Source organism: Pelophylax lessonae, assembly GCF_965119305.1.
Source record: "Pelophylax lessonae genome assembly, chromosome: 4".
Taxonomy (NCBI): domain Eukaryota; kingdom Metazoa; phylum Chordata; class Amphibia; order Anura; family Ranidae; genus Pelophylax; species Pelophylax lessonae.
In genome coordinates this window covers 61423145-61495233 of record NC_138771.1, presented here as the reverse complement: position 1 = coordinate 61495233, position 72089 = coordinate 61423145, and positions in this window count along the sequence as shown.

The following is a 72089-nucleotide window of genomic DNA, read 5'->3' as shown; positions in this document are numbered from 1 at the left end:
AATGTATTTCCCATAGGAATGCACTGCAAGATGCCTTTGCCTAATATGTTCCTAAAGCATTCCCATTTTTCCTCTGTGGTCAGGGATCCCAGGGTTTGGTCCCAGTTTACCCTTTCCATCAATGAGTACAATTTTGGAAAGTTTGCCCTTCTGAAGTTTAGGGTTCTTATGTTCCCCACTTGCCTTGTTATATTGTTATTTATACTAAATGTGATCATCCTGTGATCGCTAGAGCCCAGATTGTCCTGGACTCCTACCTGCGAGATTAGGTCTGGGTCATTAGTGATCAATAGATCCAGGACTGCATTTTCTATAGTCGGAGAATCCACCAACTGTGACATGTAATTATCCAGTAAGGTTTCCGTGAATAGGCGGGCCTTCTGTGAGTGTGCAGTCCCCTCGTCCCAGTCAATGTCGGGATAATTGAAGTCCCCCAATATGACGACTGATCCCAATTTTGCCACTTTACTCATTAGTGCTAAGAATTCCAGCTCTACCTCCTCCCCTTGGTTAGGTGGCCTATAGCAAACCCCCACAATTACTTTCCCCTTTTCTCCTTCCCTATGGAGTTCAACCCACACAGATTCTAAATCCATGCTCATCCCATCCGTAATGTCACTCCTTTCTATCACCTTTATATTGTTCTTGACATAGAGACATACCCCTCCCCCTCTTTTTCCTACCCTGTCCTTCCGGTACACCGAATACCCTTGGATATTGGCCAGCCAGTCATGTGAGGGGTCAAACCAAGTCTCTGTTATTCCCACAAGGTCTATGTCCTCCTCATGTACCAATATTTCCAACTCATCCATTTTATTAGCTAGGCTCCTGGCATTAGCATATACCCCTCTTAGTTTTACGGAAGTTAAGCGCAATTGGCGGTTATGTTTATTCCTGTTTGGTCTGAGATTTTCCCGCACAGACCTGCCAATTGACATTGTGGACCTACTGTCGCTGCTGACCCTACAGCTGCCTTCAGTCCTCTGCTCCCTCCTGACTGACTCTACTTCTGAGCCCTCCCCCCCGTCTCCTAGTTTAAAAGCTCCTCCAACTTGGTGGCCATCTTTCTCCCCAAAAGAGCTGTACCGTCCCCATTAAGGTGCAGCCCATCCTTACTAAAGAGCCGGTAGCCGACTGAGAAGTCAGCCCAGTTCTCCAGGAACCCAAACCCCTCCTTCCTACACCAATTCCTTAGCCACTTGTTAAGTTCCCTAATCTCCTTCTGCCTCTCCTGTGTGGCTCGAGGTACAGGCAGTATTTCAGAGAAAACCACCTTGGAGGTCCTTTTCCTCAATCTATTACCTAAGTCCCTGAAATCGTTCTTAAGGATCCTCCACCTACCTTTAACTTTGTCATTAGTGCCCACATGCACCATGACCGCTGGGTCATCCCCAGCCCCCCCCCCATCAATCTGTCTGCCAGATCTGCGATGTGCCGAACTCGGGCGCCCGGTAAACAACAAACTGTTCGGTTCACGAGATCTTTTTTACAGATTGCCCTCTCTGTCCTCTTGATAATTGAGTCCCCAACTACCACAACCTTTCTAACCTTTCCTGAGTTACCGCCCCCCTTCTTCCTGGAGCCGACCCCCCCCTGGCAGCTGGGGGAGGGCGCGTTCTCCAGCTCTGCCACCCCTGAGTTGATATCCCCCTCAACCTGCAACTCGGCAAATTTGTTAGGGTGTACCAACTCAGGATTGGCCTCCCTGGCACTCCTCCCTCTACCCTTCCTAACAGTCACCCAGCTGCGTACCTCTGCTGCTTGCGTCTCCTCTGTTCCTCCCTCCTCTATGCTGGCCCCTACCAGCGCCTGATAGGCAATGTCCAAGCTCCTTTCCAGGTTGTTGATGCCACGCAGTGTTGCCACTGTGTTCTGTAGGTCCAGGATCTGGTCTACCAGAGCAACAAGTCGCTCACATCTTGCACAGCAGTATTCGCCCTCGATTGGTTCATCAAGGAACGCATACATGCAGCAAGAAGTGCACTGAGTAGCATCCGCAATCCTGTTGGACATTATTACCCTCTACTCTATGGGGATAATATTAACGACCTGCTCTTCCTTACCTACACTACCTCTGTCTCCCCTGGTACTAAACCTGGGGTCCTCACCAGTCGCTAATATACTAACCAGTCGCAAAGATCCAACAGACGCAACGATACTCACCAGTCGCAAGGATACTCACCAGTCGCAAAGAACCAACAGACGCAAAGATACTCACCAGTCGCAAGGATACTCACCAGTCGCAAGGATACTCACCAGTCGCAAAGATACCCACCAGTCGCAGGATACTCACCAGTCGCAGAATACTCACCAGTGGCAAAGATACTCACCAGTCGCAAGGATACTCACCAGTCGCAAAGATTCTCACCAGTCGCAAAGATACCCACCAGTCGCAAAGATACCCACCAGTCGCAGGATACTCACCAGTCGCAAGGATACTCACCAGTCGCAAGGATACTCACCAGTCGTCAAGATACTCACCAGTCGCCAAGATACTCAATAGTCGCAAGGATACTTACCAGTCGCAAGGATACTCACCAGTCGCAAGGATACTCACCAGTCGCAAGATACTCACCAGTCGCAAAGATACCCACCAGTCGCAGGATACTCACCAGTCGCAGGATACTCCCCAGTGGCAAAGATACTCCCAGTGGCAAAGATACCCACCAGTCGCAAAGATACTCACCAGTCGCAAAGATACTCACCAGTCGCAAGATACTCACCAGTCGCAAAGATACTCACCAGTCGCAAGGATACTCACCAGTCACAAAGATACTCACCAGTCGCAAGATTCTCACCAGTCGCAAAGATACTCACCAGTCGCAAAGATACTCACCAGTCGCAGGGATACTCACCAGTCGCAAGGATACTCACCAGTCGCAAGGATACTCACCAGTCGCAAGGATACTCACCAGTCACAAGATACTTACCAGTCACAAGATACTTACCAGTCGCAAGGATACTCACCAGTCACAAGATACTTACCAGTCACAAGATACTTACCAGTCGCAAGGATACTCACCAGTCACAAGATACTTACCAGTCGCAAGGGTACTCACCAGTCACAAGATACTTACCAGTCACAAGATACTTACCAGTCGCAAGGATACTCACCAGTCACAAGATACTTACCAGTCGCAAGGGTACTCACCAGTCACAAGATACTTACCAGTCACAAGATACTTACCAGTCGCAAGGATACTCACCAGTCACAAGATACTTACCAGTCGCAAGGGTACTCACCAGTCACAAGATACTTACCAGTCGCAAGGATACTCACCAGTCACAAGATACTTACCAGTCGCAAGGGTACTCACCAGTCACAAGATACTTACCAGTCGCAAGATACTCACCAGTCGCAAGATACTTACCAGTCGCAAGATACTTACCAGTCGCAAAGATACTCACCAGTCGCAAAGATACTCACCAGTCGCAAGGATACTCATCAGTCGCAAGGATACTCACCAGTCGCAAGGATACTCACCAGTCACAAGGATACTCACCAGTCACAAGATACTCACCAGTCACAAGATACTTACCAGTCGCAAGGGTACTCACCAGTCACAAGATACTTACCAGTCGCAAGGATACTCACCAGTCACAAGATACTTACCAGTCGCAAGGGTACTCACCAGTCACAAGATACTTACCAGTCACAAGGATACTCACCAGTCGCAAGGATACTCACCAGTCGCAAAGATACTCACCAGTCGCAAAGATACTCACCAGTCGCAAGGATACTCACCAGTCGCAAGGATACTCACCAGTCGCAAGGATACTCACCAGTCGCAAAGATACTCACCAGTCGCAAGGATACTCACCAGTCGCAAAGATACTCACCAGTCGCAAAGATACTCACCAGTCGCAAGGATACTCACCAGTCGCAAGGATACTCACCAGTCGCAAGGATACTCACCAGTCACAAGATACTTACCAGTCGCAAGATACTTACCAGTCGCAAGGATACTCACCAGACTTCCCAGGTACTCTGTTGCAGAGACAGTCACACAGCAGTCAGTCGCAGCACTGTCAAACAGCTATTGATTTCTCACAGAGCTCAGTCACACAGTTTTCTCCCTGTTTGCAGCTGCTGCCTTACTCACAGCTGCTGCCACACACACACACTGGGACGGATGTCTCCTCCTCCTCACTGGGCACGGACCGTCCTCCTCCTCTTCATGCAGGCACTAAGGGAGGCAGTTTCCGACCTCCCCCGCCGCGCTCTTCCTCGGTCCCTGCACCCGGTATCCTGGTGCGGTTGTTCACGTCCCTGCTGCCGCTCCCTCTGCTCTTCTAGCGGCTCCCGTCCTCCACCGCCGCTCAGTTGGTGGTTACCGGCCCCCTGCACGGTGCACCCGCACCCCTTGTGCGGCTCCCCCCGCACGTGTCCCCGCAGCTCCTCTTCCTCCTCGCTCCCTTGCCGCACGTACACACACTTCCGGTTTCTCTCAGCGCCGCCTCCGGGTTGAACCGTGATGTGTGTGTGATGTATATGTTGATTAGCGCGACACCATTTTTTACCATTGTCTTGACATATTGGGGGGGGGGGGGGGGGCTCTGCCAGGTAGGCTGTACAGGGCCCCGTGATTTCTAACAGCAGCCTTGAGCACGCCACTCTCTCCATTCACGGCGCACTCAGTGTGCCCGACTGCAGAGTTACTGTGCATGCGCCAGTGATGTCATCAGCTCCAGTCAATTTGAATATCCTCTAAATGGCGCAAGTTTTGAAGATAGTTACAGTTTCTAAAGGTAAGCCTTAAAAACTTTCCTGTAGGTACAAGTTTACAATAACAGTTTACAACCACTTAGGTATGCCTGTTGTGAACAAGGCCTAAATATTATCTGGTTAGAGTTTACATCTGCTTTAAATACCTTTAACATGAAATGGAAGAGGAAAAAGTTTATCCAACAAGACTTGGTATTTTGGTAAAAAAACAACATGGTAAAAAAATTATTTGAATATCTAAAGCTACTTCCAAATTTACGAAAAGTTCCGTAATAATAAAATCTGACAGTTTGTTTTAAAGGATTTTTCTCTTAAAATGTGGTCTCCGTAAACAAGCAGCATAATTAATAAACAAGATGCAAGGGATAACAATCATTGCAGTAAAAACGCATAAAAATGAAGCACATTAACAATAAAAACTCTGCAGCTAGATATTAATACAGCTGAATTAATGTGAAATTTACATAATTGTGTGCATGGTTTATATTCATTTCACATTTCTTTGTGACATTTGGAGTCACAGGGTGGCTCTGGAGATTTTATGTTGGCAAATTCTAAGGAAAGCTTATTTACATTCTCAGTAAACCACGCTTTATTTACAGTGACCCCCCTCCCTGGCTGGTGGGATTCGCAAACTCCATGTTGTGAAATATTACACTTGTAGATGTTAGCAAGAATGGAAATTTCCATTACATATTCACAGCGGGGTCTATTATAATTGTTGAAGTGTTTGTTACATTGTTACACTTTTAGAAATCCTTTTAACGTGCAAATGCAAAATAACATATTTTTTCCTATGTGCTAGTTTCATGCAAAATAGCACCGAACTTATTATAATAGAGAATGGTGGGGCAGAGTAAAAGTTTTCCATTAAAAAAAGTTTAAAGGGTTACACCACTGGCCATATACCTGACTAAACCTGACTAAACTCAGTAGTAGACAGACACATAATAAATATTTGCATAGATTGATTCAGATTTTTGACATCCAAATGCAAGGCCAATTTAGAAAGAACTGGGCTCAAGTGGGCTTTTTTCTTAGGAGGGTTTAAAGGTCATCTGAAGTCTGACAGCTGCTGTCCTGAGAAGGGATGAGCTTGGGTGGGGTCCAAACTTAAGTTCATCCAAACCCAGAAGATGGTTGTTATTACTGGCTAAATCAAGGGAAAATCATCCTCATGATATAATTTTCCTATATGTGCATATGGCCATATTAGGTCAATTTCATTGACCTGTTATGGTCATTATTGATGACCCGAGCTACCCTGGGTTTGGTTCAGCAGGTGTTCTGCGAACTTCAAAGAAGTAAGCACCCATGGCTTCCTTAGGAACTTGTGACAGAGGGAAGCTGCCATTTCTAGAAAAGGTAGAGAAACTACTTTTATATATGATGCATGGCTCCCCCAGAATGGGCTAAAATTTGGACGTTTGTCTGAACCCCCAACAGCCAAAGTTCAGTCCGAATGTTAGTTAGGAAGGAACCGTCAACTCATCACTAATGGCCATATTAGGTCAAAGATGTCATGAGCATCCTCAGCTCTTTGTATACATACAGCTGTGGGGCTGGGAGTTTTACACTCGCAGCTCATTGGCTCAGCAATGACAACTAACTTCTGGGTTCAGACCTCACTCAAGCTCATCAATAGTCCTAACCTCACTTAAGCCTCGTACACACGCAACGATTATCGACCGACCGATCGGCCGACTTTTGTCCAGTGTTGTTGTGTTGGTTGAAATGTGCTCTAGACTGCACACAAATTTTCTCGGCCAACAAAAATCTACTTCAGAAGTGATGTCATGTGATGGTTTACTTTCCGTGTGTTTTTTCCTCTCTGAGCATGCCCAGTCTTGCTCATCAGATTTTTGTCTGCCGAAATCTGTACTGACTGACGGAAAATCGGCCGTTGTGGTGACGGCCAACAAAAATTTTATAGCCTGCACACCAGATTTTATTTGGCCGAAAAGTCAGAAGTCGGTTGTCGAAAGCATCATACTAACAAGCCGAAAATTGGCCGATCGGACATTGGCCGAAAATTCACGGCCAACTATCGATGCGTGTGTACTGGGCATTACTATCTCCCAGCTTTTGAGTGGGCACCATTATCAAATAACAAATACATATAGTTGTTTTAAAGCAGTAGTCTCCAAACTGAGGCCCGGGTGCCAGATGTGGTCCTTTGCTTGTTTCTTATCTGGCCATTGGGGCACTAATTCACCAACTGACACCAATGACAGGGCACTATTCCCCCTACCCACACCATAAATGGGGTACTAATCTCCTCATTGATACCAACAATGGGGCACTATTTATCCCATTAGAACCGAAAAAGGGGCATTTTCTACTTCCAATCATCACAGTCCCCCTAAAGCCTGAAGGACAGTAAGCTGGCCCTTTGCTTGGAAAGTTTGGAAACCCCTGTTTTAAATTATCTCCCACCAAAAATACTTGTGCGTATAGTTTATTACATTTAAAAACCTTTCATCTTATGCTGTTATTTCATTTTTTGTTGCCATTTTGTAGACATTACCTGTTATTCTCCCATTTCCTTGTTCATTCAACCATTCCCAGAGTCTGACTGACAAGGCTATTTATCATCTATTCAGCTGTATAGTGCCATGTTATCATTCAGATGTTACCCAGCCAATTGTAGCTTGCAGAATGATGGAACACATCAGAAGCTTCCTTCTATGCGCATGCATAGTAATTCTATAGAAAGCTCCCACAGTGCTCACCTTATGGGCATCACATCAGGCTTCACCCAGTATCTGAAGAGCAAAGAACACTATTTGGAGAGTTTTGGTTGCATGATCACTCAAAAATAGAGAAAATAAGATATTTATTGAGCAATTTTTACATATTTTCAGCGGAAATAGGTTTAGGCAATAACTGAAGTGCCATGGTGACATTTATAGTTTATTGTCTTTCCATCTGCTTTTTTTTCTATAATCATGTACATGTGTTATTTGACACTGTTATGCAGGCTTGTTGACAACTGTACATTGCTGATAAATCTGATTCCATCTGGATGCTGTCATTGCTTAAAGCATTTGTTACCCCAACATTTCATATTCCTAATATGTGCCTTCTGTACTATGTACTTGGATGAATAAGTCTCCTGTTCTCTTTGCATTGCTTCCTTTGTGTGAAACCCTTGGTGTTCCTGCCAGTCTCTCTGCTTTCCTATTTAAAACTGACCACACTAAGCAGAAGAGCACTGTGGTCAGTTCTCTAGCTATGCTGGTAACTCCTGCTCTCCTCCAATTATCAGACTTGTCCTGATACTCCCCCCCTGCACAGCCTTTCAATGGGAAGCTCCGTGTGCTGCTGGTCCCCCCCCCCCCCCCAGTTCTTATGCAGCTGAGAACAGAGGGAATTTGATCACTTTTAAAAAAGGGAGGAAAAAGGTATTTATATATTTTTATAATCTATACACAAATGTTTTGCCTTTCATTTCTATTTCAAACTTAGTGGGTTGTTTTACAAGTTGATTGTTTACAACAACTTTAAGTCAGATGTATGGTGAGTCATTGGTGGTATTGGTGGTTGACCTTCCCAGGGTTACTTCAAACCATAACACACATGACAATGTAGGTTACTACCTATTTGTTGTGCATTGTGGGGGGATCTCATTCAGTATAATTGAACAGGACTGTGAAAGGTGACGTACCAAAAATGCAAGGCCTTTCCCAAATGTTGCAATACGTTGTGGTACCAGGAACAATCCCTATTACAAATAGTATATACATGAAAATATATGACAATGTGGATGGTGTGGACATTTATCCTAAAACTTGGATCTTTTTTTATCACCTATTTTTGGGTGAATAAAGGTTTGCCATTTGACAAACAAGTGCAGAATTGTTTAAAAAATAGGTTGAAAAGAGATTACACTTTGATATGCATGAAACGGAATTTCAAAATGTCTTATCAAGCACTCAATAATTCTAATCTGGTGGATGCAATTTGCTCCAGGATGGAAAATTAGCATTCAAGCTGCAGTACAAAACTTGAATGTCACATCACAACTTATTCATGGACATATATAGCCATAGACCAAGAGCAGATTTAAGCCCCGTACACACGATCAGATTATCGAACGATCTGTCGTACATTTTTTGTGGCATGCTAGTCTGATGTGGAAAGTGAAGAGGTTATTTTCATACGAATTTTCCCGTACGACAGAATGCTACTTCAGAAGTGATGTCATGTGTTGGATATTTTTGTATGTATTCTTTCATCTCTGAGCATGCCTAGTCTTGCTCTTAAGATTTTTTTCAGTCGAAAACTGTACTAATGAGACGAAAATCGGACGTTGTGTTGATGGACGATAAAAATTTTATAGCCTGCACATCAGGATTTTTTCGGCCCAAAAGTCGGAGTCGGCTGTCGAAAGCACCATACTAACAATCCGAAAATCCGCAGATCGGTCGTCGGACGAAATTTCCCTTCAGATTTTCTTATCGTGTGTACGGGCCTTTAGACAAAAAGCAAGGGGCAGGAAAAACTGCCCTGCAACGCATAACTCTGGAGGGAAAGTTGTAAAGCCTACTGCAAATCAAGTATTGTATAAAATGTGAAAATGTTAAAACAAGCCACACAACATCTCCTCAATTCCTGTTAACTGCCCTCTGAAGAGTGATCCACTGTAGAGTGCTCTTTAGAGGGCAAAATCTGTGTAAATGTGCCAAGTGTGGTGGCGATTACCTTATTGGTTGGAATGAAAGGGTCTCAAGGAAATGTGTATGTGGTAATGTAACAAACCATAAAGGTGCAAAAGTTGCAAAGTTAAAACTGAGTGAAAAAAAATGAGGCGGGTAGCCCTATGGACTATACACATTGCCACTGATTACTGGCTAGACGGTGCAGCTTGAAGCAGCCATGGGTGATTGCTGGGACACTGTGAAAACAAAAGGGAAAGGACAAGTGCAACCTTCATAGTGCAGTAAACAAGGTGAACAGTATTTATTAGTAATTAAAAACACACTCACAAAAGGGGAGCTTGTGCAAAGCGGTGAAAGTCAAAGCTGACGCCTTCTATCCATTGTGGGGTTGTCTTCCTGCAGCAGCTGCTCCCTCCTGCCTGTGTTTTTCTCCCCCTGCTCATGGCCGAAGCAGGGGGATTCCACAGCGGCTCCAGGCTCCAGAGGCAGCAGCTTTGACTTTCTCTGCTTTGCACAAGCTTCCCCTTTGTGAGCATGTTTTTAATTACTAATAAATATTGTTCACCTTGTTAACTACAATATGGAGGTTGTGCTCGTCCTTTCCCTTTTATTTTCAAGAGTAGACTTAGTCCCCGTTCACACTAAGGCGACCTGTGAGGCGACCTGGTCGCCTCACAGGTCGCCGTAGGTCGCCTTCCATAGGGAAGCTGCGGACCCGTTCTAATAGGAGCGACACAAGTCGCTCCGACTTAGAAAAAGGGTCCGGAGCTTCTTCGGGGCGACCCGGAGGCGACCGCTATAGACTTCAATGTTATGAAGTCCGTGGCGGCCGCTCCGAGGTCGCGGCGCGCTGCTCGCACCGTGACCTTGGAGGTCGCCCCCCCAAGTCGGATCGCCCCTATGTGAACGGGGCCTTATACTCAAGTAACAATGCTACCCCAAATACATAGTAAAATAAATACCATAAAATGGCTTTGAAATACCTGTAGAATATTAAACCCCCAGGCTCTCCCTGGTGACCAGCCACATACCTAGTGGTGAACCATTGGTTGCTACTTGAATGGCAGTACTACACTCAGAGTAATGATTTTCATGGCAAAGATTTTTTTAAAGCCTCTTTTCCCATTTATAAATCTAATGCAGCAGGATTGTCAGGATAGCCAGATTTTATTTCTTGTTCAATAGTTTTTATGCAGATAAGTAAAAATGAAATAAATAGTTTGGTGCGCTAAATAATACTTGTGTCACTCTGAGGTGATAAATCACAAAGGTAACAACATAAATGCTAATAATCCAATATAACAAACATTGTGACAGTAATGTTTCCACAAAATAAATAAAATAAATATCGTGAAATCCCCCTCTGGGGTGTGGTGAAAAACCAAATGAAATGTTGACACAATACAATAAGTATTTGAGTGTCTCGATTATTTCCACTAACAAGGAGGAAATAAAAAATGTGCAATAACCACAAAAAGGGTGTGCAAAAAGTCCCGTGAGTAGTGTCTCAGATTTAAAAAAGTCCAAAAACTCCAAAACAATAGATAAACAAAAACATGAACAACTTCAGGTGATGGATTGAGATGAAATTAAGATAGGTGCTCTGAACAAACCACGTGTCTAATTCCTATAACGTGTGTCCCACCACCTTCAGGATTTACTTCTTACCAGCAGGTAGAAATATAGGACAAAAGACAGCCACAACAAGAATGATGACTCCCTGTGTGGTGAGAGGGATGGTGCCCTTCTCCACACCTCGTGGAAGAGATATAAATAGCCTCTTACCAGATGGATATTAATCATGAAGCGTGTATCTGTCCCTATTTAAGGGACTCTCTCCTTCCGCCACAGTGGGTCAGTCCTTGGGTCACTTTTGGATGATCTCCTGTAGCCTTCTATGTTCCTTTCTGGTCCCCAAATATCCTCATATGTAATGGAACAAAGGACAGCCAATAGTGCATTACCCCAATTACTTTATTAGATAAAAAAGTGTTGCACTTACATAGTCACCGCAAGATCTGGCTGATACAATATAAATGTCCGCGGCTGCCTGAAGTTCAGACCGCGGAGAATCTCCTGTACCATGCCCACAGCACTGCATCTCCTGAAGAGATGCAGGGGCTGCGGAGGAGTCTCACTTACCTTCTGGTGAGGCGCCTTACATTTAAAAATGGAGCCGCCCGGCGCCAACACGTCACCGCGCATGTGCCGTCTGCCCGGGAATAGCCGAACGTGTACGGGCTTTCCCGAGTGGCGGCGGTGCATGTGCAGTGCGCATGTTGGGCCGGCCACGGCAATTTCTTTTACAGGTATTAGCAGCCCCAGGGCAGGGGGACTTGCCGGGCTACCAGGAAATTTCCCAGTATTTTGTAGGCCAGTATGGCCCTGGAAAAAGGAGTATGGGGAAAGGAAAGGGGGGATGGGGAATGGGTACCCTCTCATTCCTAGAGGTTGACCATGCACCATATACAATACTTCAGGGTAATTTTGGGAGTTAGCTATCTATGGGACCAATATTTGAAAAACATTTCTCATATATATCTAGAAATGGTATTATTGGAACATAGGGTTAAAATCCAAGCAGTCACATCTGCTTATGCGTTTCAGCCTATCGGCCTTGCTCATAGCTCTGACTGAGGCCGCTAGGCTGAAACGCATAAGTGGATCTAGCCCTATGTTCCCATAAAGCCTTTACATGTTTGTTAGATCCTGTCATGTGCCAACTTTGCTGGATTTAAACTGAGCCGACAGGGGTCATTGTCTGAACACTGATGCATTTTGTTTATCTGTATTGGAGCCTGGGTTGAGTGCAGTAGATTGCATTGTTTGTGCATATCTAGCAAGATACAGTGCCTTGCAAAATTATTCACCCACCTTGGCATTTTTTGTGTTTTGTTGCCTCACAACCTGGAATTAACATGGATTGTTTGAGGATTTGCATCATTTAATTTACAGAACATGCCCACAACTTTGAAGATTTTTTTTTTTTTTAATGTGAAGCAAACAACAAATAGGACAAAATAACAGAAAAAGTCAATGTGCATAACTATTCACCCCCTAAAGTCAATACTTTGTAGAGCCACCTTGTGCAGCAATCACAGCTCCAAGTCTCTTTAGATAAGTCTCTATGAGCTTGCCACATCTTACCACTGGGATCTTTGCCCATACTTTGCAAAACTGCTCTAGCTCCTTCAAGTTGGATGGTTTGCGCTTGTGAACAGCAATCTTTAAGTCTGACCACAGATTTTTTAATGGATTGAGGTCTGGGCTTTCACTAGGCTATTCCAACACATTTACATGTTTCCCTTTAAACCACTCAAGTGTTGCTTTAACAGTGTGTTTGGGGTCATTGTCCTTCTGGAAGGTGAACCTCCGTCCTAGCCTCAAATCACGCACAGTGTTATACAGGTTTTGTTCAAGAATATCCCTGTATTTTGCACCATCCATCTTTCCCTCAACTCTGACCAGTTTCCCAGTCCCGGCTGCTGAAAAACATCCCCACAGCATGATGCTGCCACCGCCATGTTTCAATGTGGGGACGATGTACTTTGGGTGATGTGATGTGTTGGGTTTGCGCCAGACATAACGTTTTCTTTGATGGCCGAAAAAGTTCAATTTTAGTCTCATCAGACCAGAGCCCCTTCCTCCATACATTTTGGGAGTCTCTCACATGCCTTTTTGTAAAAAAACTCAAAACGTGCCATTTTGTTTTTTGCTGAAAGTAATGGCTTTCTTCTGGCCACTCTGCCATAAAGCCCAACTCTATGGAGCACACAGCTTATTGTCCTCCTATGTACGGATACTCCAGTCTCTGCTTTGGAACTCTGCAGCTCCTCCAGGGTTACCTCAGGTCTCTGTGCTGCCTCTCTGATTAATGCCCTCCTTGCCCGGTCCATGAGTTTTGGTGGGTGGACGTCTCTTGGCAGGTTTGCTGTTGTGCCATGTTCTTTCCATTTAGTTATGATAGATTTGATGGTGCTCCTGGAGATAATCAAAGATTTGGATATTTTTTTATAACCTAACCCTAACTTGTACTTCTCAACAACATTGTCCCTTACTTGTTTGGAGAGTTCCTTGGTCTTCATGGCAGTGTTTGGTTAGTGGTGCCTCTTGCTTAGGTGTTGCAGCCTCTGGGGCCTTTCAATAAAGGTGTGTATATGTAATGACAGATCATGTGACACTAAAGCCTCGTACACACGCAACGATTATCGGCCGACCGATCGGCCGTCTTTTGTCCAGTGTTGTTGTGTTGGTTGAAATGTGCTCTAGACTGCACACGAATTTTCTCGCCCAACAAAAACCAACTTCCGAAGTGATGTCATGTGCTGGTTTAGTGTCCGTGTGTTTTTTCTTCTCTGAGCATGCCCAGTCTTGCTCATCTGATTTTTGTCTGCCGAAATATGTACTGACTGATGGAAAATCTGCCGTTCTGTTGACGGCCAACAAATATTTTATAGCCTGCACACCAGATTTTGTTCGGCCGAAAAGTCGGAGTCGGTTGTCAAAAGCATCATACTAACAAGCCGAAAATCAGCCGATCTGACGTTGGCCGAAAATTCACGGCCAACTATCGATGCGTGTGTACGAGGCATTAGATTGCACACAGGTGGACATCATTTCACTAATTATGTGACTTCTGAAGGTAATTGGTTGCACCAGAGCTTTTTATGAGCTTCATAACAAAGGGGGTGAATACATACGCACATGCCAATTTTCTGTTTTCTATTTCTAAAAATTTGTTTTATGTATATATTTTTCTCATTTCACTTCACCAACTTTGACTATTGTGTTCTGATCCATCACATAAAATGCAGATTAACAAAACATTGAACTTAAGGCTGTAATGTAACAAAATAGGTAAAAAGGCACTGTATATCATCCCATTTTATCCTGTTTTAACTTCTTAGAAGGTCATCGCAAGGAAACTTCCATAATGTTATATGGTTTGCTTGGCGGCATTGAACATGAAGGCAACCTATACTGCCACATCAGGCAAAACATTTTGAATTCATTTATTTAACAGGAGGTTGTTGTTTTAATACACTGGAGGTCTGTTTTAACCTGGCAAGACATAAAAGAAATAAAATCCTTTAAGCATTTGTAACACATTTAATACCATTCTAACATCTGCAAATCCGAACAATATGTTATAAAGTTGTGTGTAGATGGATTTTATCAGCATTGTTACAAAACAACATTATGTTTTTCTTTTGTTGTATTGAGTAAAAGTTTTCTTTTTTTTTTCCACAAAGGCAAACCAACAATACTCAGAAGACTTCCTGTAAAAATGATGGGAAGACGCCCATTTATTTCACATCTGCACATGAAAACAAGTAGAATTTTTTTGTGGCTAGAAGTCACAGCTGCTACAAATAATTCCTACTGAGATATGCTTACCCTGCAGAACTAAATCTTCTATTTTTTTTTTCTTTACCTGAGTATACAAACACTATTTTTTGAATGTATTCAACAAGAAATATCACAATCTGTCTAGCTTCTGCTGTCAGATGATGCAAAACATGCTCGTATTTTCATATGTAAACTCTAACATGCAAATGTATTCACAAACAAGAATTATTTTGCTCTTCCGTAGCTGAGTCTTTGAAAGACTGTGGAATACATTTTCTGTGTACTGCGGAATTTCTGTTTGTACTCTGAATGCAGAAATATCTCTTTGAAACCAACTGCTCTTGTAGGAATAGGTGAAATATGTAGGTTACCATTGCTGACCTTCTTTAAGATTATTGGTTGCAAATAGACTTTTCACTTTGCAAGAGAAAGTTCCTCAGAGCTTAGCATTTGAGAGAAAGTCCTGCTGACTTTCATCTTCCATTCATATGTAAACAAAAATGCATTTTGTTTTCCTTGCACATGATTGGGTATTCTATGCAAAGTGAAACTTCACCACATTCATTAAAGCGGAGTTCAAGAAGAAATACTCACCTTTAAAATTAAAATCCGCTTGCTTTCCGGCACCTGAAAAGGAAATGGATAGTTACGATTTTTTATTTTTCTTTACTTACCTTGTATTGTAGAAAAATATACTCACCTTTCTTCCACTTCCTCTCTCGGCGGTCGCGGCCCGCATCGTCACTTCCGGTTTGCAATGATTCCTGGGAGCTGAACGTCATCGCTCCCAGGAATCAATGCGCCAACACCGGCCCCACTCGTCACTTCCGGTGCGGCGCCCCATTCCCTGTTAAACAGCTTCTGGGCATGCCCAGAAGCTGTGGAGGAATGCGACGCCGCACCGGAAGTGACGAGCGGGGCCGGTGCCGGCGCATTCTGGGAGAAGAGGACACGGAAGAGGATGCAGAAGAGGATCGCGCTGGCTTCAGCTGCCCACATCCGAGATGGCAATGCTGGAGAAGAAATTTTAAAGGTGAGTATTTCTTCTTGCAGGTAAGTCCGACCCGGGACAGTACAGAGGCTATCCATTGTGGAATGTACTAGCCCTGACTGTCCCGGGGGTATTTTTATTGAAAAATTTTTTTCATGGCCGGAACTCCGCTTTAAGCTCTGGGGCACCCATGCCCAAACCATCACACGCTGTAAGGCATGGATCTCCACCGGTTACATGGTAGCCAGGAGATGTATCCTTCGGCTATGGACAACGCCAACGACTCCATCAATCAGAGACGTGAGATCAGAATTACTAAATCTCCTGAGAAAGGAATACCTTGATCTGGTCATGAATGACTACCACAAACAATCCAGCTTCTACAGAAAGTGGGACCCTTCATTTGCAAAGTGGCGGCGACTCAGGACACCTTCATGTTGACCCAACATTAGCACCTGAGAGGCCCTCCTCTACACACTCTATCTTCTCTCTTCCCGCACGACTCATGACAACCGCCAGAGTCAATAACAGTCAACAACAGTCAATAACAACATAATTACCTATGTTCTCTCGAGTCACCAGTTGTCTACGTTTCTGACCATAAGACCTCAGCACACGAACTTACATAACGTTAATGAACTGTTCTTTGGACTTCAATCTACCTGAGCTCTCTGATAGCTCATCGTCTGCAAAGCAGCGGAATTCTACCCCCCCTTCACCCCCCCTTATTTGCCTCCCTCCCTCCCCCCCCTCCATGCACTTGTTAATCAATATGCTAGCTAACGTTCCAGCTAATGTGTTCAAGTTACAATGCTATTTCACCTGTTTTTGTTTTTCTTGATGTCATTGCCTCTTACTGTGGTTCATCTTATTGTATTTTTTTTTTTTTTTTTGTGAAAACCCAATAAAATTTTCTTAAAATATAAAAATAAAAAAAGCTCTGGGGCAAATTCCCTTGCAAAGTGAACAGTCTGTTTGTCTTTAGTAAATCAAGCCAGATGATCTGAGTGATCAGCAATGGCAAAATAACTTTTTTTTTACAGTCTAGTAAGGTTCGTCGGACTGAATGCAATAAGTGTGCATTCAAGCCCAATTTAACTGACTTGACCAGATGTGAGTGGATACAGGCGGGCCACTTATATCCAGTCATCCATAGGGTTTTTGTGCATCATTATTTCCTCTATCACAAGATGGTATTGTGACAGACCTAACCAGGACAGTGGCTTTTGGAGAGGACTAGGGGCGTACCTCCAACACACTGATTATGGCCCATGGAGAGAGCAGATCATTCTTTAATGATGAACAAGAACGTGATGAACGCTGAAAGCAAAGTTTAGATTAATTCTCTGAATAAGGACAATAAAGCTTCTCTTCTGGAGTGGATGGAAAGGCATAATATCAATCTCAGGTTAATGGTCAGAGGGAATATAGTGGCCCTCCTGCAGACTGATTTGAAGAGGCTTCTTCACTTGGGACAGAAATATTTAGCAATAATCTCCCTCAAGAAATCTATGAAGATTAATTAATTTCACTTTATCAGACTGCTGGAACATTTTTTGTCTTGTGATGACTTGTCTAGTGGACAGAACACATAAGTTTGTGTCGGTCCAATTGTGAGCCTCCTAGGTGCAAATTCCCACTGTTAATTGGGTCACCTATTGTTTCTGTCTGTCTGCTAGTATCATGTCAACTTCACCTTGTTACCAAGCTATTGTGGGATATTAGATGTTTGTAAATCTAATTAATGTTTAATTAAGATCACCGTTAGCTTTTAATAGGATTGGTGTTTAAAGTTTGCATTGTCATGCTAATATCCTCAATATGGGAATGTCCTCCTGTGGGGTATAATGTATGTGTCTGAGTCTTAATAAAGAGTCATTCCTTTTGTTCTACCTCAACATCTTGTCTGTGTATGATGCTTGGGGTAGTATTAGCTCTTGGTCTGCTGGAAGGGTTTGGAGAGCAAGAGGCACTGCTTGGTGGAAGCACCTAAATGGGGTGCCAAGCGTGCCGTCACAGTTACATATGTAAACTCCATTTCCATTCTGATCGGCTTCAGCAGGAGATAAACGTTTATAACACTTCTAGAGTTTCAGTCCAAATTGTTATTTGACAAAGGGTATCAAGAGCAGCCAACAAACATTTCTCCTGAACTGTGTTGCCTGCTCTTGATGCTCTTTGTCAAATAAAAATTTGGACTGAAACTCTAGAAGTGTTATGAACTTTTCTATCAGGTGCTTTTCGACACCCTAAATCTTCACTATCCATTGCAAGTCCTTTTTTGAGACAGAGAGGCAACAGCCCAGGACTAGAACAAAGTCTGTTTCCACACAGGACAGCCACTGTTTGCCAGCCCCTTTGGAGGAGAACTCACTCTGGGACAAGCTTAAAAGCACCAATATCTCACTTCTAGTAGTCCAGTAGTAGTGCAGTGCTACCACACACACACTTCAGCTCTGCAGGGGATAAGTCTAGGAAACAGAGGATGCCTTTATAAAAGGGGTCTAAAAGTCCATGTTTGTTTGAAAAAAAAAAAATCAAACTACTTTGGAGGTTGCACTTTGCTGGCACAAATACATATAGCTTCCAACCTCTTGTAAGGTTAAAAGGCCAAGGAGAATATTGTTAACCCTCCCAAAGATACTAATTGGGTATTAGGCAATTCCTGTAAAGAGCGGGTCATTGAAGTTTGACAAATGGCACATGTCAACGATACACTACATGCTCCAGCATTTCCTGCATACATAAGTGGAAAGATAGGCACACTCAAAAGCGTAGCGCTACCCACATAAGGGCTACTGGATTTTCGCGTCTTCCTTTACGCACACAGCCATGCAAAAGGAATTTTTGCAGCCTTCATGCAGACTCAAGAATCAGTCCAGGGGATGTTTGTTTTGTTTTTATTTATTTAGGGGGTTCAACTTGGATGAGGAAAAGCATGGGATGCCCAGAACTGTAGAATGTAAATGCAAACTTGAGTGCTTGCTAACTTTCTGGCTGCTAGGAATTACAGTTACAAAGCTGTCCCCCTATAAGATTGATGGTACAGTAAAACAGATAGCAAAAAGTTCCAACTGCTGAATACAGGTGATACTCCATAAAGGAATGCTAATGCACCTGGCTGCTCATGAATCCCTAGCTAGAGGTATAGGATGGCTTTCCAAGTTTTGACCTGTCACTAAGCTATTCCTTAGTTAAGGGCAAGCAAAGTATTGAACCTTGCTGCCCCTCCTCTATCCAAGCTTGGGGTGTGAAGAATGAAAGTTACTCACTCAATCCCTTTTTGATGACTCCTGAAATCCAAGTGGATACTGCACAAGCTTCTTGTTATACAGGCCCAGTTCTTGACTGTCAGGATGGTTTCAGCTAAGCCTAGCTGAGGCTGGAGAGGGTGTGAGACTTCAGCTGCTCCTTCTCTCTTCCACTGGCTTTCTCCTATCATTTCTTCTGCACAGAGGCAAAGTCCTTCAGCACAGGGGTTCCCTCCAGACAACTGGACTCTTGACTCTGCCCCCACATGACCAGGCACCAGAACATTTATGGCCTATATCTCCACCTTACTCACCCATAGATTGGTAGAGACCAATAAATATTCAGGCTTTAGTCCCTGTTCCTCCACCCTCTAAGTTCCAGAATTATCTAGCAAGTTCTAGAAGCCAGGGGGAGGTAACAAAGATACAACCCTTGGGGCCCTGCCCACTGAATACACACAAATTAACCCCAGCTCCTCTGTCTACAGAGGAGCCAAACTAAATGTACCTACTCTGTACACTGAGGGTGCTACACAAGAATGGATCCAAAGAGAAAGATTTCTTTACTCGTGTGAAATTGATCATGACACCTGCAATACTTTTGTTAAAAATACGCAGCGGTAGAAGGGAATAGGTAGTGAAATCAATATAACAAAAAGGAGGAAGTAGTTTTGGATACCAGAAAAATGTAAATGAACCACCAGTACATAGCTGAAAAAGTATGAAAGATAATGTTATCAAGAAACTGTGTGCATAAAAAATGTAAATAAATGTATAATGTACATAAATGTATTTATTTTCATTTATCTACATTTACACAGTTTCTTGATAACATTATCTTTCATACTTTTTCAGCTATGTACTGATGGTTCATTTACATTTTTCAGTTATGCGGTACTACTTCCTCCTTTTTGTTATATTGATTTTACTACCTATTTCATTCTAGGGTGGTAAATAGTGATTTTCCATACAATACATAATTCATTCTATATACAGTGTATAATGATTGTAATATACAGTAAGTAAGATTGCCAGGCATATGGCATATAGTGTCTTTGCCTATAATATATTTCATTATACAGTGCTACCCCTACAAACACACGGTAGCTCTATACATGTGTGTGGCCTTTTTTATTTCAATTTACACTCACCACCCACTTTACTAGGTACACTTGTTTAATTGCTTGGTAACACAAATTGCTAATCAGCCAATCACATGGCAACAACTCAATGCATTTAGGCATTTAAATGTGGTAAAGACGACTTGCTGAAGTCCAAACTGAGCTTTAGAATTGGGATGAAAGGGGATTTAAGTGACTTTGAACGTGGCATGGTTGTTGGTGCCAGACGGGCTGGTCTGAGTATTTTAAAAACTGCTGATCTACTGGGATTTTCACACATAACCATCTCTAGGGTTTACAGAGAATGGTCCAAAAAAGAGAAAATATCCAGTGAGTGGCAGTTGTGTGGACAAAAATGCCTTGTTGATGTCAGAGGTCAGAGGAGAATGAGCAGACTGGTTCGAGATGATAGAAAACTCAAAGAACAGTAACTCAAATAACCACTTGTTACAAATAAGGTATGTAGAATACCATCTCTGAATGCACACAACCTTGAAGCAGGTGGGCTACAGCGGCAGAAGACCACATCGGATGCCACTCATGTCAGCTAAGAACAGAAAACTGAGCCTACAATTCACACAGGCATTGGACATAAAAGATTGGAAAAATGCTGCCTGGTCTGATGAGTCTCGATTTCAGCTGTGATATTCAGATGGTGGGGTCAGAATTCAACGTAAATAACATGAAAGATTGGATACCTTCTGCCTTCTGTCAATGGTTCAGGCTGGTGGTGGTGGTGTAATGGTGTGGGGGATATTTTCTTGGCACACTCTGGGCCCCTTGGTTCCAATTGAGCATTGTTTAAATGACACGGCCTACCTGAGTATTGTTGCTGACCATGTTCATCCCTTCATGACTACAGTGTACCCATCTTCTGATGGCTCCTTCCAGCAGGATAATGCACCATGTCAGAAAGCTCAAATTATCTCACAGCTGGTTTCTTGAACATGACAATGAGTTCACTGAACTCCAATGGCCTCCACAGTCACCAGATCTCAATCCAATAGAGCACCTTTGGAATATGGTGGAACAGGAGATTCGCATCATGGATGCGCAGCCAACAGATCTGCAGCAATTGCGTGATGCTATAATATCAATATGAACCAAAAGCTCTGAAGAACATTTTGTTGAATCTATGCCATGAAGAATTAAGGCAAAAGGGGGTCCAACCCGGTACTAGCAAGTTGTACCTAATAAAGTGTCCAGTGAGTGTAGATTGTATCTAGTTGCACCAAGAAGTACCCATACGCATGTTATTCCCCTGTGCATATTGATTTGCTTTGTTTTTTGTTTGGTTAATATGGATATGGGATCATTTTTTGTCATTTACTGTATTTTTAGTATCAGTAGTTATAAAGATGCCGGTCATACTCATGTGTTTATGTAACTGATGAAGTCATCTCTGTCTGATCCCAGGTGCATACTATACCAACTGGCATTTCTGATCTTTTTTGTTATTTATATTTGTGTTATTTTTAATAATTTTATTATTTAATTTTTATGTCTACTACTGTGAGAGTATTTACTGTTACTATTTTATGATTTCCCTTCCCCATTCACTTATTTGTAGTATTCCTTTTTTTAAAACTGTTTTGTAAAAAGCCTTTTTCTATTATAAATGAATGGTCCTCTTAGGATAGTCATTTCTCTTGATCCAGTATTTACATTACAATCCCTGGTTCCACCCCGTATTCCGCTTATAATAGACTGACACTTGCGGCAACCAATCAGGTCTGATAAAGAAGCGGAAGCCTGGAAATGCATCACCTGATCTGTCTGCAGTCTCCCATTGGACGTCACTCCCAGCCCAGCCTACCGTGTGTTCCACACTGGTTTTCGCACACTTAGCTGACAGCTCCCGGTCTGGTTTTCTGCTGAAAACTCCAACTTGCCAAAATCTCCAACCATGTCACTTGCGGTGACTCTACAGCAGGAATATTTGGAGATTTCGATAGGTTGCTGTTTTTCACAGACCACCACCAGCCAATACACTCCAGTACATGCCCAGTTGCCTCTTTTCACAGAACACTGGTTAAGGAATAAAAAAGTTGTCGCTGCCTTACTGGCGGCCATGTTGTTGGTGGTCTGTGAAAACAGCAACTCGTTGAAATCGTGAAATTATTCGTGCTGTAGAGTCACTAGAAATTACGTGGTTGGAGATTTTGGCAAGTTGGAGTTTTCGGCAGAACATGGACATGCCTGGCTTAGGATCAGCACACCATTAGTTGTAGACTCTGGGACATCTCCAACTGGCCCAGGCATTACAGTCCTAGACATGCCTACTGAGTAGCTACTTACATGTTTATCAATAAACCTTGTTTTAATCAGCTGCACCTATTCTGGTGCCCCCATTTGTTCCCTTTTCTTGCTTTTTGTGATTTCACATGTTAGTACAAGGGATTTTATTTCTAACCTAAACAAAAAAAGCAGTGGCCACCAATGTAGCAGAGAATTTACACTGACTACTAGTGTTGAGCGAACACGGACTGTATTATTCGTGTTCGTACCGAATAATTGGATTTTTTGTACCCGAACACGGACACGGACACTTTACTGTATGTTCGGGTAAAAATCCGTGTTCGGTCGTTTTATTTCCGGGTTTTGCATGCTTTGGCGCTCTTTTCATGGCGGGCTTTCAACAGCCAATCAACAATCGTTTAACTGGTGTGCCTTAAGCCATCCCAGCCATGCCTGCAAATGTCTCAGTAGCTGTGATTGGCCGTCTGAAGCATGTGACCAAGTCTTTATAAGTTCGAGGCAGCCGCAGCGGCGTCATTATGCTGCTTAGATTCAGGGACAGAGCACACATCAACGTGCTGGCTGCTGATTAGGGAAAGATAGGCAGGAAAAAACCATTTGTGTCCGGATAGAATTGAGGGACAGGTCGGAGTGTTTAGGCAGGGCGAGTTGTAGGCATTTTAGGGATAGAGTCTGCTGAATTATATAGGGTCAGTGTCTTCTACAAACTACAATCGATATTGCTGTGTGGGGGGTGGGGTCTGCACTCAATCCTGATCTACGATCTCTTCTCAATCCTGTTAGGGACAGAGTCTGCTGAATTTTAGGGAAACTGTGTTCTACAAACTACAATCGATATTGCTGTGTGGTGTGGGATTGGAGATAGGCAGGTGTCAGTGATCCACATCCATTTTTCTGTGTGTGAGCTGCAGTGAACACAATCTTTTTGGGCTGCAGTGAACACAATCTTTTTGGGCTGCAGTGAACACAATCTTTTTGGGCTGCAGTGAACACAATCTTTTTGGGGTGCAGTGAACAAAATCTTTTTGGGGTGCAGTGAACACAATCCTTTTTGGTGTGCAGTGAACACAATCTTTGTGGGGTGCAGTGAACAAAATCCTTTGTGGGGTGCAGTGAACACAATCTTTTTGGGGTGCAGTGAACAAAATCCTTTTTGGGGTGCAGTGAACAACATCCTTTTTGGGGTGCAGTGAACACAATCTTTTTGGGGTGCAGTGAACAAAATCCTTTGTGGGGTGCAGTGAACACAATCTTTTTGGGGTGCAGTGAACACAATCTTTTTGGGGTGGAGTGAACAACATCCTTTTTGGGGTGCAGTGAACAAAATCCTTTTTGGGGTGCAGTGAACAAAATCATTTTTGGGGTGCAGTGAACACAATCTTTTTGGGGTGCAGTGAACACAATCTTTTTGGGGTGGAGTGAACAACATCCTTTTTGGGGTGCAGTGAACAAAATCCTTTTTGGGGTGCAGTGAACAAAATCATTTTTGGGGTGCAGTGAACACAATCTTTTTGGGGTGCAGTGAACACAATCTTTGTGGGGTGCAGTGAACACAATCTTTTTGGGGTGGAGTGAACAACATCCTTTTTGGGGTGCAGTGAACAACATCCTTTTTGGGGTGCAGTGAACACAATCTTTTTGGGGTGCAGTGAACACAATCTTTGTGGGGTACAGTGAACAGAATCTTTGTGGGGTGCAGTGAACACAATCTTTGGGGGGTACAGTGAACACAATCTTTGTGAGGTGCAGTGAACACAATCTTTGTGGGGTGCAGTGAACACAATCATTGTGGGGTGCAGTGAACTCAATCTTTGTGGGGTACAGTGAACACAATCTCATACTGAAGGTTTGAGGGTGCTGCCTGTTCCATACTCCCCTTACTCCTCATCTAGCCTTTTAGGGGTACAAACAATAGTAATTGGGGCCTAGTGTGGTTGTGTACGTGTGATATACATACACTTTTTTGGGATCATATTTTCTATTCCGCTATTTAATCAAAAACCTTTGGGGATCAGTTAAATTGGGGGATAGTCTGTGTTGGTACGTGTGAGAGAGATCCACCTTTCCAAGTTGTTGGGGTTCATCTCATACTTCTGAAGGTTTGAGGGTGCTGCCTGTTCAATACTCCCCCTACTCCTAGCCTTTTAGGGGTACAAACAATAGTAATTGGGGCCTAGTGTGGTTGTGTACGTGTGATATACATACACTTTTTTGGGATCATATTTTCTATTCCGCTATTTAATCAAAAACCTTTGGGGATCAGTTAAATTGGGGGATAGTCTGTGTTGGTACGTGTGAGAGAGATCCACCTTTCCAAGTTGTTGGGGTTCATCTCATACTTCTGAAGGTTTGAGGGTGCTGCCTGTTCCATACTCCCCCTACTCCTAGCCTTTTAGGGGTACAAACAATAGTAATTGGGGCCTAGTGTGGTTGTGTACGTGTGATATACATACACTTTTTTGGGATCATATTTTCTATTCCGCTATTTAATCAAAAACCTATGGGGATCAGTTAAATTGGGGGATAGTCTGTGTTGGTACGTGTGAGAGAGATCCACCTTTCCAAGTTGTTGGGGTTCATCTCATACTTCTGAAGGTTTGAGGGTGCTGCCTGTTCCATACTCCCCCTACTCCTAGCCTTTTAGGGGTACAAACAATAGTAATTGGGGCCTAGTGTGGTTGTGTACGTGTGATATACATACACTTTTTTGGGATCATATTTTCTATTCCGCTATTTAATCAAAAACCTTTGGGGATCAGTTAAATTGGGGGATAGTCTGTGTTGGTACGTGTGAGAGAGATCCACCTTTCCAAGTTGTTGAGGTTCATCTCATACTTCTGAAGGTTTGAGGGTGCTGCCTGTTCCATACTCCCCCTACTCCTAGCCTTTTAGGGGTACAAACAATAGTAATTGGGGCCTAGTGTGGTTGTGTACGTGTGATATACATACACTTTTTTGGGATCATATTTTCTATTCCGCTATTTAATCAAAAACCTTTGGGGATCAGTTAAATTGGGGGATAGTCTGTGTTGGTACGTGTGAGAGAGATCCACCTTTCCAAGTTGTTGGGGTTCATCTCATACTTCTGAAGGTTTGAGGGTGCTGCCTGTTCCATACTCCCCCTACTCCTAGCCTTTTAGGGGTACAAACAATAGTAATTGGGGCCTAGTGTGGTTGTGTACGTGTGATATACATACACTTTTTTGGGATCATATTTTCTATTCCGCTATTTAATCAAAAACCTTTGGGGATCAGTTAAATTGGGGGATAGTCTGTGTTGGTACGTGTGAGAGAGATCCACCTTTCCAAGTTGTTGGGGTTCATCTCATACTTCTGAAGGTTTGAGGGTGCTGCCTGTTCCATACTCCCCCTACTCCTAGCCTTTTAGGGGTACAAACAATAGTAATTGGGGCCTAGTGTGGTTGTGTACGTGTGATATACATACACTTTTTTGGGATCATATTTTCTATTCCGCTATTTAATCAAAAACCTTTGGGGATCAGTTAAATTGGGGGATAGTCTGTGTTGGTACGTGTGAGAGAGATCCACCTTTCCAAGTTGTTGGGGTTCATCTCATACTTCTGAAGGTTTGAGGGTGCTGCCTGTTCCATACTCCCCCTACTCCTAGCCTTTTAGGGGTACAAACAATAGTAATTGGGGCCTAGTGTGGTTGTGTACGTGTGATATACATACACTTTTTTGGGATCATATTTTCTATTCCGCTATTTAATCAAAAACCTTTGGGGATCAGTTAAATTGGGGGATAGTCTGTGTTGGTACGTGTGAGAGAGATCCACCTTTCCAAGTTGTTGGGGTTCATCTCATACTTCTGAAGGTTTGAGGGTGCTGCCTGTTCCATACTCCCCCTACTCCTAGCCTTTTAGGGGTACAAACAATAGTAATTGGGGCCTAGTGTGGTTGTGTACGTGTGATATACATACACTTTTTTGGGATCATATTTTCTATTCCGCTATTTAATCAAAAACCTTTGGGGATCAGTTAAATTGGGGGATAGTCTGTGTTGGTACGTGTGAGAGAGATCCACCTTTCCAAGTTGTTGAGGTTCATCTCATACTTCTGAAGGTTTGAGGGTGCTGCCTGTTCCATACTCCCCCTACTCCTAGCCTTTTAGGGGTACAAACAATAGTAATTGGGGCCTAGTGTGGTTGTGTACGTGTGATATACATACACTTTTTTGGGATCATATTTTCTATTCCGCTATTTAATCAAAAACCTTTGGGGATCAGTTAAATTGGGGGATAGTCTGTGTTGGTACGTGTGAGAGAGATCCACCTTTCCAAGTTGTTGGGGTTCATCTCATACTTCTGAAGGTTTGAGGGTGCTGCCTGTTCCATACTCCCCCTACTCCTAGCCTTTTAGGGGTACAAACAATAGTAATTGGGGCCTAGTGTGGTTGTGTACGTGTGATATACATACACTTTTTTGGGATCATATTTTCTATTCCGCTATTTAATCAAAAACCTTTGGGGATCAGTTAAATTGGGGGATAGTCTGTGTTGGTACGTGTGAGAGAGATCCACCTTTCCAAGTTGTTGGGGTTCATCTCATACTTCTGAAGGTTTGAGGGTGCTGCCTGTTCCATACTCCCCCTACTCCTAGCCTTTTAGGGGTACAAACAATAGTAATTGGGGCCTAGTGTGGTTGTGTACGTGTGATATACATACACTTTTTTGGGATCATATTTTCTATTCCGCTATTTAATCAAAAACCTTTGGGGATCAGTTAAATTGGGGGATAGTCTGTGTTGGTACGTGTGAGAGAGATCCACCTTTCCAAGTTGTTGGGGTTCATCTCATACTTCTGAAGGTTTGAGGGTGCTGCCTGTTCCATACTCCCCCTACTCCTAGCCTTTTAGGGGTACAAACAATAGTAATTGGGGCCTAGTGTGGTTGTGTACGTGTGATATACATACACTTTTTTGGGATCATATTTTCTATTCCGCTATTTAATCAAAAACCTTTGGGGATCAGTTAAATTGGGGGATAGTCTGTGTTGGTACGTGTGAGAGAGATCCACCTTTCCAAGTTGTTGGGGTTCATCTCATACTTCTGAAGGTTTGAGGGTGCTGCCTGTTCCATACTCCCCCTACTCCTAGCCTTTTAGGGGTACAAACAATAGTAATTGGGGCCTAGTGTGGTTGTGTACGTGTGATATACATACACTTTTTTGGGATCATATTTTCTATTCCGCTATTTAATCAAAAACCTTTGGGGATCAGTTAAATTGGGGGATAGTCTGTGTTGGTACGTGTGAGAGAGATCCACCTTTCCAAGTTGTTGGGGTTCATCTCATACTTCTGAAGGTTTGAGGGTGCTGCCTGTTCCATACTCCCCCTACTCCTAGCCTTTTAGGGGTACAAACAATAGTAATTGGGGCCTAGTGTGGTTGTGTACGTGTGATATACATACACTTTTTTGGGATCATATTTTCTATTCCGCTATTTAATCAAAAACCTTTGGGGATCAGTTAAATTGGGGGATAGTCTGTGTTGGTACGTGTGAGAGAGATCCACCTTTCCAAGTTGTTGGGGTTCATCTCATACTTCTGAAGGTTTGAGGGTGCTGCCTGTTCCATACTCCCCCTACTCCTAGCCTTTTAGGGGTACAAACAATAGTAATTGGGGCCTAGTGTGGTTGTGTACGTGTGATATACATACACTTTTTTGGGATCATATTTTCTATTCCGCTATTTAATCAAAAACCTTTGGGGATCAGTTAAATTGGGGGATAGTCTGTGTTGGTACGTGTGAGAGAGATCCACCTTTCCAAGTTGTTGGGGTTCATCTCATACTTCTGAAGGTTTGAGGGTGCTGCCTGTTCCATACTCCCCCTACTCCTAGCCTTTTAGGGGTACAAACAATAGTAATTGGGGCCTAGTGTGGTTGTGTACGTGTGATATACATACACTTTTTTGGGATCATATTTTCTATTCCGCTATTTAATCAAAAACCTTTGGGGATCAGTTAAATTGGGGGATAGTCTGTGTTGGTACGTGTGAGAGAGATCCACCTTTCCAAGTTGTTGAGGTTCATCTCATACTTCTGAAGGTTTGAGGGTGCTGCCTGTTCCATACTCCCCCTACTCCTAGCCTTTTAGGGGTACAAACAATAGTAATTGGGGCCTAGTGTGGTTGTGTACGTGTGATATACATACACTTTTTTGGGATCATATTTTCTATTCCGCTATTTAATCAAAAACCTTTGGGGATCAGTTAAATTGGGGGATAGTCTGTGTTGGTACGTGTGAGAGAGATCCACCTTTCCAAGTTGTTGGGGTTCATCTCATACTTCTGAAGGTTTGAGGGTGCTGCCTGTTCCATACTCCCCCTACTCCTAGCCTTTTAGGGGTACAAACAATAGTAATTGGGGCCTAGTGTGGTTGTGTACGTGTGATATACATACACTTTTTTGGGATCATATTTTCTATTCCGCTATTTAATCAAAAACCTTTGGGGATCAGTTAAATTGGGGGATAGTCTGTGGTGGTACGTGTGAGAGAGATCCACCTTTCCAAGTTGTTGGGGTTCATCTCATACTTCTGAAGGTTTGAGGGTGCTGCCTGTTCCATACTCCCCCTACTCCTAGCCTTTTAGGGGTACAAACAATAGTAATTGGGGCCTAGTGTGGTTGTGTACGTGTGATATACATACACTTTTTTGGGATCATATTTTCTATTCCGCTATTTAATCAAAAACCTTTGGGGATCAGTTAAATTGGGGGATAGTCTGTGGTGGTACGTGTGAGAGAGATCCACCTTTCCAAGTTGTTGGGGTTCATCTCATACTTCTGAAGGTTTGAGGGTGCTGCCTGTTCCATACTCCCCCTACTCCTAGCCTTTTAGGGGTACAAACAATAGTAATTGGGGCCTAGTGTGGTTGTGTACGTGTGATATACATACACTTTTTTGGGATCATATTTTCTATTCCGCTATTTAATCAAAAACCTTTGGGGATCAGTTAAATTGGGGGATAGTCTGTGTTGGTACGTGTGAGAGAGATCCACCTTTCCAAGTTGTTGGGGTTCATCTCATACTTCTGAAGGTTTGAGGGTGCTGCCTGTTCCATACTCCCCCTACTCCTAGCCTTTTAGGGGTACAAACAATAGTAATTGGGGCCTAGTGTGGTTGTGTACGTGTGATATACATACACTTTTTTGGGATCATATTTTCTATTCCGCTATTTAATCAAAAACCTTTGGGGATCAGTTAAATTGGGGGATAGTCTGTGTTGGTACGTGTGAGAGAGATCCACCTTTCCAAGTTGTTGGGGTTCATCTCATACTTCTGAAGGTTTGAGGGTGCTGCCTGTTCCATACTCCCCCTACTCCTAGCCTTTTAGGGGTACAAACAATAGTAATTGGGGCCTAGTGTGGTTGTGTACGTGTGATATACATACACTTTTTTGGGATCATATTTTCTATTCCGCTATTTAATCAAAAACCTTTGGGGATCAGTTAAATTGGGGGATAGTCTGTGTTGGTACGTGTGAGAGAGATCCACCTTTCCAAGTTGTTGAGGTTCATCTCATACTTCTGAAGGTTTGAGGGTGCTGCCTGTTCCATACTCCCCCTACTCCTAGCCTTTTAGGGGTACAAACAATAGTAATTGGGGCCTAGTGTGGTTGTGTACGTGTGATATACATACACTTTTTTGGGATCATATTTTCTATTCCGCTATTTAATCAAAAACCTTTGGGGATCAGTTAAATTGGGGGATAGTCTGTGTTGGTACGTGTGAGAGAGATCCACCTTTCCAAGTTGTTGGGGTTCATCTCATACTTCTGAAGGTTTGAGGGTGCTGCCTGTTCCATACTCCCCCTACTCCTAGCCTTTTAGGGGTACAAACAATAGTAATTGGGGCCTAGTGTGGTTGTGTACGTGTGATATACATACACTTTTTTGGGATCAAATTTTCTATTCCGCTATTTAATCAAAAACCTTTGGGGATCAGTTAAATTGGGGGATAGTCTGTGTTGGTACGTGTGAGAGAGATCTGTCGGGACTACAGATCCACCTTTCCAAGTTGTTGGGGTTCATCTCATACTTCTGAAGGTTTGAGGGTGCTGCCTGTTCCATACCCCCCCTACTCCTCATCTAGCCTTTTAGGGGTACAAACAATAGTAATTGGGGCCTAGTGTGGTTGTGTACGTGCGAGATACATACACTTTTTTTGATCATATTTCCTATTCCGCTATTCAATAAAAACCTTTGAGGATCAATTGAATTGCGGGATAGTCTGTGTCGGTACGTGTGAGAGAGATCCACCTTTCCAAGTTGTTGGGGTTCATCTCATACTTCTGAAGGTTTGAGGGTGCTGCCTGTTCCATACCCCCCCTACTCCTCATCTAGCCTTTTAGGGGTACAAACAATAGTAATTGGGGCCTAGTGTGGTTGTGTACGTGCGAGATACATACACTTTTTTTGATCATATTTCCTATTCCGCTATTCAATAAAAACCTTTGAGGATCAATTGAATTGCGGGATAGTCTGTGTCGGTACGTGTGAGAGAGATCCACCTTTCCAAGTTGTTGGGGTTCATCTCATACTTCTGAAGGTTTGAGGGTGCTGCCTGTTCCATACCCCCCCTACTCCTCATCTAGCCTTTTAGGGGTACAAACAATAGTAATTGGGGCCTAGTGTGGTTGTGTACGTGCGAGATACATACACTTTTTTTGATCATATTTCCTATTCCGCTATTCAATAAAAACCTTTGAGGATCAATTGAATTGCGGGATAGTCTGTGTCGGTACGTGTGAGAGAGATCCACCTTTCCAAGTTGTTGGGGTTCATCTCATACTTCTGAAGGTTTGAGGGTGCTGCCTGTTCCATACCCCCCCTACTCCTCATCTAGCCTTTTAGGGGTACAAACAATAGTAATTGGGGCCTAGTGTGGTTGTGTACGTGCGAGATACATACACTTTTTTTGATCATATTTCCTATTCCGCTATTCAATAAAAACCTTTGAGGATCAATTGAATTGCGGGATAGTCTGTGTCGGTACGTGTGAGAGAGATCCACCTTTCCAAGTTGTTGGGGTTCATCTCATACTTCTGAAGGTTTGAGGGTGCTGCCTGTTCCATACTCCCCCTACTCCTCATCTAGCCTTTTAGGGGTACAAACAATAGTAATTGGGGCCTAGTGTGGTTGTGTACGTGTGATATACATACACTTTTTTTGGATCATATTTTCTATTCCGCTATTCAATAAAAACCTTTCTAGGGCAAGATCTTAAATTACAGAAATATGAGGAGACCGTCAAATAAGGGCCGTGGCCTGGGTCGTGGTGCTGCTGGTAGAGCTCCTGTTGCAAGGAGAGGACATGGTCGATCTGTGCCAGCTACACGCACAAGTGAAACACCTTCCTCAAGTGTGAGTAGGCGACAGAACCTGCATCAGTATTTGGTAGGGCATCAAACGCCCCTAGAAGTGATGAGGCCAGAACAAGTTGAGGCGATAGTAGATTGGTTTGCTGCTGACAGTGCCTCCAGTTCCTTCACATTGTCTCCCACCCAGTCTACTGCAGAAAGGTCAGAGTTGGCACCTGCAGCCAATGTCCAACCGTCTTTCACCTCACCCCCTTGCAAATCAGGCCAGCAGTCTGAGCCCCAAGCCATACAGCAGTCTCTTATACTTTTTGAGGACTCTGTCAGCAGGGTTTCCCAGGGCCATCCACCTAGCCCTGCCCCAGAAGTGGAAGAGATTGAGTGCAGCGATGCCCAACCACTTATTTCTCAAGATGAGTACATGCAAGGATCATCGCAGCACGTCTCCGATGATGACGAAACGCAGGTGCCAACTGCTGCGGCGTTCAGCATTGTGGAGACCGACAAGGAGGGCAGGGGTGAAGACTGGGTGGAAGATGATGTGGAGGACGATGAGGTCCTCGACCCCACATGGAATGAACGTCATGCAGGTGAACTGAGTAGTTTGGAGGAAGAGGCGGTGGTCGCACAGAGCCACCAGCACAGCAGAAGAGGGAGCAGGGTGCAGAAGCGGAGCGGCCGTGCCCTAGACACTACGCCCGCTACTGCCCAACGCAGCAAGGGAACGAGCGCACCAAAGTCAGCTCAAAGGAGTTCTCTAGCGTGGAAGTTCTTTAGAAAATGTGCTGATGACAGGACACGAGTGGTTTGCACCCTGTGCAATCAGAGCTTGAAGCGAGGCATGAACCTTCTCAACCTGAGCACAACCTGCATGATCAGGCATCTAAGTGCAAAGCACGAGCTGCAGTGGAGTACACACCTTCAAAACCAAGAAACGTCTCTGGCTCATCCTGCTTCCTCTTCTGCTGCAGTCTCGGCCGCTCCAGCCACATCTGTAGTGATACCGGCACCTGCCACCCCGCAAACAGACGATCTGTCAGCAACACCACCACCTGGGTCACCAACAACCATCTCCACAATGTCCCGTGGAAGCGTTCAGCTTTCCATCTCCCAAACACTTGAGAGGAAGAGGAAGTACCCCCCTACCCACCCGCGATCCCTGGCCCTGAATGCCAGCATTTCAAAATTATTGGCCTTTGAAATGCTGTCATTCCGTCTGGTGGAGATGCACAGTTTTAAAAACCTTATGTCGGTGGCTGTCCCACAGTACGTCGTGCCCAGCCGCCACTACTTTTCCAGGCAAGCCATCCCTTCCCTGCACAACCAAGTGGGGGAAAAAATCAGGTGTGCACTGCGCAACGCCATCTGTGCCAAGGTCCACCTAACTACGGATACGTGGACCAGTAAGCACGGTCAGGGGCGTTATATCTCCCTAACGGCACACTGGGTAAATGCAGTGGCGGATGGGCCTGAGGCGGATAGCAATTTGGCGCATGTCCTTCCACCACCGAGGATTGCAGGGCGCTTCAGTTTGCCTCCTGTTCCTAACTCCTCCTACTCCGCTTCCTCATCCTCTACCGCCTCCTCATCCGGACAGCGTAACACCTTCACCACCAACTTCAGCACGGCCAGGGGTAAACGACAGCAGGCAGTTTTACAACTTGCCTGTTTGGGGGACAAACCACACACCGCGCAGGAGTTGTGGAGGAGCATGGAACAGCAGACAAATGAGTGGTTGCTGCCAGCGAGCCTCAAGCCCGGCCTGGTGGTGTGCGATAACGGGCGAAATCTCATAGCAGCTCTGGGCCTAGCCGGTTTGACGCACATCCCTTGCCTGGCGCATGTGCTGAATTTGGTGGTGCAGAGGTTCCTTAAAAACTACCCCGATATGTCAGAGCTGCTGCAGAAAGTGCGGGCCGTTTGTGCGCACTTTCGGCGTTCTCACCCTGCTGCTGCTCGCCTGGCAGCGCTGCAGCGTAACTTCGGCCTTCCCGCTCACCGCCTCATATGTGACGTGCCCACAAGGTGGAACTCCACCTTGCACATGCTGGAAAGACTGTGCGAGCAGCAGCAGGCCATAGTGGAGTTTCAGCTGCAGCACGCACGCGTGAGTCGCTCTGCGGAACAGCACCACTTCACCACCAATAACTGGGCCTCCATGCGAGACCTGTGTGCCTTGTTGCGCTGTTTTGAGTACTCCACCAACATGGCCAGTGGCAATGACGCCGTTCTCAGCTTAACTATCCCACTTCTATGCCTCCTTGAAAAAACAATTCGGGCGATGATGGAAGAGGATGTGGCACAGGATGAGGAGGAGGAGGAGGATGAAGAGGTAACATTTCCAAGGCTTTCAGGGCAGTCATTCGCAAGGGGCTCCGAGGGTGGGTTCCTGCACACGCAAACGCCAGGGACGCAATTGTCCAGCAGGGGCACAGTTCTGGAGGATGAGGAGGATGAGGAGGAGGAGGAGCTGGAGGAGGAGATGGAACCATGTTCACAGCAGGGTGGCACCCAGGCCAGCTCATGGCCATCACTGGTGCGTGGCTGGGGGGATACAGAGGACACGGACCATACACCTCCCACAGAGGACAGCCTTTCGTTGCCTCTGGGCAGCCTGGCACACATGAGCGATTACATGCTGCAGTGTCTCCACAACGACCGCCGAGTTGCCCACATTCTAACTTGTGCTGATTACTGGGTGGCCACGCTGCTGGATCCCCGTTACAAGGACAACGTACCGTCCTTAATTCACTCACTGGAGCGCGATCGCAAGATGCGCGAGTACAAGCGCACGCTGGTAGACGCCATGCTGCTGGCATTCCCATCTGACAGCGGGGCCACAGTGGAAGCACAAGGCAGAGGAGGAGGAGGTCGCCAACGCAACCAGGGCACCGCCAGCACCTCAGAAGGCAGGGTTAGCATGGCCGAAATGTGGAAAAGCTTTGTCAGCACGCCACAACAAACAGCAGCACCAGCAGCTCAGATGGAACGTCTTAGCAGGAGGCAGCATTTTACCAACATGGTGGAGCAGTATGTGTGCAAACGCCTACATGTAGTGAATGACGGGTCTGCCCCCTTCAACTTCTGGGTCTCCAAATTGGGCACATGGCCTGAGCTTGCCCTTTACGCCTTGGAGGTGCTGGCGTGCCCTGCAGCCAGTGTATTATCTGAACGGGTATTTAGCACGGCTGGGGGCGTTATAACAGACAAGCGCAGCCGCCTGTCCAGAGACAATGTGGACAAGCTCACGTTCATTAAAATGAACCAGGCATGGATCCCACGGGACTTTTCCGTACCTTATGCAGAATAGCAATGGATACCGACCTTACCCACCCATTGTTCCATTTTTGCTCTTTCTCACTCTTTTGGGGTGTACCCTCATTTAAAATTTGTGAAAAGAAGCAGTGTTGGCTACCTCGTCCTCCTCCTCAGGGCCAGATTAATGTAGGGGCTATTGGAGCTGCAGCTCCAGGCCCCTACCTTTTATATAGGCCCCGGGTTGGCCATATTCACTGTTACCGCTCTTCTGTCACTTGTAAACACAGAAGTCTGGCTTCTATGCTCGCTTCCCCAGGCAGCACCCTCAGAACCTCCCCACACAGCGTGAAGGCCGGACAAGGAGGGACAGTTGGCGATGCATGGATGTGTTTATGGGCTTCAGAGACAGCATCCCATGTTGAATTAGGCATGCATGGCTGCACCCTTCCTCCTCTGGGTGCATGGCAAGGCACGGCCCTAAGGCCCTTCAAAATCCTCAGCACCAAGCCCATGATGCTGTTAATCCGGCCCTGGTCCTCCTCCACCGCCGCTTCCACCTACACCGCCCATAGGTGTGCGCAGCCTATTGCATTAAGGTGTGCACCCCAAAGTTGAAATACACATGCATGTGTTTGCCAGCAGGGAGAGTAATGTATCGGGGCCATGTACCTGTAGGCAAGGAGAAATAGAGCAGAGCAGGTCCCAGGGAGATCTTTCCCATCTCCTCACTGGCAATGCTATGTGCCCTAGGTGATTAGGGTGTGCCCAGGCACACCCAGCACACCCTGTGCGCACGCCTATGTCACCGCCACATCCACCACCACCTCAACCTCCCTCCTACTCCATATGGGCCTCGTCCTTCAGAGATGAAGAAGAACATTGTTTTATTTTTCTGTTTTTTTTTGTTGTTTTAAGTTATTTCCCTATCCACATTTGTTTGCAGAGCACTTGCCATGCTCTTAATTACGTTTTGCTGCCATTTGCAGCACTCTAGCCCTTTCCTTTGGTGTTTTAGAGCCATTTTAGTGCCTTAAAGTTCGGGTCCCCATTGACTTCAATGGGGTTCGGTGTCCGGGAAAAGTTCGGTAAAAGTCCGGGACACGGACCCGGACTTTTTTTTAAAGTTCGGCCGAACCCGTCGAACACGGACATCTAGGTGTCCGCTCAACCCTACTGACTACCAATATAACAGGGGTATTTACACTTACCACTAATGCAGCAGGGGGGAATTTTCACTGACCGCCAATGTAACAAGGAGTTTACACTGACCACCAATATAACAGGGGTATTTACACTTACCACTAATGCAGCAGGGGGAATTTACACTGACCACCAAGGTAACAATGGAATGTACACTGACCACAATATATAAATCTGACAGGGGTGTTAGTCTTCCCTTACTCTACTTAGAAGAATTTTATTTCTGTCTGTGTCGTTGCAGATTTATCCTCAATTCCTATCCAGTAAAATGTTTTCAGCTGGACAGGAATTAAGGGTTGATCTCTGACAAAGAACTGTATACAATTAGGAACCTGACAGGGGTTCTAATTGTTTCCTCACTTTGAAGACATACAGTTTAAAAATTATTGTGCTAAGATTTATGTGTGTCTATTTAACTCTCACTTCTAGCACAGTAAATAAAGTATATGTTAGGGGTCCAAGGCTTGTGGCCTATGTGTACTCTGTATACAGTTTGTTCTTTTAAAGGGGAAGTGAAAAGCATATTAGTGCCAACATCCCAAAATAGCTACAATATACTGACTGGAGAAAGATGGGACTACCATATACTGTATATCTAACATGTCATAACCATTTGATCACCAAATCCTTGTACAGGATTGTTAGACTCCATGTACACGGGACGTTGTAAATGGCAGTTTAGGAGCAGTTGGTCGTTTTTTTCAGAAGCCCCTGAACCCACCTACATGTTATCTTATCTGTCCATGTACATAGGGTCGCTTACAGTCATTTGCAGGCAGTTGAGTTCTGGGACGTTTTTTGGAAAGCAATTATTTGCGTTCGAACGTGTGTTTCCCGGTGTTTCAAATGCAAAAACGTGACCGAACGAGACTGAACGCGGCAGAAAGTGATCAAACATGATGACCCGCGTTTAGCGCTTGCGTTTTTCCATTTTAAAGGGGAATGATTTGTTTGACCTCTAGAAACGGTTCTAAATGCAAACGCCTGCAAACGCCCCCTAAACGCGGGTGCAAACGCGACCGAACGGACGTTTTAAACGTCCTAAAAATTCCAGCATTCAAAGGGACTTTTAACAACCTCCCGTGTACATGGATCCTTAGGAGAACAATAATTGTGCATATGTTGAAAGCTCAACGCATTTTGACAATCATTTTTACAATTCTCCGTCAGGTGCTGGAGTTACAATATATATGGTGAATTGATACATTGCCAGCCACAGTTAAAGAAATGTATCAAATTCTGAGCCCAAGGAATGCCTCAAGTGGTCACAGGAGGAGGAAAGGTGCACTGCAAGGACCCAAGGGAAACTGAACCAGATAATACATGTAGGAAGGTCTTCTTGCAAGTGTTCAGATGAAACAAAAAGTGCCTCCTTCAAATCAAAGTGCCTCCTTCAAAGCAAGTGAAGAAGGCACTTTTTGGCCAATGTGGACACTTGCAAGAAGACCTTCCTAAAAAAGTGGTGCCTGAAAATTCCATTCTTTCTCCAACCAGTAATATGTGCCATATATACAGTGATTAAGCTCAGGTTTTATTTAACTATGCCCCTCACACCATCATTAGTCTCTTTAGAATGCCCACATTGCCCCAAGTCTTTGGCATTTAGCTGTGTCCTATGAAATAGGTTCAGTTCCATTGAATAAAAACTGTGTATGAATAAAGCATTCTAAAACTGTATAAGGTGCAGACTGAAAGTGCTTTAGGTTTTTCCTTAAAGCTTTATTTAAAAAGTGTTTGCGGTAATTCATATGTTCACCACATTCAGCTTTTCAGTTTTTCTTTTAATAAATCTAACCACTATATTGGTGGATCCTCTCACCTTGTCGTTTCTGTGATACCACATAGTTAGCAGGAAAGTTCTTGCTAAGCTTGTTTTAGAATTTTGTTTCTTAGGTGGTTTTACTTGTAATCGGCTCTAATTATCACACCTCTGCTAACCACCTTCTACGCTTTGTAATAACTTCTGTGAAGGAAGGATAAAAATTATCGGAAAATGCCAGTGGGAAATCACATTGTGGCTTGTGTAAAATAATACATTGTAAATGATTTGAAATAGTTTCGCTTTAGCTCAAGAGATTGTTACACCCATTGTGACCACTATCAAGGTAACAAGGACAGTTGATGCAGAGGTGGTGGATGGGCATTGAGGGGGGGGGGGGGGGGCACATTCTGATAGATGCCACTATGTTTTTTGGTCCTTGATACTGAATGCATCTTGGCTGTATGAAAAGATTTTAGAGTGATTTCTAAGTTTAAATATCACACAAAATATTGTAATATGATAAATTATTGGATTCTTGCATAGCATACCATTTAGTGTATATAATCCTTTTCCCCTCTATGCCTTTATTTCAATTTTTCACTATACTTACAATTACATTAGGCTAAAATATAGGGCTTGGAACAAACATATTGAAAGGAGGGCCTATTTCTATTGCTCAAGAATGCTGGCTGTGCCTATCCGTGTGCAATCCAATTAATGTTTTTAAACCAAAACCCTACTTTCAAACCACAAAACTGCTATCAATATTCAGTGACAAACTTTGTTGTGTACAATAAAATAAAACAAATGTGACAATCCCAAATGATTATAATACAATTAGTAGTGCTTTTCTTCTTTTAAATATTTTTTCCTTTGAATGTGTTTCTCATATCCTGCAGTTTTTCCACCTTCACCCTTGTGGATTTCCGTTCATACAATTGTGCGGTTACTCCCACCACCTTTCACCACTGCGCTCACCTCCAGGCCTAAAATCGCCTTCCCCTGCTGAGGTAATTCCAGGCTCCTCAGCTGTTCAGTCTCCTTCCACTCTCCTCTCTCCTCACTGAGTTGGCTTTGTCTGGACTTCCTTTCGTCCACGACCCCTCAGTATAAAAGATACACTCCCTTTGTGTAGTATATAAAGATTTCACATTTATTGCATAATTGCCACTTACATTAAAACTTGAGATAGTGCTCTTTAAAAAATCATCCGATTGGGGCAGCAGCTCTCGTATGTTCTCATATGTTCCACAAACACAGTCCTCTGTCACCCGATTCCTCCCAATCGTATCGTCACAATCACGTGACTCCCTGAGGAAGTCAGGAAAAGGAAGTCTAGACAAAGCCAGCTCAGTGAGGAGAGAGGAGAGTGGAGGAGATTGAACAGCTGAGGATCCTGGAATTAATCCAAGTAGGGGAAGGTGATTTTAGACCTGGAAACAGGTCCAAACTGGAGGTGAGTGCAGTGGTGAAAGGTGGTGGGAGTTACTGCACAATTGTAATAAATGAGATCCTGCTTTTAAAAATAAACCTATTTTCGTCCTTCTTCAAGGACAGTGTTTGGTATATCTGCTGCACCTCTGTCCATGTAGCTAAGTTATCTGGCAATGGATCCTCTACATATATTTTTTCCATCACTGAAACTCTTCCCATTACAGTAAAACCTTGGTTTGAGAGTAACTTGGTTTGAGAGCGCTTTGCAAGACAAGCACATTTTTTAAAAAAATTTTGACTTGATATTCAAGCGATGTCTTGATATACAAGTAGCGTCATGTCAAAACTGGGTATAAAAGAGAAGAGAGGCGCCTCTAAGTGTAGCAATATTGTTACATGTAATGAAGGTTCAATATTTAGCAGCTCACATGGTTGATAATTAAAACAGGCACATCTAAGTATGCAGGCATCCGGGGTAAAGCTTTCCACATAGACCATCCTCCGCACTGCCATCTTCATCACACCCTTCCACGCTGCGCTCCAAAGTCTCGCTTTCATATCACTCTACTGCAGGATAGTCTTCCCAATCACAATTGCAGACTGACATCGGTGAGAGCCAGTGGTTCAGAAGATGGTCTATGTGGACAGCTTTACCCCTGATGCCTGCATACTTAGATGTGCCTCTTTAATCATCAACCATGTGAGTTGCTAAATGTTGTACCTTCATTAAATGTCCCCATACTGCTACACTTAGAGGCGCCTCTCTTCTCTTTTATACTCTGTAGCTCCTGCTGGATTTTGCTTCTAATCCCCTTGTGGAGGTGCCATTTGTAGATGGACATTTCATGATGACACAACCTATCACATTGCTATAATCTTTGCATATAGACTATAAACTGAAAGACTTATGAATAAATAGTTGTGGAACGGATCATCTGAGTTTCCATTATTTCTTATGGGAAAATTTGCTTTGATATAAGAGTGCTTTGGATTACAAGCATGTTTCCGGAACGAATTATTCTCGCAATCCAAGGTTTTACTGTATATTTAACTCCCAATCCCTGGTATATTTCTTCCTTTTGGATATTTGCTGGATTATAATTCCCCTCAAGTAAGCTTTAAGGGTATCCCACACAATATCATGTGTTGCTGTTAATCTAGGAACTCTAGGAACTCCCGGAGTAATTCTATCATGTGATCTTTAGGGGAGATTAACTGTATCCAGAAAGGATTAACTTTCCAGTCCCCCCTATCTCCACCCCTCCCCAACCTCAGTGTCAGGACCAAAGGAGAGTGGTCTTTAAATACCCTAGCCTCATATCTAATATTCGCTACCACAGGGGCAAGAATATAATTTCCTATTGCCATGTCTATTCTGGAGAGTGATGCATGTGCACCAGATGGTGCGTGGTGTGCAGGGGCCCTTTTCTGGTCCCCTTCCTAAAGGGAATCCATCCACCTGAGTATTCATAACCATGTTGAAATTTCCGACCATCAAGACTGGCACACTCGGTTTATCAAATATATTTAGCGTTATCAACTATGATTAATTACTTCTGTTTTATAAGGGGGGGGGGGGATATACACATTCACCAGCACATGCAATGACAATGAGATCAGTGCTAGTTCATGGGCTGTATTGAGTCTATTTTAAACTTACAGTGTCCTGCAGTATGGGGGGCACCATAAGAAAAAAGTCCACTTGTCTTCAAGGCAGCCGTCAGCAGGTGGGGGGAAGACTGAAGCAATATTCCCAATATGTAGAGAAAAAAGAAACACAGAGGCGTCTCTAAGTGTAGACTGTACGAAATTTTAAATGTGAATCAAGATGATGACAGAGTACCTTGGTGAGTCCTGGACGGTGGGTATTTGTGCTTCCAGAGAGTAGATGAATTGTTTACTCTTCGCTTTCTCCATGGATGTAGATATCAAGCTGGCTTCCGGGGAGTAAAGATGAAAGCAAGGCCCGGACCGCACCTTGGACCGCAAATGCGCCAGTGTCGTCACAATAATGCAACGCGTTTCAGAGCATGCGCCATATGGCTGGAGCCAAAACAGCGCGCTCCTTTCTCAAGCACAACCACACATGGCCTCTCAGCCAGTAAGCAATATAAGAATATGTATCGTCCTTCCTATCTATTTTGATTTGTCTACAGGAGAACCCCACTGTCCTATGAATTAAAATACTCGCACCTATCGAGTATGATTTATACACTGAGCGGTAATGATTTGGCAATCCTCTATGCATTAAACATGTTATTGTTTTTTTTTTTTAGTTAAATGCATCTCCTGCAGACAAAGAACCGATATCCTAAGGGTTGAAACAGTCTTAAAAAGAGCTATTTTTTTTTTGCGAATCTCCCAATCCCCTCACATGAGCAAATCGTTACTTCCCCACCCATCCTATTTCTCAGTAATGAAGAAAAAAATTATTATATATGTGACTTTTATATCTTCCCCTGTAGTGGCCACTCTTAAGCAAATTTCTAAGCATACTCTCGTGAAAAGATTTCAGCATGCTTGGTTTATACCCAATTTCCTTTCTATTCAAAAAAAACAAACAAACCTTCATTTGCTCTTTTCTGGCAGTCCAATTAAGCGAACATTATTCCTCCTTTGTCTATTTTCGCACCTTTTGTAAATCATGCCTGAAAAATGACATTTCCTACTTCCAATATAGGCAATGGCATTTTGGGCAATGAAAAAGAAAAGAAAACCAACAAAAAGGAAGAAGTCAGTTTTTCACTTATCTGTTTGATATGCCAGTCCAGGGATCCAGATGGTGCGAAGCTTTCAGGTAACCAAATTAGGTAAACAGAGGGTTAATAATGGTTCAAATGCATTCCTTGGGTGTCATCTCCAGGGAGCTGTAGAGTCAGCCGAGGGAATGTTGAGGTAACCAAAAGTGGCCAGAGTTACTCAGAGAGCAGGGGGGGACCAAAGAAGGCCGAGGAGCATCAGGGGGAAGCCGGGGAGAGCTAAGGCAAGCCAGCTAAATATTGACAGGAGACAGAGAATGACAAGGGCTGAAGAGGAAAACAGGCTCTAGAGACCGTACTTTCTTTCCTCCATACAACACAGCACCGTCTCCTCTCACTCGGGGCCAAACAGTCTCCCCCTCCAGGCAGCGCAACACTCCCAAGGGCCGCTTCAACTGCCGCCACCAACACAGCCAGGATGAATCGTAATCCCTGTCAGCTCTCACTTCAGGGTCGCCACTCCTCTGCTCACTTGCCCGTCTCCCGCGCCCTCAGCACACACAGTCAAGCAGTATGACGGAGCACAGGTGAGCCATGGGCGCGCTCACATCACGCCAAACCACTCCCCCCAATCTGGTGTAGCTCTGCGCCCACTGTCCATTTTTATCAACAGCTTGGTCTATGTATAAAGCATGTGAGAAGATAAAGGAAATTAGTATACCAATACTGCAATTCACTACATACAGAGTCCCCATTAAAAATTGTGGGGCATCATACCCCCTGTCTGACAGGGCCAACCCAACTCCACACAGACTTTATTTACTTTATTGTACATGCACAGTGATCCACCAGTCGTGACTCCTAGCAATTAAATAACAGTCCCTCAGGCGTCATTAGTTTAGTAGCATGGGCCAGGGATAGAGAGGGGGCTATTTACTTATTTCCTGGATCAGGAATCTTCCATGCTGTGACTGCCATGGCAAATTGATATAAAAGAACAGGTCAGAACTTTAGTTTAATTGTTAGGACTTGCAGCATGGAGGATTAATCTGCTTGCTCAAAAAAATAAGTAAAGAGTTCCCTCTGAACTGATAGGCCCTGATCCACTTGTATTTCATGTCTGGGAGCCACAGCTCTTAGGATTACTGAGCATGGGCTCAAAAGTATTTAAAGTGTCCCCTGCTGAACTTACCGGTCCCGAGCCCAATACAGGAGGGCCAGGCCTACTCCCCTTTCATCACCCCTGAATGCATACAGTTATTAGAACGCAATATTTTTTGCTATTGTGGTCCTTCAAGGAACACTATGAGGTTGCAAGTTCAGTTGCTCCAGAGCTTAGTAAATAAGCAAAAGCTCTACTGACTTCTATTATCCAATCATGTGCAAGCAAAAATGCAGAGCGGCGGAAGGTGGCGGGGGGGGGGGGGGCAGGGAGTTCCCTCCTACTGCTTGTGATAATGGCCGAGGGGCTATTTAGCCACATCAGTTGTTATCACATAAAAGCCGACCACCGGCTCTAAAACACAGTGCTGGGGTGATGCCTATAGCTGCAGGCATCACCCCGGTATAACCACTTCTTCAAACTGATGTACAGGTATGTGATTTTGATTTTGTGAAGTGGTTAAAAATCTCTTTGATTTTTTCCAGCCAAAAATAAGGGCTAGTGTACCCATAAAAAATTAGCTTTAGAATATATAGAACGCTAGTCTGGGTATATGCCCAACAATTTAAAGATCTTTAGAAGCATGTGGTAAAGGTAAATATGGGTTCACATCAAGATGCCGTGTCTAAGGAGTGCTATGGTTAAGGCTTTTTAGTTGAAACATGTAAGCCTGCCCTTCCATTGAATTGTATTGTGTAGTTAATATAGTATTCACAATTTTGGATGATACAGAGTAGCCGGCTTCATCTTGTTGGACAAGTGCCTAAAGAGTACCAATACCATTGCGTCTCATGTCAAGAGTAAGGAATTCATTGAGTAGCAAATCTTAGGCTGGCCTCTATCAACACAGGCAGTGTTGACAGGGGAATCCCTCCTGCCGAGCAATTGTCTTTTCCTGGGGGGAAGTCTTCCCCGCCAGAAGAAGGCAGTGATAATCTCTAGTGGCTTTACTGGGTGCCAAGATATGAACCGTGTATGGCCTGCCTTAGGTTGTAGCCCTAAGGTTTGCCCAACTATTTCGAGCTGACAATGGGAGCTAGGACCAAGAATCATGAAGAACAAAAATCACAAGACTCAGACGAAGTCACATTCAGACCAGAAAGTCAAAACAGAATGCAGAGGCAAGCAAGTGAATTGGGGGGCCTTGCACTCTCCTCCATCCCCTTCCCCCTTTTGGTGGTATACCATCTAGGGTACTGACTTTATGTACAGTATGTATAAATCTTTACCATGCCTGGCACTATATTTTGGCCCTAATCATACTGCTTTTATAAGAGAGGATTAACAGTATCCCTTATTTTAGTAATATGTAATACTGTAGGTGTCTATATCTTTGTATTTCTTACATATTTCTTACATATTGTCAGGAACCTCAGGCAGCAAGTGCTCATTTTCACGCTAATGCTCAGAGACGTGAGCATAGGGGTTTAACAAGACGTGGAAGGAAAAGAATGCACCTTCACACACCAAGACGCACATATGGTCAAGGCCTAAGGTCTGCCTAGTCTCATTGCTGGATTGTCTTCAGCTCTGTGTTCTGTTCTCCTGAAAACTTGCTGATCTTTCTACCGACCCATCTACAACTAACACTTCTCTTCAGATTACCCTTGTCTGTTACTGATTTGTACTTCCCTGCCAGCTCATTGCTGACCCTTCCCTCTCTCTGACCTGGATTCTGATTGTGATTCTGTACCTATCGGCCTGCTGTTACAGAACTTGTTTGTGATCTGACTCCTTGCTTCTGCTCATCCAACCTCTGCATTTTCAAGTTCAAGTTCACTGAACCCACTTCCAAGAACCTGCTCCCTTCCACTGCCCTAGCAGTCCCTGTCTCCAACACCAGGGGTGCATGGAGGGGAATTGTGCAAGAGGCATGATTCTTGTATTTTCCCAGACTTAGTTCATCTAAGTAATCTTACTTGACTTTATTGGTAGATTGTTAAATGCTACTCAATAGATTACATCGTAGTCCTGATGAAGCAGATGTTTCTTTGTATTTGAACAACAATATGTAAAGCATGTATTTTGATCTATGATGGCTAATACAAATTACCTATCTATGTCAATTTGTTTTTAACTATTCATATGTTGTGCCTATTGCATTTTATCTATTAAAAACACATTTTCTTTTAAAAAAAAAAAAGAGCTTTGTATATCTGGTTCTTTTTATTTACGTATTTTGTAGTATGTGTTGTCATTGAAATCCCAGAAATGAATGCTTTCTATTATTTGGTTCAAAGCATGTTTGGACAGCTTCCAGAATTGGTACATGTGTGTTATTGCTGGTGTTATATGGGTTGGTCCTTGTTAAGATTGTACATGACTGCTACTTTTATTTTTTTTTTTTGTTATACTGACTACTTAAATACATATTGTAATTTGAAGGGTTAATTCCCCCTTATTAATAGATTGCCATGGCAGAAATTTTAAAGAGCAAAGCCCAAGTGGACAAGTCCTTTTTTTTTTTTTTTTAGAATACATTTTTTTATTTATATCACATTTCAAACTGAGAAAGATACTGAGGACATACTGTAGATTCATCAGTCTTTTTTCTTTGCAGCCTCAGCTGCACAAATGAATGAATAGGAAATGCTCTGAGGCTTCCTGTGCAATCACAAACTGAAGCATAGTTAACACAGGGGCACAAAGGGGGGGCCTAGACAGCAGGGGGATGGGGACGCATATGCTGGAATTGGTCTCCTTGCAGCGCAGCCAGAGAGAGAAAGAGGAGGAGAAGCTGGTAGCACTGTAGGAGGGGGCAGAAGTGAATCAGTGTCTGCAATAAGGCAGTACAGCCGGCTCTCCTGCTCGGCAGGTGCTCAGGCCTGGTACAAGGTGACTGCCCTATCAGCGGCTGTGCCTGTAGATAAAAACAAACTGTGCATCTTTGACTAAAGTTGGATAATGCCCTTGTTATAGGTGTAGGCCATTTACGTAGCTCTGAAAAATGGACTGAAAAACAGCCAGAGATGGCATCATCCAATCCTGTCCTGTTGCTAGGCATTGCTAAGACACTCCCAACTGTTACTGCTCACCCCCACCATCACAGGAGTAAGCTCTTAAACCACCGCACATGTATGGCCCACTATCTCTTCCATTGCAGCATCACTGAGCTCAGAGCTATTGCAACAGGGAAGAGAGAGCACGTGCTTTTTTTTTTTGTAATTCCTTTATTTAACCAAAAGTTGCATTATACAAACCAAGGCGGGGGTAAAGCAAGATACAATAATGTAAGTATGCTAGTAACAAACATTAAATATCAACATCAGGACTACAAAGGCAGCTCAACAGATCAGAGCATACACAATTTGATGAGTTCCAAGGCGTGCAGATACATTCTTAACTGAGAGGGTGTGGTAGTAAATATCTCCAACGTTTGAAGCCTATATATATAAAAGAAAAAAAAAAAAAAGCCCTAACGTATTAATGCAACCCTGTGGGATAAGGAGTAAAAAATACCGGGGTCGGGAGAGATCCCCAGGTGGCCAATATAACCTGATAATGGAACGAGAGCTACTAAACATGGTCAGATACATATGAGCAGCAAGGAGACTGCAAAGGTGTGGTTTCCAAGCTAAATGTGTACATACAGAAGGGGAGAGCAACAGAAAGGGGAAGGGGATGGGGAAGAATGGATGGAGAAAGAGAAAGGGAAGCACATACAAAGGAAAAAGACAAAGACTTGGAGAGCCAGAAGAGCCAGAAAGACGGATTCTCTCACCCAGGGCCTCACAACAGTCTTAGAAAAATCAGCCATGTTGCAAGACCTCCTGTAGAAAGGCAGCAGTAAAAGCGAAGTGTTGCCATTGTCTCCAGGTGTCACGAAAGGACTCTTTCAGATCGTGGAGGGTAGCCGTAAGGTCCCTTATGTTAATTTTAGAGAACCAAAGAGACTTTGAGGGCGGGTGCAAAGACCTCCAGCACAAGGGATTGCACACCTTGGCTGCTTTTAAAAGCTAGATGGTAAGAGAAGTCTTATATTTGTTAATGGGTCGTTGCGTGAGGTGCAGCAGGCATGCCACAGGGTTGTCCGCTAGATCGACATTAGTCAGGTGTTTGATAGTTCTAGCCACCTCTTGCCAAAATGGTTTAGCCACCTCTTGCTAAAATGGTGTAAGTTTCGGGCATTCCCAGAAAATGTGCAACATAGTACCTTGGCCAACGTTGCACCGCCAGCACATATCAGGCACCTGCAGTAAGATATGATGTAGAAGCATGGGCACCCTCTATCACCTTGCCAAAATCTTATAACTGGTTTTTGTACCTTCGCAGCTATGGAGGATTTCTGCAGAAAATGAAGGATTTTTTCCTTTTGAGAGTCGGTAAAATGAAAGGGGGTTTGAATTGGCTGGGACTGTCTTAGCAATGTCCTAGCACCAAGTCAGGGAGTTTTTCAGTAAGGCTTTGGGAGGTACATAAATGGTTTACAGTGCTGCACCTATAGCAAGGGCATTATTCAACTTTGCTCAAAGCTGCACAGTTTGTTTTTATCTACAGGCACATCTTACCTATAAAAGGAGGTTTTTTGGTAAAGGTGAAATAACCCTGTATCATCTGGAAACACTCTAACATAATGAGGCACCGAAAGTTTATTAGACTGAGGAGACAAACCCTCTTTAGGATGGAGTTCTTCTCTGTTGGCTAGCTTTGAGTTAAGTAATAAATACACTGAGTATAGTGTAGTTTATATTGCTGTGTTTTGTTTTTTTTTAACTTAAAGTGGAGTTTCACCCAAAAGTGGAACTTCCACTTTAAGGCCTCCTGACCCCCTGACATGCCACATTTGGCATGTAATTTTTTTAGGGGGGAGCAGGTAGATTTGACAGGTACCCACTCCCACTTCTGCTCGGGCCGCCTAGGAGGCTTGAGCAGATGTTCTCCTCTCCCCCTCTCTCCCTGCAATCTTCTGGGACACGTCACAGGTCCCAGAAAATTTCCCATTCACTCAGGACCCGCAGCGCGACTCGTGCAGGCGTAGTACACACCCGGCTGTGAAGCCACAATCTGTCACAGCCGGGTGCCCGCATTAGAGATGCCGGTGCCGCGGGGAAAAGAGAGAGAGAACCCGAGGCTCCCGCCGGCCGCTACAATGGACCGTGGAACAGGTGAATATGTGTTTAATAAATGTCAGCAGCTACACTTTTAGTAGCTGCTGACTTTTAATAAACACCACAACGGATGGAACTTCGTTTTAGGGGATTAATATATAGCAGTGATGGCAAACTTATGGCACCCGTGCCACAGCCCTCTTTGTAGGCACGCGAGCAGTCTGGTGATCACAGATGGAGGGAGATCTATGGAGAGTCCAGGTTCATGGCGGCGGGAGTGCGGGAGCAAACAGGAGGGAGGACAAGATGTGGGAATCTATCTGCACAAGGCGAGTGAGTGGGCGGCCCTGCAGACTCCAGGGGGTAGGTGAACAGATATGCCTGAGAGCCTGGGAGGAAGAAAAGAGCTTTACTACCTCCTTGACCCTCGAAGAGGCGAGCAGCGGGCACAGCATTCCTGGTGCCCTCCAGAGCCTGAACTCCTCAGACCTTCTCTCTGCTAAAACACCAACAGCGAGGCCAGGAGGACAGGCTGACTGGGGGCCCGGAAGATGAGGATGGGGGGAGGAGCAGGCTACAAGGGAGCCGCTAGAGGGAACAGAGAAGAGAGCACACTGAGACTGGCATGGAAGGTACTTGACATAATCATACACAGACCTACCTGCAAAATGAGACTGGGGGGGGGGGGGGCAGAGCAGCTACTGCAGATAGGGACAGAGCTAAGGGTCTCTTTCTCATCTCCCTACTCACTCTCCTCTCTCTCTCTCATCCCCTCCTGTATTTCTCAGCCCCCCATCTTTCAGCCCACCCATATCTCTCAGCCCCCCATCTCTCTCTCTGTCACTCAACCCCCCATCTCTCAGTCCCCATGTCTCTTACACGCCTATCTCTCTCGGATCCTCCTCTCTCTCTCTTACACCCTTCTCTCTCAGCCCACCCTCTCTCTCACACACCCCTTCTCTTTAACCCGCCCCTCTCTCTCAACCCCTGAGCAGTCTGAGCAGTGCTGAGTTTCACTGCTGTCCCTGGAGGATGGGGATTACTAGGGGCTAAGAGCGAAGTGCACAGGTGAGAGGGGAGCAGGTGCTGCACCTGCGGGGGAAGGCAGGGACTCCTAGAGGGGCAATTACTGTAGTGGACCGTGTGTGATCTCCTCCCGGGGATCAGACATATGGTGGGGTGAGTGGAGTTCTGTCCACCTGTTGCAGTTTGGGCACTCTGGCTCAAAAAGGTTCGCCATCACTGCTATATAGCATAATGAAGTATGATGCAATTATGGGACACAGCAGTATAAGGGCCCAGTATAGTCTACCTACAATGATCCATCAAGTCAGTGATAGCTTTTGGCTCAATGTTTTAGAATTTCATGCACACATACTGTTCAGACAACTACTGTGCATGATGCTAATATTTTATTGATATACCCTAGTGAGTCTAATTTATTATTCCTAAATTGATTATATAGAGAAGGTGATTTATGCACCCATATCTTTAGGACTGAAACCCAACATGACAATGCCTGTAAGAGGTAATGGAGAAGGAAAGTTAATTCAGTTGTTATCTTTATTTACATGTAATCACATGTTAATTGTTGGGGTAATGTTTGACTTGGAGGGTGTGTGTGTGTGGGGGGGGGGGGATAACTGCATTCTGAAGCACACATGTCATTTGAATGTATTTTTCCAAAAATATCTTATTCTACCACAACTTTGATTTTGCTTTATATAGCTTACTGCAAAAGCTATAGATAGAACATCTGGAGAAATATAGGATGGAAAAGGACCAAGGGATCCTGGTAGATCACAAACTCAGCAATAGCATGCAATGCCAGGCTGCAGCATGCTAGGCTACCAGACTATTAGCATGCATTTCAAGTAGTATTTACAGTGATCAAGATAAAAATCTATAATTATACCACTTTACAAATCTCTAGTTCGGCCACATCTTGAGTTTGCTATCCTGTTCTGGTCACCAGTCCTCAGGAAGGATGTGTTTGAACTGAAGAGAGTCTAGAGAAGGGCAACAAAGCTAATAAAGGGGGTTGGAGGACCTCAGGCATGCGGAAACATTGACTTATTCTCCCTGGAGATGATACGATTAGGAAGGGAAATGATCGTGATATGCAGATCTTTAAATGGTAACTGTATCATTGGGAGGAAACTAATTATTCTTGGGTCTCTGCAGAAGACATGGGGCCACACAATGAAATTGGATGAGAGGCTGTTCAACCTTAAACTAAATAGGGGGTTCTATATTGAATATGGAACTATAAGAATATGGAACTCCCTTTCACAGTTGGCTGGGTCAGAGTGTAGATACCTTAACAAAAAACTTTTAGATGTGTTCCTTAGTGGGGGGGCGCATGTGCGGGACCAGCCAAAGCGGTTATGCCTAGGTGAAGCTTCACTCCCAGAGGACAGATAACTGGTAAATAAGTAGGTTTATCGGATGACATTCGCCTCACAAATTACCACACAGGTATCTGAGAGTCCCTGGCTCATGGCGGTATGGTGCTGGTCGGACACCGGCACAAAACAAAACAAAAATCCTTTGAAGAAGCCCTGGCCCGTGTTTCCGCCAAAATAGCGGTGGCTGCAGCTTCCACCTCAGGCTCAGCATGTCTCTCCACACACTCAGCTAAGCCCGATCAGGGCTTCATTCCCTCTCTGCTTACATGGACTCTCTCTGCTCAGGAGAATTTATATGATAGTTTGCAGGGAAATACAGATAAAGAAATGGCTTCCCCTGCTTTGCTAAATCAATTGGAACATATGTTCCAGAAATTACTTACCCAAACCTCTGACCACATTACTAACAGTCTCACAAAAGAGATTATGGAACTGGGTTACAGACTATCTGACCTTGAAATACGAGTGGATGACATTGAGAATAATAAACAAACTTACACTGCAGAAATAGAGAATCTTAAAGAAGAAAACCTTCTATAACAGTCTCGCTTGGAAGATTTTGAAAATAGGGCATGGCGCTCTAACTTACGCATTCGGGGCACAACTGAAACTGTGATTGATTTACATGCCACCATGCTTGCACTTTTTCAGGAGCTGCAACCAGCTATCCCAGTTGAGCGATTAGAAATGGAAAGGGTCCATTGTGCACTATCGGTTAAAAAACCTGACGGGCCACCTCGCGATATTATCGTTAAATTTAATTTCCACAAAAGAGCAACTCCTATCTGCAGCTAGAGAGAAAGATATTTTGAACTTTCAGGATCATACCTATCAAATCTTTGCCAATCTTTCGCCTCTCACCATCAACAAACGTAGAGCTTTGAAACCTCTACTCCAAGTTTTATTGCAACACCAAATCTCCTACCAATGGGGTTTCCCCTTCTCCATCCGCTTTACCTTCCAAGGCACCAAGTACGACTGTCGCTCGGCGGAGGACATACAGTCCACCCTTCAGGACCTACATTTGACGGACCCTCCACAACTAAACTCCTCTTCGGAGATCTACCTCAGGCTTTCCACAGAAACATCCACAAATCAACAGAAGGAAAGACAGACAAAGCCCACATAAATGTGGTCACTATATCTCTCCAGCTCCTGACTGATACCACCAGTGGTATATATTGTAGTCCCACTTTGCTGTGGTTTCTCTCTTCTGTTTGGGTTTACTACTCTATTGTCCAGGTTTGACATCACCAACTACGTGGACCCACCTTATATTCAACTCACTATGCTATTTTGCCATTATGACAGACTTACGCTTCCTGTCAAAATGCTGTGGGAACTTCAGTTTTTATTTTTTGCATAGTAATCAACCTAATTTTTTTCTTCTCTCGTGACTATTTCCTATAGTTACTTAATTTATGCCTTCAGACCCCCGCTGGCCGGTTGGGTCCCCCTTGGGGTTCTCTCCACGCGTATCGGGGGTCTGCGGGCATAGTCCGGGCTCTGCTGCCCTCCTGGTATATTATATGATATTACTATATAGTTAAGTTGTCTGCTCCCTCATGGGTTGCTCCGTGCACTCCCAACGGTTGCCCTCGAGAGCTCCATTTATATGGGTCTCTTGATGCTGACCTTTCTTCCCTTGATGGGGAACCCTTGTTTACCCACCAACAGAAACCATTCATGTATGATTTTACATATGTCTTTGCCTTATAGCCTATTTTTATTTTGTGCCTTACCTCTTCTCCCGCTTTCCCCTTCTCTTTCTACTTTGCCTTTCTCTCTTCTTTGGATCTCGGAAATGGGGCTTGCCTCCACAGGGTATTGCCCTTTATTTTATAGCACATCTCCAGACACCTTATCATGGCCCCGTTGACAGTCTTTCATTAAACGTCCAGGGTCTTAATATTCCCCATAAACACACTAAGGCTTTCCGTACATTCACTTCCTTGAAGGCCCAAATTCTATGTCTACAAGAAACCCACTTTTTGATTAACTCCACCCCCAAATTTTTCAGCCCCAAATTCCCACAGGTTTATACGGCCTCAGCCGATACCAAATAACGTGGGGTACTAATAGCCTTCCACCTCAACACTCCCTTTTCGCTCCTGAAGGAGATAAAAGATCTTGATGGATGATACCTGATCCTCACTGGACACAGCGGTCACCATTGTATCTTATTATGCCCCCAATAAAAATCCTGCACCCTTTGTATCTCATCTTTTACAGGTGGTTGACTCCCATAAAATTGGTATATTAATATTATCTGGTGATTCAAACCAAGTCATCTCACCTTTTTTGAAAAATCCCCAGCAGCTCCTTCATTGAACTCCAAAAGACTCTCTTTAGCTTAATTACTCATACAATACAACCTTGTTGACTCATGGAGGGAACTTAATCCAACCAAAAGGAGATATACTCATTTTTCACATTCACATAATTCCTTTTCTCGTATAGATCATATCCTCCTTTCTAACGGCATGGCTCCTGAAATCCTTTCTTCTACAATTATTCCTAACACTTGGTCAAATCATAGCGCAGTTTGTACCACTCTAACTTCAACCGTTCCTAAAGCCCGTGATCACACCTGGTATATGAGCGATACTTTATTCAGAAATCCAACTCATTGCTCTGAATTAGCTAACGCCCTCTCTGAATATTTAACTCTTAACTCTGAAATTTCACTGGCAACCCTTTGGGAAGCGCACAAACCAGTTCTCAGGGGAATATGTATGCGTCAAATGGCCCATTTTAAAAGGGAACGTAGAACCCTTAGTAATAAGCTTGAATCAACTTTTAATGACTGTTATACAGCATTCCCACACGATCCCTCAACTGCCTGGAAACCTGGAGACAAAACTCTTTGCAGATCCTGACATAACTTTTATCTCAATTCTAATAAACCAGACACCCCTATGGCTCAGATGCTTCAGGCGTTACATGGCCCTGCTAAGCATATCTGACTTAAAATCGTGAAAGATACCTATTCTAGTAACCCTGTCAAAATTCTCGCAAAATTTAGATCTCATCTTGCAACACTGTATATGTCTGAAGATGAATTGGACCCTAACACAGCCACCTCTTTTTTTTCTAATCTAAACCTTCCCTTTCTTTCTGCTACTCAAATGGGATTGATGTAGGCTCCCAAATTACGCAGGGTGAAATTCTGGAGGTCATTAAAACTTTAAAAAGTAATAGGAGACCAGGCCCTGATGGGTTCTCTGCACTTTACTACCAAACTTTTTCATCTGTTTTAGCCCCTCTTCTATTCAATGCTTTTAACTCTCTTCTTCATGATACTTCTCTAGGTAGGGACTCCCTCACAGCTACTATCTGTATGATTCCTAAACCTCATGTAGACGATTCCATCTGGTCTAATTATCGACCTATCTCCTTAATGAATTTGGATATTAAAATCCTGGCTAAAATTATTGGTGAGATCATTCATCGCGATCAAACAGGCTTTATACCCAGGCGCCAAACAGGTGACAATATTCGGCGTGCTATCTTATTGTCTCACATTGTTAAAAAACGGCATATCCCTACATATTTTCTACCATTGGATTTAAAAAAAACATTTGTTATTATCTCTTGTTCCTACATGAATTTTACCCTTCGTAAGTGGGGCTTTGGACCCCATTTCTTGACCTGGGTGGCTGCCTTATACAATAAACCTAGAGCCTACATTAAATATGCAGGTTTGAAATCAGATACTTTTCTTTTACAACAGGGAACACATCAAGGTTGTCCTTTATCACCTCTACTTTTCGCCCTACTCATTGAACCGTTGGCCCAACATATTAGATTAAATACCTCTATCAAAGGTATTAAGCTGGTGGGTCACCACCACAAATTATGTCTGTTTGCTGACAATGTGCTTGTATTTCTCTCCTCCCCACACATTTCTGCACCCAATCTTATTAACACTCTTAAAGAGTTTGCCCACATTTCAGGCCTACAGTTAAATTTTTACAAATCTACAGCTTTGAACATCTCATTATCTGACAATGAGCTCAGCCTTGCTCAATCAGCTTTACCCTTTTCATGTTCCCCACACCACCTTTTGTATCTTGGCATTAAGCTCACAGCTAACATTTCTACCTTATTTTCAGCCAATTACACCCTTTGTTGAAGAAAATAACTGACCTTTTGAAGTTCTGGGCCTCTCTGCCACTTTCTTGGATTGGAAAGATTAGCGCTATCAAAATGTCAATTCTTTCCAAACTCCTTTATTTGTTTAGAGTTCTCCCGATCTCGGTACCGGCCAACTTTTTCCACGTCTTACAGCATAGAGCTTTCTCATTTACATGGGATCACACCCGGCCACGAATTCCTAGGTCTACTTTGTTTCTTCCCAAGGTCTGCGGCGGACTAGGTTTTCCTAACTTTGTTTCGTATTACAGGACTGCCCAGATTGCCCCCATTACCAAATATCATGCCACTAAAGAAATTACTCTTTGGGTACTCTTTGGGTAACTATTGAATCTACCGAATTTGATCCCTATTCAGTATCCAACCTCCTCTGGTTGAATTCTAAATCTTGTTCACCTACTCTGAACCCAATTACTAAACACACCCTTTCACTCTGAGATAATGTGAAAACCACATATGTACGTACCTTCTTTCCTTCTTACAAAATCCATTATTCTATCCTGCCTGGGTTTCCCCAAGATCTTTCCGCAATTGGACCACCACCGGTCTAACTCGCTTGTATAACATGGCCTCTCCCTCGGGCCTAATACCATTCCCGGATCTATGTGAAACTTTTCACTTGCCCAACTCTGAAATATTCCGTTATTTGCTAATCAAAAATTTTGTTCTACACACACTTCTGGGGATGTCCCTTGGAATCAGCTATCGCCCTTCGAACATATATGTTATACAGATCCTCATGCCAGAGGCTTAATTTCAAAATAGTACCTACAATTAGTTACCAAACTTATTATTGGTCCCCCAACATATATGGCAAAATGGGAATCCAATTTAGGTTGCACATTAAATGACACAATATGGTTGGACATCTGGACTAATACCAAATCCTCCTCCACCAACACTGTTGCGGTTGAAGCCTCCTATAAGGTCCTCCTGTGCTGGTATCTGGTTCCTGCCAGGATTGCCAAATTTGCTCCTGACCATTCGGGACTCTGCTTTTGCGGCTATACAGAGTTAGGCCCACACATACATACTTGGTGGCATTGTCCGATTGTCACCTCATATTGGGGTAAGATCTTTGATCTTGCATCCACGATGTTTGACACCCAAATTCTACCTGACCCGGTAACAGCTCTTTTGAATGCTAAATCGGATTGTCTTTCACGCAAACAATTCAGACTTTTTATCCAACTCCTCACAGCTGCAGAGCAGACGATAGCCAAAGCATGGCAATCCCCTTCTTTAAATCTCTTTGAAATCAAGCACCGTATGAATTGTGCCATGTTACAAGCTAAAATGACTGCTTTGGATAACACAACCTTGAGCAAATTTGACTCCATCTGGAGACCGTGGACTTCTAAAATTCTTCCTCCAGATTTTAATGAATCTGTGCTCCTTTTTTGGTAATACCCTTATCCACACCGGCTCATGTGTCATGTGGATTCCTGCCATATCCTTATCTATTTGTTATATGCTCTTAAACTAATAAAATATTTTGAACAAGATGTGTTTCTTAGTGTGTGCAATATATAGTGATGTGGAAAATAGTAGTGACACACATCAACACACACACATTCAGGTTGAACTGGGTGGACTGGTGTCTTTATTCAACCTTACTGTGTAATTATGTAAGAATCCTTTATTCTTCACCTTTCTCCTACTATAATTTTTTTAAAATCCTTTAGAACCTTGACTATCACAGAGTCTCACTCAAGCCGGCCACTCCTTCCCGCTATTCAAAACATTTGTATGCTTAAAATTGATGGACTGTATACTTGATATTTGTAAGCTTCATGGGGTTTTAATTGGTTAATTATCTAGTTGATATTTACACAAGAGAGTTAGGATTGATTTGTTGTATTTACTTTGCTCTAATGGATATATATTACGCTGTACTCTGTTACTCAATTGTTAGCTGCTTTCCCAATCGTTGCCATTTTATGATTCAGGTGATCCTATTCATATTATCGATTGCGTTTGACCACGGGGCACCGCTTCATCTGCTATACCTCCTATCCAGAATCTCTGTTTTTTGGTAAATATAGATAGGACTTACTCATCTGGCAACTATTTTATTTATTTATATGAATGTTATATCTATATATGTCCAAGTCTATAGTTTAACCACTTTACCACCGGAGGATTTTCCTGCTTTACGTCCAGGCCACTTTTTACAACTTGGCACTGCGCGATTTTAACTGACAATTGCGCGATCATGCGACGCCGTACCCAAACAAAATTTACATCCTTTTTTTCCCACAAACAGAGCTTCCTTTTGGTGGTATTTAATCACCTCTGCGCTTTTCATTTTTTGCGATATTAATAAAATAATGCAAACATTTTGCAAAAAAAATTGACATTTTCTACTTTGATAGTTAAAAAATATCCAATATATTCAATTTTTGTCATATATTTAGGCCAAAATGTATTTAGCTACATGTCTTTGACAAAAAAAATCACCAATGAGCATATTTTTAACCGCTTTAAGACCAGAAGATTTTACCCCATTCCTGACCAGGCTATATTTTGCGATTTGGCACTGCGTTATTTTAACGGACAATTGCGCGGTTATGCTACGCTGTACCCAAATTAAATTTATGTCCTTTTTTTCCCCACAAATAGAGCTTTCTTTTGGTGGTATTTGATCACCTGTGCGATTTTACATTTTTTAAAAAAAGAGCGACAATTTTGAAAAAAAAAAAAACAATATTTTTTACATTCTGATATATAACATTCCCCCCAAAAAAATTAAAAATCAAAATTTTTAAAAATTTTAGGGTAATTTGTTTTCTGCTACATATTTTTGGTAAAATAATCATAATAAGCGTATTTTGATTGGTTTGCGCAAAAGTTATCGCGTTTACTACCTACGGGAAAGATTGGTAATTTTTATTGTTTATTTTTTTTTACTAGTAATGGCGGCGATCTGCGATTTTTTATTTGCGGGACTGTGACATTGCCGCAGACAGATCGGACCCCTAACTGCCTTTTTGGACACTTTTGGGGGTACCAGTGACATTACTACAGTAATCAGTGCTATAAATATGCACTGTTACTGTAATAATGACACTGGCAGGGAAGGGGTTAACTTTATTGGTGATCAAGGGGTTAAATGTATGCCTCATGCTTACTGACGTGTGTGGGGGGAGGGGACTGTGTGAAACAGACACAGATCGCAGGTTCAGCTATGCTGAATCCTGCAATCTGTCACTGTCTGTCACAGAGGAGATCAGCCCGCTTTGTTTACACAAGCGGGCGGATCTCCTCACTCGATCCCCGATGATCGGGGAAGAGCGGCGGTGATCACCGCCTCTCTTCCCCTGGCCCGACTCCCGCTGTGGTCATCCGCTGACATCCGCAATCCCATTGACATGCATTATGTCCGTATATCACCCGCAAATGGATGTGGTGATATACAGACATACGGAGTGCCCGTGTGAAAGGGGCCTTAAAGTCCACCTTCTACGGATGTTTATATACATTTGTTGTTCGAAATTTCCCTTCCATAGTTGATGCAGTCAGTGGGGAGTGTAGATACATTAACAAAAAACTTTTAGATGTGTTTCTTAGTGTGTGCAATATATAGGAAAGAAAATGGTCAGCTGGCGCTCTGGTCTACTGTAGTGGAGTCGGTGTGATAGGTGTATAAATAGCTAAAATGGTTAAAAGTCATACATTGTTTCACAAAATACCTTTAAGTGCATGACATATTAGCATGGGAAATAATCAAGTAAACCAACGGAAGTAGGTGTGCCAATGTAGCTGAAGTGTCAGTCTGCAACAAAGGGCCAGACCTGAAATAGAAGCCTTTGTCCATCATTGCAACAACAATCAGTTAGGTCTCTCTTTTACTTTTGAGTTTAATTTAGACACCCTTCCTTTTTTGGACCTAGAATTAGGCCATGACATTAAAAAGATATTTGCCCGGAATTACACCAAGCCTACGGCTGGTAACTCTTAAATCCATTATAAAAGTTGTCATCACCCCACATGGGTGAATAATATACCCAAAGGACAATTTTGCCGTCTACGACAGAATTGCACAAGAGATCAGGATTACATCATTCTGAGCTCCCATTTGAAACACAAATTCATTGATAAGGGTTATCCCTCTGATTTGATTGATCAGGCTTGTAACATATATGCAAATGGTAAACCAGCAAATACCCAAAAGTCTGGAGATGACCCCCCTGCTAGGTTTATCACCAGATTTCACAACAAGTATAAAAAGATGGAGGGTATACTTAATAGGCATTGGAATATCTTATTACAAGATCCCCACTTTAAGACTATACTAAACCCACGACCAAAAGTCACCTATCGGAGAGCACCTGCGTTGAAAAACAAAATTGCGCCGACTAAATTGCCTGAGAATCAGACAGTTCTTCCTCTACATCTCATTCCCCTTAAGGGAATGTATCCCTGTAGAAAAAAAATGTGTAAAACCTGTAACTGTATTACGTATGGACAAAAATCTTTCTCTCACGATGGTCAAACATATTTATTGGATGACTTTTACAATTGCTCTACAGATCATGTAGTGTACTGCCTCACTTGCCCTTACAAGTTATTATATGTAGGCCGCACTGTATGTCCCCTTTGCCAACGCTTTGGCAAACATTGTTGGCTCATAGAGGAAGGCTCTGAAAAGCACAGTGTCCCCAGACACTTCCTAGAAGTCCATAATAGGTCCACTGAAGGGCTGAGTGTCTGGATCATTGAGGCCATATCCAGCAAACTTTCAGAGGCCCAACGATTTTCAAGATTATGTCAGCGTGAGACCTTCTGGATCTACACTCTAAATACGCTAAAGCCACATGGTCTTAACGAGGAACTTGAAATCGGTACTATTTTATAAATATCCTTTTTTTTTTTTTTTTTCATCTTTACTTTTATTTATTTTTATTCTTATATTTATTTTTATCCATTCATTTTTCACATTTCGTTTAATTTTATTAGCATTTATTATTTACATTCAACATTTATCATGTTTGTACTCTACATCTCATGAATAAGTATATTCACCGACTATTAGGCCCCGTTCACATTGCCGCGATCCGACTTCCCCAGGCGACCTCCGAGGTCACGGTGCGAGCAGCGCGCCGCGACCTCGGAGCGGCCGCCAGGGACTTCATAACATTGAAGTCTATGGCGGTCGCCTCCGGGTCGCCCCAAAGAAGCTCCGGACCCTTTTTCTAAGTTGAAGCGACTTGTGTCGCTCCTATTAGAACGGGTCCGCAGCTTCCCTATGGAAGGCGACCTACGGCGACCTGTGAGTTGACCAGGTCGCCTCACAGGTCGCCTTAGTGTGAACGGGGACTTATCCTTTTTGTTTAATCCCTTATTTTTAAATTTTTAAATTTTATCCATGGATTAGGTTATACTGTCAATATTTATATATATATATATATATATATATACATACACTAACCCCTCTCATATATTCTTATAGTAGCTTATGTCTGTGCATATGCCCATTTTTTATATTAGGCTAGACATTACTGCTGCCCTTATTTAGTTCCCTTGTCCAGTATGGCCGCCAGTTTTTTCTATTGGTGGTTCGTTCCTATGTACACTCCCATTTATGGATCACGTTAGTATAAACTTTGGCTCCCTCTGCTGTCTCTGCACCAACACTTGAAAAAAGAGCGCGCATGCTCACTGTGAGCTTGGCGCATGCTCTGAAACGCGTCGTGTAATTCCTCTGATCTTGGTGACGTCACGCGGCAGATGCTGGGTTCCAGCTTGACACGCTGAGATCAGCCGGTCCCGGAAGACAGCAGCCGGCTTGTTCTGTCCTCCGTTTCCATCCACCGGCTTCGGTCATCTCTTCTCCCGGACCCTGGACTTTGGACTCCACCACCATCTATTGGCATCAGATTGAGCCTACCTTTTTGTACCCCGTGTGAGTTGCTATATCTTGTGTGCCTGTTGTATTAAAAACTTACTGCACTTAGAGGCGCTTCGCCTGTTTGTTTTGTGCAATATATAGGGATGTGGAAAATAGTAGTGACACACATAAACACACACACATTCAGGTTGAACTGGGTGGATTGGTGTCTTTATTCAACCTTACTGTGTAATTATGTAAGGATCCTTTATTCTTCACCTTTCTCCTACTATAATTTTTTTTTAAATCCTTTAGAACCTTGACTATCACAGAGTCTCACTCAAGCCAGCCACTCCTTCGCGCTATTCAAAACATTTGTATGCTTAAAATCGATTGGCTGTATACTTGATATTTATGAGCTTCATGGGGTTTTAATTGGTTAATTATCTAGTTGATATTTACACAAGAGCATTAGGATTGATTTGTTGTATGTATACAATATGTATTGATTACAATATGTATTGATTATGACTAATTTATTTTAAATTACATCAAGACTAAATTGTACATCTTCAATTTCAGAACCTTCTTCAAATCAAAACGGAAGGAAGGAGGCAAAGACCGAAAAGATGAATGTAAAATATTTTTTTTTGTCCTTGTTAAGGTAAACTTGATGAGATAATTAATATATAAATTACTCTGAAAAAAACAAGCCTAAAGTATAAAGTATAAAGTATAAAGTTTTCATTTCACATTTTCCGTTTGATATGGCTTTTAAATGGGATAAATATCAGTTGGTGATGATAAATGGCTGGCTATCCAGGGTCACATTGGATGACTAGGAGAGAGGGGGGGGGGGCACCAGCCATCCATTTTTACTGCATTAAATGGACAGGAAGTGTATAGAAGACCTTTCTCAACGCCCCTCTGAAGAGTTCGGCAACCCATCAGTGCACAGACAAAGGTGGTGCATCTTGTTGGAGTATTGGACTCACTTTTACACACACAGCATCAATGTACTTTTTCCCAAAAGACTTACTGGTGAAAAGAGACTATTTGGAGAGGAAGTGCCTATTCTGTAGTTTCCCCATACATGTTACTAGGGTCCCACTCCCAAACTATAACTACCTGTGGAGGGGTAAGACTGCTCTGGCACTAATTGTTTTCGCATTGCCAGTACTGGGACAGGTTCATCCAGCACCAGAGCAAGGATACAACACTGCCCCCCCCTCCCCTACTGATAATGCATGCCGTAAAATAGGTGTATCGCTCTGCACCCATTCTCTGCCCCCCTTGCTCCTGCTGCCCATAAATGATATGAAGTGCGTACTGCACATGCATGGCCAATCACTTGCATTCTAATAGCAAGGAGGTAATTGCGCATGTACAGTATGTTTTTCATGTCAACTGTGGGCAGATGTAGTGGGCATATAGGAACACAGTGTGACAGCAGTAGCTGTCAGAGCAGACATGAAGCCATGGCCTACTGGTTGCCAGCCACTGATTTGGAGCATGCATGCGGTGAGGGAGTGCTTCACTACTGCTGCGCCCCTGGCGGCTGCCCCTCCTGTGCAGTCCCTGTGCATTGCACACAGAGCTCTGAAACAAAAAAAAGTCCAAATTATCAGGATTATGCTTGGGAATTGTGTGTACTGGTTGTGGCATGGTCGGCTCTGTGGTATTTTTTATCCAGACTTGAACCTGTACACTTTCAGTTTATCCTATTGGGAATACATTGGACCAAAGATTTGTGAAGTATATTAAGGTTTTCAATAGACCTGGATCAAAGAGGGACATATTTGGCATGACACATGTGTCAAACACAAGGCCCGGGGGCAGAATCTGTCCCTCCAGGCTATATCATATGGCCCTCGCACCTCTCTTGCAGCTGCAGAAACCCTCTCATTGTTGCCCTCACCTTGTTTCAGAATTCAGCAGCAGAGAGGGGGACAGAACTCCTTCACCAGATCCTGAACTTCACCATGCAGCCACGGAGAGGCTCGTATCTTCCCCCCTCCCCCTTTCCCTGTCTCAGCAGTCAACAGCAAAGAGGAGGACAGAACTCCTCCTGCAGATCCTGCACCTCTTTGTGCAGCCACAGCATCCCCTCATCTCCACCTCCCCTGGTCTCTGCATTCTGCAGTCTTCCTCCTCTGGTCCTCCTCCAGACCCTGCACTTTCTGCTTCCCAGCTTCACCCCCAGCTTCTTCCCTGCAGCAGCACAAAGTAAGGGGGGCTCTTGACCTTTGATGTAAGGGGATTGGGGTGCTCTGGACATCTAGTCTTACAGATAAAACTGGCCCATTGAGGGCAACCGTAATGCTGATGCTGCCCATGATGAAATTGAGTTGGACTCCCCTGCTGTATGGTGTTTGCATTCACATTTCGTTGCTTTGAAATGAAAGGTTTACACATGATTCAGCCTTGGTGAGCGGATATGAAATACTGTTTTAACAACCCATACTTACCTTTGAACCTTTAGTGTTTGTTCTTTGGTGTATTTTTAACAAAGACTGGAATACAAATCCTAATTTTACAGCATTTTTTCTGTTCCCATTTAACAAAGAAATAGCTTTGTCATATTGAGATAAAGATGATATGCTTAAGGCAATTCAGGTCTACAAAGACGACTTGTAGAAATTAGTAATTCACTGAGTTTAAAATAATGGAACAGTGGCATAGCGTGGGATGCCAGTGACTGGGGCAAGGCAAGTATCGTGCCCCTAGCCCATATACTATTAGCAGTTCCCGAGTTCACACTACATATTAATATACTGTATATTTTAACTTTTTATTTAAACAAACTTTAAGGGATAGGAGCACATTCTGAACATCACTGGATAGAGGGAAATTCAAAGTTTGATGGTCCTTGAGGTTGGTTGCACTCAACATGAGCACCATGTGTTGCACGACAAACATCAAAACATTCGACTATTTTTTTGCCACATACAAATTCTCACAAGTTTGCCTGCAGTTTCCTGCTTGTGTATTCTTACCTTCTTGCTGCAGTGCGTTCTCTACCCTGATTCCTTTCACATGGGTGGTTTGCCTGTGCTCTCCTATGGGCATCACCTGCTATTCTGTGGGCTTTTCTTTCCTTCCTTTCTATCACTTCCTGGCCCACCTAGTTTGCTTACCTATATAAGACATGCTCAGTGTAGTCCACATTGCCTGAGTAACTTGACAGATCTCTGAGCTCCTGGGCGCTTGTTACTTGTGTGTCCTGTGCCTGACTACCCGTGTACTAACCCCGGCTTTGTTTACCTTCTGTGCTTGTTTGCTGCCCGTTCTGACCTCTGCTTGTCTCCTGGATTTCCTGGTGTCTCCTACTGATTATACTTTGCTCATGTGAGTGGTCTCTGCATCCTCAGCTGGGCAAACCTGGGAGCCACGACCTGGTTCCAGCTTGCTGCAAGTCCGTTCCCACCATCAAGGCCTCTGGTGAAGAAGCAAGCTGGGGCTTAGACTCTGAACCCTGGGGAATCCCGAGTTGGCGATCTACAAGAGTTTGCTAATGAAGACACTTAACACGAATCATCTGATCGCTAGTTATTTTATTCACACCAGGAAATAATCCTGCAGAATTGAAGCCCATAATTTGAACCTTCTGTTATTGTTGCCAGGATGCAATGCCTACAGTAAAGGCTTAAAGGCTTCATATGCAGACAGTTTTTAACCACCTTAGCGGTATCCCCGAACGTGACTCGGGGTGGTTTTTCTATGCTGTTATCGGTATCCCTGAGTCACGCTCGGGGTGGATGTGCAGAGCGCACAGCGGTCTCTTACCTTCTCCTGGCGATCCAGCGATGATCTCCCATTGCTGTGATCGCCAGCCGTCTGAGATCCCCGCCGCTCGTCCGTCCTCCGTCGGTATGATGACTTCCTAGTTCCGTTCCCTGCAGCAGCAATGCTGCATGGGAGCGGAACTAGGGAGGGAAATTCAAACGTTGAATTTTGCTCAAAACACAAACACACACATAACATTTATATACTGTATATATATATATATATATATATATATATATATATATATATATATATATATATATATATACAGGGCTTTTTTTTCTCAGAGAATAGGTGCAGGAACTCCCTTTTTCAGACTTTCCCCTTGTCTCGGCCCCTACCTACCTCTGTGAACCGTTCCTTGGTTCCACCCACTACCCACCTCCCAGTTTTATCCCTTTTAGAAAATACAGAACCAAGTAACATTTGTGGTACTAAGCAATTTGTATGGAATTTTTTATCAATAACAAAAAAGCAGTGAAATCCCCTGCAGCCAACAATAACAGACCCCCCAGCAGCAATAGATCCAGCCAGCGACAATCGGTCCCCAGCAGCAACAACAGAACTCCCAGCAGACAGCATCAATAGACCCTCCAGCAGCCAGCTACAATAGACTGCTCCATAAAGAGTAGATCCCTCCCATCAACAACTGACCCCTCAGCAACATAAGAACCACCCCATCAACAATAGACCCCCCTACAAAATGAGATCTCTTCCAGAGACAATATATCCCCCAGCAGCCACACTAGACCTCCCCAGCAGCAATAAACTCTCCTGCAGGAATAGATCCTCACCAGCAACAATAGATCCCTCAGCAGCCAGCATCAATAGACAATGTTGCATTCCTTGCAATTACATACATTCAGTGCTGGAGGTGCCGGAACTGCGTTCCCTCGCGTTCCCGCTGAAAAAAAGCCCTGTATATATATATATATATATATATATACATACATATATATATATATATATATATATATATATATATATATATATATATATGTATGTATACATATATATATATATATATATATACACACGTATGTATATATATATATATATACACACACGTATGTATATATATATATATATATATATATATATATATATATATATATATATGTATGTATATATATATATACACGTATATATGTATATATATATATATATATATATATATATACACGTATATATATATATATTATATTATATATTATATAATAAAATTATATTATTGATTAGATTATAATTCATGCGTTTATGTTTCAAATTTATTACATCTGGGATGTCTACTAGAGTCTTGTTTTGGTCAGGTTTAAGTCAGTAATTACTAAGAATTGTAGGCCTATAATACATAACGCCAAATTTCCATGAAAAAAATTGTAACGCTTTTGGTACAGAATTCCTGACATAATCATACCGCCAGGGAGGTTAAGAACATGCCACACCATTGTTTGAGGAGGTCCAGGTTCAATGCATGCCCATGTTGTGGATTTCCTAGGGCTCCATTCAAATGCACCTCAAATAAGCTCAACATTTTCATCTGATATGCAAGGACAGCCAGTGCCACTGGGAAATTTGCTTATGATGAGGCTGCTGTTTGTTGAATTCACGTTGCGCTTGAACAATGGATTCACACTTCATAAACTACAGCACACAAATCCACTTCTCATGTGGTATCCCCATTCTTCTATAACTAGGAAACAGTGTTGCTGTGCGCCATTGAATTGAACCTCTTGGTGGCCTTCTAACTTTGAACCTACCTCTATCCAGTGATGTGCAGAATGTGCTTCTATTCCTTACACAGTTTGTTTGAAAAAAAAAGTTTCAATCTGTTACATCTTTTTGAATAACTGTATATATGTGTGTGTGTGTATATATATATATATATATATATATATATATATATATATATATATATATATATATATATATATACATATAGTAGGAAAATCTATGCCTTACCTGAGTTTCCCTGTATGCTAGGCTTTCTCATGCACTCATAGTGGTGCCTCCTGTGGTCCTCTGCCACCCCTGGGGAAAGTAGAGGCTGATGCCCAGCTGGCAGCACCCCAACACAGGGTGGCACTTGGCCCTGTCCAGTTGGGTAGCCAGGCAAAATGGCTGTAATCCATGCTACCCCATAGAGAAAGGTTGATGGGAAAATGTCCTGAAGAGCAGGCAGTGTGGCACCAGTTATCCCTGGGGGGCTTATAGGGTGTGATTCAAGGTGGGGATCCAGGAGAAGGTGCTGCAGACTCTAAGCTTAGTCTCTGGTATCCCCCCATAGTCAGGGCACAAGGCACATAGTCATGGGGTATTTCTGGAGGGTGGACTTGCAAAGATCCAGGGTACATGCCCACATCCTTATCTTCGATATAACTGACATACATGTTGGCAGCCAGTTGCCAGCTAGCCTAGCCGCACTGCACTGCAATCATGCCCTCTACACTGTGGTCTTTCCCAGCTCTGTTTCTGGATAGCTCTCATGTCACTCCATTGGCAGTCACTCACTGTGTACAAGGCTCTAGTAGTAAGAACACACCAATGGCAGGTGATGTAGCCCTCTGAGGGCATGTTTTTTTTTTGTTTATTATTACTTCTTTCTTTTTTTTCTGAATTTTTGCATCCCTAAGAGTTTTGCACCCAGGACAAATGCCCATGCTACACTGCTGTAACAGAATAGCTATATGCTAGTAGCTGTGGAATTAAGGTAAAATATATGAATCCCAATAGTCATCCATATAGACTTGAACCAAGTGCCATAGTCATGGTTTAACAAGCCCACAGTACATGCATGGTGGCCCATTTTATATATGAGATTTAAAGAGCTGTGTGTGGTGTTTTAACTGGGATAAAAATTACACACTTAAGAATACAATGGGGTTTGATTATTAAAGGTAAATAGATTGTTCTCTTTGCACAGGCAGTTGCATTTTGCAAGGGAATTAGCCCCAGAGCTTAGTAAATGAGGGGAAACTCTGATGATTAAAACGTCACCACGATTATCAACCCTTGTAATGTGATCAGCCTATTTGCCTTTATTAAATTAAACTCCCTATTGTTTTTTTAACTGTTTTAAAGTGGTTGCAGACCCTTATATATACTCCGTGAAGTGCCTAACCTCAGATGATACACAGAGATGAAACAAATCCTCCTAAATAAATTGTATCTGTTTATCTGCAGTCTTCTCTTCTCTACATCCCTTCAAAGTGCAGAATTTATAAAGCTTCTTTGAGCTCCTGGGGATCCCTCCCCTGTCACAATATTTCTCTTGGTGTCAGGAAAATTAGTCAGAATTGATTCATGCTGATAACAGAAGAAGGAAGCAGCAGACAGTAATTACACATAGTGCTCCTAACTGATACAAGCACACAGTATAGAGGGATATGCTTTTTTCATATTTCATGTCTGAGGTTTACAACCACTTTAAACCTTTTATTGGAAATCGTAATAAAATGTGATGCTGGGATAAATGAGATTGTGTAATATGTTTTTCTCATAGGCAGAATAATCTCCTTCTTTTTGGGGTATATTAAAAAGGTGGAATTATATATATATATATATATATATATATATATATATATATATATATATATATATATATATCGTACATATATATATATATATATATATATATATTAGTGCTGTCAAAATTAGCGCGTTAATAATGTATTAACTCAAATTCATTTTAACGGCGATAATTTTTTTAACGCGCGATTAATGCAGCGCGCATCACCTGTTTGACCCGTGGCCTAGCCCGTAGTTGGAGAGATAGAGATGCAGCAGCAAACAGAAATGGAAAAAGAAAGGGGTCTTCTGAACGGAAAATTTATATACAAAACGAGGTCTGATGGTTCTGTCGACAAGACAAAAGTTATCTGCAGTTATTGTCGATGTGAATTAAGTTATCACCGCAGCACGTCGAGTTTAAAATATCACTTGATGGCGAAGCATACAACTGACACGGAGAGCCCCCCTCCCCCTCGTCAAAGGCAGACCACAATGGATCAAAGTTTGCAGCGGAGATCGATGGATAAGTCCACAACTAATAGACTCACCTCAACTATAGCTAAATGGGTGGCTACAGCATGTAGACCAGTTAATGTGGTCGAGGACGAGGGTCTACTTGAAATTATTCGCATCGCATCTAACGATTCTACATACGAACTACCTTCAAGAGCCACCATTACAACCAAGATTCACAACTTATATGAAGAGGAGAAAGCTAAAGTTCAGGAGGCATTGAGACAGACAAACACGGTTGCGCTCACCGGAGATTATTGGACTTCCCTCAGTAACCATAGCTACCTAGGCGTCACAGCACATTATTTTGACGCGCACTGGAAACTTCAGTCTCACGCTTTGACCGTTATGAAGACAGAAGATAGACACTATGCTGACGTTTGCGCTGAGCACTTTCTTCAAGTAGCCAGACAGTGGAACATTGAACTCAAAATTAAAATAGTGACCACTGATAGTGCACGCAACATGATTGCAGCGGCCAGGCAGCTCCCGTTCGAGCATATGCCTTGCATTGCACACAGCCTCCACCGAGCCATCACAGTTTCTCTCCAAAACAGCCCGTTTGATGGCGCCTTGGCAAAATGCAGGAAGTTAGTGGGTCATTTCAAGCATAGCCCTGCTAACGCAGCCGAGCTTGAACAGCAGCAAGTCAAACATCTTCAAAAGAAAGAGTCACTCGTACAGGAGGTGTCTACTAGGTGGAACAGCACCCTAGAAATGATAAAGCGTGTTGAGAGAAATCAAGAACCATTGAGAGATGCACTGGCCCTACATGCAGGCAACATCAACATGCCAACTGCAGCTGAATTTGATAAACTGAAGAGGTTGGAGACTGTGCTGGAACACTGCAGGTAATTTATTGATACTCTTATTATTATTATATTTGTCTCTCAGTCAAAGTAAGGTTGTGTCAAAAGTGGGGACGTCTGTGTGTGTGTGTGTGTGTGCAGGGCCGGACTGACCATTGGGCACAGCGGGCATTGTCCCGGTGGGCCGCGGCGCCGCGAGTCATCCACGGTAAAAGTAAGTTCCCTCACTGCGGCCGCAAAATTACAAACACCGGCCGATGTACTTGCCAGTTTTCAGCTTACCGGCTCCGCGGCCAATCAGCCTTCTGCTCAGGGGAGGTGTGAGTCACACCCCCCTGAGCAGAAGGCTGATTGGCCGCGGAGACGGAAGTCAAGAAGTTCAGCGTGTGTTACTTTACTTCCCGCCGGCCGCCGGTGTCCTGCCCGGCGCGGCCAGCCCAGCCCTGCCACTGATCGGACGGCATCTCAAGCACCTGCAGCCTGCAGATGGCAGCTCCTTCGGTCCAACTCCGGGCTGCTCGCAGGGGGGGCGGCGGGGAGAGAAGAGCAGAGAAGGTAAGTGCCTGCCTGCAGACAGTGCTGTGCAGCCCCGGCCGTGTGTGACTGCTCAATAGGAGGCGGATGGATGGGGCGGCTGCAGCCTGCATATAGAGGATTTTTGATGTTTACCTATTCCTCCCTGCTGCCGCTGGATGGATGCCTGATTCTCCTCTCTGCAGGCATTCTGCGGCTGCAGGAGAAATATGGAAATATAATAAATTTCTCTATATGCAGCTGTCCCATCCCCCTCCTATACAACTTCTTTTACTGCCCCCCCCACTCCCCCAGTGATCTTAGCGCCCCCCCCCCCCTGTGCTCTTCAAGTCCCCATAGTACTTTTCAATCCCCCCTATGCACTCTGGCTCCCCCAGTGCTCTCCACCCCCTGTGCACCCTGGCTCCCCCCTAAGTGATTTCCAGTCCCCCCAGTGCTCTCCAGTCCCCCCCCATTCTCTACATCCCCCTGTTTTCCCGGCCTGCCCCCCCCCAGTGCTATCCACGCCCTGCGCCTTCCAACCCCCCTGCAATGCTTTCCAACCCCCCCCCTTAATTCTCTCCAGTCCCCCCCCAGTGCTATCCATGCCCTGCGCCTTCCAACCCCCCTGCAATGCTTTCCAACCCCCCCCTTAATTCTCTCCAGTCCCCCCCCCAGTGCTATCCATGCCCTGCGCCTTCCAACCCCCCTGCAATTCTTTCCAACCCCCCCCTTAATTCTCTCCAGTCCCCCCCCCTTGCCCTTCAGCTCCTCCAGTGCTATCTGCTTTCCCTGTGCTCTCCGGCCCCCCTAGTGTTCTTCTATCTTCTATTATGTCTGCAGTCTCCGACTTTCTCCTGTACTATGTCTGCAGTCTCTGCCAATATCCTGTACTATGTCTGCAGTCTCTGCCAATATCCTGTACTATGTCTGCAGACTCTGACCATCTCCTGTATCACGTCCGCAGTCTCTGACCATCTCCTGTATCACGTCCGCAGTCTCTGACCATCTCCTGTATCACGTCCTCAGTCTCTGACCATCTCCTGTATCATGTCCTCAGTCTCTGACCATCTCCTGTATCACGTCCTCAGTCTCTGACCATCTCCTGTATCACGTCCTCAGTCTCTGACCATCTCCTGTATCACGTCCTCAGTCTCTGACCATCTCTTGTATCACGTCCTCAGTCTCTGACCATCTCTTGTATCACGTCCTCAGTCTCTGACCATCTCTTGTATCACGTCCTCAGTCTCTGACCATCTCTTGTATCACGTCCTCAGTCTCTGACCATCTCTTGTATCACGTCCTCAGTCTCTGACCATCTCTTGTATCACGTCCTCAGTCTCTGACCATCTCTTGTATCACGTTCTCAGTCTCTGACCATCTCTTGTATCACGTCCTCAGTCTCTGACCATCTCTTGTATCACGTCCTCAGTCTCTGACCATCTCTTGTATCACGTCCTCAGTCTCTGACCATCTCTTGTATCAGGTCCTCAGTCTCTGACCATCTCTTGTATCAGGTCCGTAGTCTCTGACCATCTCTTGTATCATGTTTGCAGTCTCTGACCATCTCCTGTACTATGTCCAGCGGGAACACTCTGCAGCCGCACCGCACAGTACACCCAAGGTAAGTGGAGGTCTGGAGAGAGGAGTGACTTCTACTTAGGGATTTCTTTTGCAGATAGGCTGGGCTGGCACTGGCAGCAACAATTTTATTCAAAGAAATCAGGATTTCTTCTGCAAATAGGCTGGCACTGGCAGCAACAATTTAATTCAAATCAGGATTTATTTTGCAAATAGGCTGGCCTGGCACTGGCAGCCAGGCATAGTACTAGTCTAGTACTATGCCTGCCAGTGCCAGGTCAACCTATTTGCAGAAGAAATCCTGATTTGAATTGGTCATGTCATGTGTCTGATGAGATTGTTTTTTGTTAATTGTCTGATCTGATGCCACTGCCAGCCTATTTGCAGAAGAAAACCTTATTTTTCCTAATGTTTTGATCATGTGTCATGGTGACATAGATTTTGGTAATTATCTGACTCTGATGCCAGCCTATTTGCAGAAGAAATCCTGATTTGAATAAAATATTTGCTGCCAGTGCCAGCCTGCCAGGTGATCTGAGGTGTGAAGGTGCAGGAATTGGGACTGATCTGAGGTGTGAAGGTGCAGGAATTGGGGCTGATTTGATGTGTTAAGGTGCAGGAATTGGGGTGATCTGAGGTGTGAAGGTGCAGGAATTGGGGTGATCTGAGGTGTGAAGGTGCAGGAATTGGGGTGATCTGAGGTGTGAAGGTGCAGGAATTGGGG